Source organism: Scyliorhinus torazame, chromosome 24 (assembly GCF_047496885.1).
Source record: "Scyliorhinus torazame isolate Kashiwa2021f chromosome 24, sScyTor2.1, whole genome shotgun sequence".
NCBI classification, from domain to species: Eukaryota; Metazoa; Chordata; class Chondrichthyes; order Carcharhiniformes; family Scyliorhinidae; genus Scyliorhinus; species Scyliorhinus torazame.
The window spans coordinates 30,575,321-30,644,387 of record NC_092730.1 but is presented as its reverse complement, the minus strand read 5'-3'; the positions used below and the strand labels follow the sequence as shown (position 1 = coordinate 30,644,387).

Here is a 69,067-nt window from a genome sequence, read left to right as displayed (position 1 = left end):
GTTAGTGAGACAGTGTGTTTGGGAGCGTGTTTGTGAGTGAGACAGTGTGTTTGGGAGCGTGTGTGTGAGTGAGACAGTGTGCTTGGGAGTGTGTGAGTGAGACAGTATGTTTGGGAGTGTGTGTGTGAGTGAGACAGTGTGTTTGGGAGTGTGTTTGTTAGTGAGACAGTGTGATTGGGAGTGTGTGTGTGAGTGAGTCAGTTTGTTTGGGAGTGTGTTTGTGAGTGAGACAGTGTGGCTGGGAGTGTGTGTGTGAGTGAGAGTGTGTTTGGGATTGTGTTTGGGAGTGAGACAGTGTGTTTGGGAGTGTGTGTGTGAGTGAGACAGTGTGTTTGGCAGTGTGTGTGTGAGTGAGACAGTGTGTTTGTGAGTGAGACCGTGTGTTTGGGAGTGTGTGTGTGAGTGAGACAGTGTGTTTGGGAATGTGTTTGAGTGAGACAGTGTGTTTGGGAGAGTGTGTGTGAGTGAGACAGTGTGTTTGGGAGTGTGTTTGAGAGTGCGACAGTGTGTTTGGGAGTGTGATTGGGAGTGAGACAGTGTGTTTGTGAGTGTGTGTGTGAGTGAGACAGCGTGTTTGGGAGTGAGTGTGTGAGTGAGACAGTGTGTTTGGGAGTGTGTGTGTTAGTGAGACAGTGTGTTTGGGAGTGTGTTTGTGAGTGAGACAGTGTGTTTGTGAGCGTGTGTGTGAGTGAGACAGTGTGTTTGGGAGTGTGTGAGTGAGACAGTATGTTTGGGAGTGTGTGTGTGTGTGAGACAGTGTGTTTGGGAGTGTGTTTGTTAGTGAGACAGTGTGTTTGGGAGTGTGTGTGTGAGTGAGTCAGTTTGTTTGGGAGAGTGTTTGTGAGTGAGACAGTGCGTTTGGGAGTCTGTGTGTGAGTGAGACAGTGTGTTTGGGAGAGTGTGTGTGAGTGAGACAGTGTGTTTGGGAATGTGTGTGTGAGTGAGACAGTGTGTTTGGGAGTGTGTTTGGGAGTGAGACAGTGTGTTTGGGAGTGTGTGTTTGAGTGAGACAGTGTGTTTGGGAGTGTGTGTGTGAGTGAGACAGTGTGTTTGGGACTGTGTGTGTGAGTGAGACAGTGTGTTTTGGAGTGTGTGAATGAGATAGTGTGTTTGAGAGTGTGTGTGTGAGTGAGACAGTGTGTTTGGGGGTGTGTGAGTGAGACAGTGTTTGGGAGTGAGACAGTGTGTTTGGGAGTGTGTTTGGGAGTGTGTGTAAGTGAGACAGTGTGTTTGGGAGTGTGTTTGGGAGTGTTTTTGTGAGTGAGACAGTGTGTTTGGGAGTGTGTGTGTTAGTGAGACAGTGTGTTTGGGAGTGTGTGTGTTAGTGAGACAGTGTGTTTGGAGTGTGTGTGTGAGTGAGACAGTGTGTTTGGGAGTGTGTTTGTTAGTGAGACATTGTGTTTGGGAGTGTGTTTGTGAGTGAGACAGTGTGTTTCGGAGTGTATGTGTGAGTGAGACAGTGTCTTTGGGAGAGTGTGTGTGAGTGAGACAGTGTGTTTGGGAGTGTGTGTGTGAGTGAGACAGTGTGTTTGTGAGTGAGACAGTGTGTTTTGCAGTGTGTGTGTGAGTGAGACAGTGTGTTTGGGAGTTTGTGTGTGAGTGAGACAGTGTGTTTGGGAGTGTGTTTGTGAGTGAGACAGTGTGTTTGGGAATGTGTCTGTGAGTGAGACAGTGTGTTTGGGAGTGTGTGTGTGAGTGAGACAGTGTGTTTGGGAGCGTGTGTGTGAGTGAGACAGAGTGTTTGGGAGTGTGTGTGTGAGTGAGACAGTGTGTTTGTGAGTGAGACAGTGTGTTTGGGAGTGTGCTTGTGAGTGAGACAGTGTTTGGGAGTGTGTGTGTGAGTGAGTCAGTGTGTTTGTGAGTGTGTTTGTGAGTGAGACAGTGTGTTTGGGAGTGTGTGTGTGAGTGAGACAGTGTTTGGGAGTGAGACAGTGTGTTTGGGAGTGGGTTTGGGAGTGAGACAGTGTGTTTGGGAGTGTGTGTAAGTGAGACAGTGTGCTTGGGAGTGTGTGTGTGAGTGAGACAGAGTGTTTGGGATTGTGTGTGTGAGTGAGACAGTGTGTTTGGGAGTGGGTGTGTGAGTGAGACAGTGTGTTTGGGAGTGTGTGTGTGAGTGAGACAGTGTGTTTGGGAGTGTGTTTGTGAGTGAGACAGTGTGTTTGGCAGTGTGTGTGTGAGTGAGACAGTGTGTTTGGGAATGTGTGCGTGAGTGAGACAGTGTGTTTGGGAGTGTGTGTGTGAGTGAGACAGTGTGTTTGGGAGTGTGTGTGTGAGTGAGACAGTATGTTTGGGAGTGTGTGTGAGTGAGACAGTGTGTTTGGGAGTGTGTGTGTGAGTGAGACAGTGTGTTTGGGAGTGTGTTTGGGAGTGAGACAGTGTGTTTGGGAGTGTGTCTGTGAGTGAGACAGTGTGTTTGGGAGCGTGTGTGTGAGTGAGACGGTGTGTTTGGGAGTGTGTGAGTGAGACAGTGTGTTTGGGAGTGTGTGTGTCAGTGAGACAGTGTGTTTGTTAGTGAGACAGTGTGTTTGGGAGTGTGTGTGTAAGTGAGACAGTGTGTTTGTGAGTGAGACAGTGTGTTTGGGAGTGTGTTTGTGAGTGAGACAGTGTTTGGGAGTGTGTGTGTGAGTGAGTCAGTGTGTTTGGGAGTGTGTTTGTGAGTGAGACAGTGTGTTTGGGAGTGTGTGTGTGAGTGAGACAGTGTGTTTGGGAGTGTGTGTGTGAGTGAGACAGTGTGTTTGGGAGTGTGTGTGTGAGTGAGACAGTGTGTTTGTGAGTGAGACAGTGTGTTTGGGAGTGTGTTTGTGAGTGAGACAGTGTGTTTGGCAGTGTGTGTGTGAGTGAGACAGTGTGTTTGGGAATGTGTGCGTGAGTGAGACAGTGTGTTTGGGAGTGTGTGTGTGAGTGAGACAGTGTGTTTGGGAGTGTGTGTGTGAGTGAGACAGTATGTTTGGGAGTGTGTGTGAGTGAGACAGTGTGTTTGGGAGTGTGTGTGTGAGTGAGACAGTGTGTTTGGGAGTGTGTTTGGGAGTGAGACAGTGTGTTTGGGAGTGTGTCTGTGAGTGAGACAGTGTGTTTGGGAGCGTGTGTGTGAGTGAGACGGTGTGTTTGGGAGTGTGTGAGTGAGACAGTGTGTTTGGGAGTGTGTGTGTCAGTGAGACAGTGTGTTTGTTAGTGAGACAGTGTGTTTGGGAGTGTGTGTGTAAGTGAGACAGTGTGTTTGTGAGTGAGACAGTGTGTTTGGGAGTGTGTTTGTGAGTGAGACAGTGTTTGGGAGTGTGTGTGTGAGTGAGTCAGTGTGTTTGGGAGTGTGTTTGTGAGTGAGACAGTGTGTTTGGGAGTGTGTGTGTGAGTGAGACAGTGTGTTTGGGAGTGTGTGTGTGAGTGAGACAGTGTGTTTGGGAGTGTGTGTGTGAGTGAGACAGTGTGTTTGTGAGTGAGACAGTGTGTTTGGGAGTGTGTTTGTGAGTGAGACAGTGTTTGGGAGTGTGTGTGTGAGTGAGTCAGTGTGTTTGGGAGTGTGTTTGTGAGTGAGACAGTGTGTTTGGGAGTGTGTGTGTGTGAGTGAGACAGTGTGTTTGGGAGTGTGTGTGTGAGTGAGACAGTGTTTGGGAGTGAGACAGTGTGTTTGGGAGTGGGTTTGGGAGTGAGACAGTGTGTTTGGGAGTGTGTGTAAGTGAGACAGTGTGTTTGGGAGTGTGTGTGTGAGTGAGACAGTGTGATTGGGAGTGTGTGTGTGAGTGAGACATGTGTGTTTGGGAGTGTGTGTGTGAGTGAGACAGTGTCTTTGGGAGTGTGTTTGTGAGTGAGACAGTGTGTTTGTTAGTGAGACAGTGTGTTTGGGAGTGTGTGTGTAAGTGAGACAGTGTGTTTGTGAGTGAGACAGTGTTTGGGAGTGTGTGTGTGAGTGAGTCAGTGTGTTTGGGAGTGTGTTTGTGAGTGAGACAGTGTGTTTGGGAGTGTGTGTGTGAGTGAGACAGTGTGTTTGGGAGTGTGTGTGTGAGTGAGACAGTGTGTTTGGGAGTGTGTGTGTGTGAGTGAGACAGTGTGTTTGGGAGTGTGTGTGTGAGTGAGACAGTGTTTGGGTGTGAGACCGTGTGTTTGGGAGTGAGACAGTGTGTTTGGGAGTGTGTGTAAGTGAGACAGTATTTGGGAGTGAGACAGTGTGTTTGGGAGTGTGTTTGGGAGTCAGACAGTGTGTTTGGGAGTGTGTCTAAGTGAGACAGTGTGTTTGGGAGTGTGTTTGTGAGTGAGACAGTGTGTTTGGGAGTGTGTGTGTGAGTGAGACAGTGTGTTTGGGAGTGTGTTTGGGAGTGAGACAGTGTGTTTGGGAGTCTGTGTGTGAGTGAGACAGTGTGTTTGGCAGTGTGTGTGTGAGTGAGACAGTGTGTTTGTGAGTGAGACAGTGTGTTTGGGAGTGTGTGTGTGAGTGAGACAGTGTGTTTGGGAATGTGTTTGAGTGAGACAGTGTGTTTGGGAGAGTGTGTGTGAGTGAGACAGTGTATTTGGGAGTGTATTTGAGAGTGAGACAGTGTGTTTGGGAGTGTGTTTGGGAGTGAGACAGTGTGTTTGTGAGTGTGTGTGAGTGAGACAGTGTGTTTGTGAGTGTGTGTGTGTGTGAGACAGTGTGTTTGGGCGTGAGTGTGTGAGTGAGACAGTGTGTTTGGGAGTGTGTGTGTTAGTGAGACAGTGTGTTTGGGAGCGTGTTTGTGAGTGAGACAGTGTGTTTGGGAGCGTGTGTGTGAGTGAGACAGTGTGTTTGGGAGTGTGTGAGTGAGACAGTATGTTTGGGAGTGTGTGTGTGAGTGAGACAGTGTGTTTGGGAGTGTGTTTGTTAGTGAGAGAGTGTGATTGGGAGTGTGTGTGTGAGTGAGTCAGTTTGTTTGGGAGTGTGTTTGTGAGTGAGACAGTGTGTTTGGGAGTGTGTGTGTGTGAGTGAGACAGTGTGTTTGGGAGTGTGTGTGTGAGTGAGACAGTGTTTGGGAGTGAGACAGTGTGTTTGGGAGTGGGTTTGGGAGTGAGACAGTGTGTTTGGGAGTGTGTGTAAGTGAGACAGTGTGTTTGGGAGTGTGTGTGTGAGTGAGACAGTGTGTTTGGGAGTGTGTGTGTGAGTGAGACAAGTGTGTTTGGGAGTGTGTGTGTGAGTGAGACAGTGTCTTTGGGAGTGTGTTTGTGAGTGAGACAGTGTGTTTGTTAGTGAGACAGTGTGTTTGGGAGTGTGTGTGTAAGTGAGACAGTGTGTTTGTGAGTGAGACAGTGTTTGGGAGTGTGTGTGTGAGTGAGTCAGTGTGTTTGGGAGTGTGTTTGTGAGTGAGACAGTGTGTTTGGGAGTGTGTGTGTGAGTGAGACAGTGTGTTTGGGAGTGTGTGTGTGAGTGAGACAGTGTGTTTGGGAGTGTGTGTGTGTGAGTGAGACAGTGTGTTTGGGAGTGTGTGTGTGAGTGAGACAGTGTTTGGGTGTGAGACCGTGTGTTTGGGAGTGAGACAGTGTGTTTGGGAGTGTGTGTAAGTGAGACAGTATTTGGGAGTGAGACAGTGTGTTTGGGAGTGTGTTTGGGAGTCAGACAGTGTGTTTGGGAGTGTGTCTAAGTGAGACAGTGTGTTTGGGAGTGTGTTTGTGAGTGAGACAGTGTGTTTGGGAGTGTGTGTGTGAGTGAGACAGTGTGTTTGGGAGTGTGTTTGGGAATGAGACAGTGTGTTTGTGAGTCTGTGTGTGAGTGAGACAGTGTGTTTGGCAGTGTGTGTGTGAGTGAGACAGTGTGTTTGTGAGTGAGACAGTGTGTTTGGGAGTGTGTGTGTGAGTGAGACAGTGTGTTTGGGAATGTGTTTGAGTGAGACAGTGTGTTTGGGAGAGTGTGTGTGAGTGAGACAGTGTATTTGGGAGTGTATTTGAGAGTGAGACAGTGTGTTTGGGAGTGTGTTTGGGAGTGAGACAGTGTGTTTGTGAGTGTGTGTGAGTGAGACAGTGTGTTTGTGAGTGTGTGTGTGTGTGAGACAGTGTGTTTGGGCGTGAGTGTGTGAGTGAGACAGTGTGTTTGGGAGTGTGTGTGTTAGTGAGACAGTGTGTTTGGGAGCGTGTTTGTGAGTGAGACAGTGTGTTTGGGAGCGTGTGTGTGAGTGAGACAGTGTGTTTGGGAGTGTGTGAGTGAGACAGTATGTTTGGGAGTGTGTGTGTGAGTGAGACAGTGTGTTTGGGAGTGTGTTTTTTAGTGAGAGAGTGTGATTGGGAGTGTGTGTGTGAGTGAGTCAGTTTGTTTGGGAGTGTGTTTGTGAGTGAGACAGTGTGGCTGGGAGTCTGTGTGTGAGTGAGACAGTGTGTTTGGGAGTGTGTGTGTGAGTGAGACAGTGTGTTTGGGAGTGTGTTTGTGAGTGAGACAGTGTGTTTGGGAGTGTGTGTGTGAGTGAGAGTGTGTTTGGGAGTGTGTTTGGGAGTAAGACAGTGTGTTGGGAGTGTGTGTGTGAGTGAGACAGTGTGTTTGGCAGTGTGTGTGTGAGTGAGACAGTGTGTTTGTGAGTGAGACAGTGTGTTTGGGAGTGTGTGTGTGAGTGAGACAGTGTGTTTGGGAGTGTGTTTGAGAGTGAGACAGTGTGTTTGGGAGTGTGTTTGGGAGTGAGACAGTGTGTTTGTGAGTGTGTGTGTGAGTGAGACAGCGTGTTTGGGAGTGAGTGTGTGAGTGAGACAGTGTGTTTGGGAGTGTGTGTGTTAGTGAGACAGTGTGTTTGGGAGTGTGTTTGTGAGTGAGACAGTGTGTTTGGGAGCGTGTGTGTGAGTGAGACAGTGTGTTTGGGAGTGTGTGAGTGAGACAGTATGTTTGGGAGTGTGTGTGTGAGTGAGACAGTGTGTTTGGGAGTGTGTTTGTTAGTGAGACAGTGTGTTTGGGAGTGTGTGTGTGAGTGAGTCAGTTTGTTTGGGAGTGTGTTTGTGAGTGAGACAGTGCGTTTGGGAGTCTGTGTGTGAGTGAGACAGTGTGTTTGGGAGAGTGTGTGTGAGTGAGACATTGTGTTTGGGAGTGTGTGTGTGAGTGAGACAGTGTGTTTGGGAGAGTGTTTGGGAGTGAGACAGTGTGTTTGGGAGTGTGTGTGTGAGTGAGACAGTGTGTTTTGGAGTGTGTGTGTGAGTGAGACAGTGTGTTTGGGAGTGTGTGTGTGAGTGAGACAGTGTGTTTTGGAGTGTGTGAATGAGATAGTGTGTTTGAGAGTGTGTGTGTGAGTGAGACAGTGTGTTTGGGAGTGTGTGTGTGAGTGAGACAGTGTTTGGGAGTGAGACAGTGTGTTTGGGAGTGTGTTTGTTAGTGAGACAGTGTGTTTGGGAGTGTGTTTGTGAGTGAGACAATGTGTTTGGGAGTGTGTGTGTGTGAGTGAGACAGTGTTTGGGAGTGAGACAGTGTGTTTGGGAGTGTGTGTGTAAGTGAGACAGTGTGTTTGTGAGTGAGACAGTGTTTGGGAGTGTGTGTGTGAGTGAGTCAGTGTGTTTGGGAGTGTGTTTGTGAGTGAGACAGTGTGTTTGGGAGTGTGTGTGTGAGTGAGACAGTGTGTTTGGGAGTGTGTGTGTGAGTGAGACAGTGTGTTTGGGAGTGTGTGTGTGTGAGTGAGACAGTGTGTTTGGGAGTGTGTGTGTGAGTGAGACAGTGTTTGGGTGTGAGACCGTGTGTTTGGGAGTGAGACAGTGTGTTTGGGAGTGTGTGTAAGTGAGACAGTATTTGGGAGTGAGACAGTGTGTTTGGGAGTGTGTTTGGGAGTCAGACAGTGTGTTTGGGAGTGTGTCTAAGTGAGACAGTGTGTTTGGGAGTGTGTTTGTGAGTGAGACAGTGTGTTTGGGAGTGTGTGTGTGAGTGAGACAGTGTGTTTGGGAGTGTGTTTGGGAATGAGACAGTGTGTTTGGGAGTCTGTGTGTGAGTGAGACAGTGTGTTTGGCAGTGTGTGTGTGAGTGAGACAGTGTGTTTGTGAGTGAGACAGTGTGTTTGGGAGTGTGTGTGTGAGTGAGACAGTGTGTTTGGGAATGTGTTTGAGTGAGACAGTGTGTTTGGGAGAGTGTGTGTGAGTGAGACAGTGTATTTGGGAGTGTATTTGAGAGTGAGACAGTGTGTTTGGGAGTGTGTTTGGGAGTGAGACAGTGTGTTTGTGAGTGTGTGTGAGTGAGACAGTGTGTTTGTGAGTGTGTGTGTGTGTGAGACAGTGTGTTTGGGCGTGAGTGTGTGAGTGAGACAGTGTGTTTGGGAGTGTGTGTGTTAGTGAGACAGTGTGTTTGGGAGCGTGTTTGTGAGTGAGACAGTGTGTTTGGGAGCGTGTGTGTGAGTGAGACAGTGTGTTTGGGAGTGTGTGAGTGAGACAGTATGTTTGGGAGTGTGTGTGTGAGTGAGACAGTGTGTTTGGGAGTGTGTTTTTTAGTGAGAGAGTGTGATTGGGAGTGTGTGTGTGAGTGAGTCAGTTTGTTTGGGAGTGTGTTTGTGAGTGAGACAGTGTGGCTGGGAGTCTGTGTGTGAGTGAGACAGTGTGTTTGGGAGTGTGTGTGTGAGTGAGACAGTGTGTTTGGGAGTGTGTTTGTGAGTGAGACAGTGTGTTTGGGAGTGTGTGTGTGAGTGAGAGTGTGTTTGGGAGTGTGTTTGGGAGTAAGACAGTGTGTTGGGAGTGTGTGTGTGAGTGAGACAGTGTGTTTGGCAGTGTGTGTGTGAGTGAGACAGTGTGTTTGTGAGTGAGACAGTGTGTTTGGGAGTGTGTGTGTGAGTGAGACAGTGTGTTTGGGAGTGTGTTTGAGAGTGAGACAGTGTGTTTGGGAGTGTGTTTGGGAGTGAGACAGTGTGTTTGTGAGTGTGTGTGTGAGTGAGACAGCGTGTTTGGGAGTGAGTGTGTGAGTGAGACAGTGTGTTTGGGAGTGTGTGTGTTAGTGAGACAGTGTGTTTGGGAGTGTGTTTGTGAGTGAGACAGTGTGTTTGGGAGCGTGTGTGTGAGTGAGACAGTGTGTTTGGGAGTGTGTGCGTGAGACAGTATGTTTGGGAGTGTGTGTGTGAGTGAGACAGTGTGTTTGGGAGTGTGTTTGTTAGTGAGACAGTGTGTTTGGGAGTGTGTGTGTGAGTGAGTCAGTTTGTTTGGGAGTGTGTTTGTGAGTGAGACAGTGCGTTTGGGAGTCTGTGTGTGAGTGAGACAGTGTGTTTGGGAGAGTGTGTGTGAGTGAGACATTGTGTTTGGGAGTGTGTGTGTGAGTGAGACAGTGTGTTTGGGAGAGTGTTTGGGAGTGAGACAGTGTGTTTGGGAGTGTGTGTGTGAGTGAGACAGTGTGTTTTGGAGTGTGTGTGTGAGTGAGACAGTGTGTTTGGGAGTGTGTGTGTGAGTGAGACAGTGTGTTTTGGAGTGTGTGAATGAGATAGTGTGTTTGAGAGTGTGTGTGTGAGTGAGACAGTGTGTTTGGGAGTGTGTGTGTGAGTGAGACAGTGTTTGGGAGTGAGACTGTGTTTGGGAGTGTGTTTGTTAGTGAGACAGTGTGTTTGGGAGTGTGTTTGTGAGTGAGACAATGTGTTTGGGAGTGTGTGTGTGTGAGTGAGACAGTGTTTGGGAGTGAGACAGTGTGTTTGGGAGTGTGTTTGGGAGTGAGCGATGTGTTTGGGAGTGTGTGTAAGTGAGACAGTGTGTTTGGGAGTGAGACAGTGTGTTTGGGAGTGTGTTTGTGAGTGAGACAGTGTGTTTGGGAGTGCGTGTTAGTGAGACAGTGTGTTTGGGAGTGTGTGTGTTAGTGAGACTGTGTGTTTGGGAGTGTGTGTGTGAGTGAGACAGTAAACAACTGGCTCTCTTCTCACTCTTTGCGGAAATGTAGGAAACGAAATGAAAGGAGCACCTTACTCCCTCCTCACCTATCTCCCTCAGTCACCAAACTCTCACTCTCGCACTCAAATGCACCAAGTTCAGCACTCAGTGCAAACCATGATGTTAATCATGATGTGATCAAATGTGTGTCTGTTTCAGCCTTTCCGCGGGGAGTTTTCATGCTGAGGAGAAACATGTTGGACATGGTCTGGGAATGTTTCACTCCGGTCCATTCCCACCAATTCCTGTCCGGATGGGATGGGCTTTTCCTTCCAAACGTTGCAGGACACTTTATTAATATTGATTAATATTGGTTAAGTATCATTTATTAAGTATTGTTTCATATGTTTAGTGTAGTTTATTTAGAAATATTAATTATCAGACGCGATAATTTTTTACTGTCATTCCCCAAACAGTCAAATTGGATGAAAACCATCAATGAGAGGCAAAGGGAGCCCCGGTCATTTGTGTGGTCAGTGGTTTGTTTATGGAGCTGAGTAAATATTCCGGAGCAGAGCCGCTGCGAGCGGGGTTCTAACCTGCGCGGGGATACAATAATGTGGGTTTGCCGTTTCTGTCCACACATCTGGATAGGAATGGAGCTGCTGCTGCCCGGCGAGCTGGACAAGCAAGAGGCACAGATGTTGACCAACTGCACTCGCTGCAAATGGATTCCCCAAATTACCGAACAAAACAAAAACACGCGCAACTGATTTTGTAAGAAACTATGACAGTGTCTCTGAAATCAATATACCAACACCTCTTGAAGATTCGATTTGCTGTAACAATTCACTCTGAACTGTCTCAATATCAGCCCTAATTCCTTGCTAGTTCTCAGACAGGCGCTGACTGGTTCGAAGTTTGCTTCACTTTTCATAGAATTTCATAGAATTTACAGTGCAGAAGGAGGCCATTCGGCCCATCGAGTCTGCACCGGCTCTTGGAAAGAGCACCCTACCCAAGGTCAACACCTCCACCCTATCCCCATAACCCAGTAACCCCACCCAACACTAAGGGCAATTTTGGACACTAAGGGCAATTTATCACCGCCAATCCACCAAACCTGCACATCTTTGGACTGTGGGAGGAAAGCAGAGCACCCGGAGGAAACCCACGCACACACGGGGAGAATGTGCAGACTCCACACAGACAGTGACCCAAGCCGGAATAGAACCTGGGACCCTGGAGCTGTGAAGCAATTGTGTTATCCACAATGCTACCATGCTGCCTAGGTCCGCCTCAATAAAATCAATCACAGACCCATGATCTGCTTTCCTCCTGTTCTCAGACACATCCACTTTCTACAAGGGCGCACTAACTGGTTTTCAGAGTAAGAGTCAGACTGCAGTCACCTCGTTCTCTCTCGACCCCTTTATCTCAGAGCCACCTCCCAACCAGGAATGGAACTTCTCACTGAGCCAAGAATGGAATAGTTTGTCGATTCTTCCACTGATTCAGGACCGTCCATCACCAGGATGTATTCGTCCAAAAGAGTTGGGATGAGATGGGGCTGACTTTCACTGTGCATCCAATCAATCCCCGGAGAAGTACAAAAACAATGACTGAGGAGATAAAAAGAAACAAAGAAACAGATAGAGAGAAAAAGGAAAGGGAACAAGAAAATATTTTTCAAATATGTTCCATTCCTGCCACGATCTTTTTACCCAGAAATACATTCAGCTGAATGAAACCGAACCACGTTTCCATTCGCTGCCGTTACTGCTTCTCCTTCCGAACGTTGCCGGAAACGCTATTATTTATTGATTGTTGCTTTGAATGTGAACTCCTTATTTATCTTGATGTTTCATTTAGTTTCCAAAAAGAACGCTTTTCCAAAAAACCGAATTCATAGATTATCATAGAATTTACAGTGCAGAAGGAGGCCATTCGGTCCATCAAGTCAGCACCGGCGTGTGGAAAGAGCACCCGACCCAAGGTGAACACCTCCACCCTACCCCCATAACCCAGTAACCCCACCCAACACTAAGGGCAATTTTGGACACTAAGGGCAATTTATCATGGCCAATCCACCTAACCTGCACATCTGTGGACTGTGGGAGGAAACCGGACAACCCGCAGGAAACCCACGCACACACGGGGAGGACGTGCAGACTCCGCACAGACAGTGACCCAAACCGGAATCGAACCTGGGACCCTGGAGCTGTGAAGCAATTGTGCTATCCACAATGCTACCATTGCTTGATATATACATCGCAAACTGGAAGGAAAGGCATGTACCTCAGGAAAGTGCACCCAAATCAATGCCCCCTTTGAAATAGAGCATCTCTGGTTGTTCTAACCCCGTCTCCCCTCCCCCTCCACTCCCATACCCCTCCCCCAAAATAGTGCCCCTCCAATACCCGCTCCTCCCCTCCAATTGCCCCCTCCCCTGAAATAGTCCCCCTCAAATATCCCCAATACCCTATCCAATAGTCCCTCCATCCCTCCAATAGCCCCTTGCCGCTCAATACCCCCTCCTCCCCTCCAAAAGCCCCGTCCATTAGCCCCTCCTCCCGTCCAATAGCCCCTCCTCCCCTCCAATAGCCCCTCCTTTCCCTCTCTCCTCCCCCCTATAACCGCACCTCCCATCCCATTCCAAATCCCCCGCCCTCCTCACCCGCCCTCCCCAATCTTTGTCGATACCATTTCCCTTGTGTCACAAGTCTGGAACATTACCATGTGTTGACATTTGTGAGGGTTGGGGCTGCCTGGTGCCAATTCTCTCGAGGCGATTTCCAGGCTTCTCTTGCCCCTCTAGGCCCTGGTTGCCCTGCGCTACCAGTGGGTGACCGGTAGGGTGTGGAGTGGGGTGGGGTGGGGTGGGGGCTGGAGAGCTTTCTCTGACGCCCGGAACTTTTTAAATTTTAATTCTCTCTATTGAGATCCCTTTTCGAAATGTTGGTAAGATTCACGGTATGTTTGCCAAGGCCCTCAATCTAATTGACACCCCATAGTTGTCGCTCCGATTCAAGGGCAGGCCCCGGTTGCCAAGGAGACTGTCACCCCTCCGCATGTTCACAAACCCGATATGCGCCTGTACGGGTTAAAAACGAAAAAAAGAGTCCTTTGTCGAAACGGGGGCAGAGGTTCGACCAGCCCCCGCATGCCCGTTCCTTCACAGGCCCCTCGCTGATCTGTTCTGAGTCATCTTCCGTGTCCTGCTTGGCCAATTTGACTTCTGCTTCGAGCTCCTTGGGATCCTCGTGGTGCAGGTCGATGAGGAGGATGTAGATTCGGCGACCGGCGACGCCTCCGATCATGGGGGCGACGATGGGAATACACCACCATCCGTGACCAGCCGTGAAAACCTCGGAGCCCCACCCAGCCACAAAGGTGAACATCCGCGGGCCACAATCTCTGGCTGGATCGATGGTGCAGCCAGTGTTGGAACCGATGGCAATTCCAATGATCAGCACTGCCACCGAGATAATGGGCGGCTGTAAGAATGCCGGCACAACGGCCTTTTTGGCGTTCGATAAATTCGATAAATGTTCATACCGTTAACTTACAACCAACCGAAATTCCGATTCATTCTCGAGTCAGCAGTTTCTCGGGGGAGTTGAACACACATTTCGAATCACAGTCGCTGCGAGCAGGATTCGAATCTGCGCGGGAAAACCCTATTTAATTTGAAGTCCAACCACTCGGCCATCACTGCTGCGTCATTCAACATCAATTTGGTCGATAGAAAGATTCTAAAACCAGCCTGGAATCACTCCAGGAAGTTATTCCATTCAAACGATCAACGGGGCCCCGGGGTTTATATGAGGAGGGGTTGAATCTTCGTGGAAAATGACCATTGGATTTGGAGAGAAGCCTTGAGAGACTCGAAAACTTCAGCTCCCTAAACGCACAATTCCACTGATTAAATAGTTTGTGGAACAACATCAGTTACATTGGAAATATATTAGAAATTCCAATGGAACAGGACCACACTTCCCAGTCTGGAAGAAAATTAAAATGATGGAATCGAGAAATAACAGCACAGAAGGAGACCTATGCAGGCCGAACGGTCAGCTGATGACCTGATGACGCAACTAACATGATCACGTGTCTGGATTCCGGCTGTTCTCCCCGGATCGCGGTCAGAGCACAAGCCAGGAGCAGCTGCTCAATTATTAAATCAGTTATTTTTTATTCCAACTCCTTGGTCGCCAGTCATTGAGAGAGCAGCATTTCTACATGGTGTCAAGAGTGGGCAGTATGGCAGAAGGACTCCACCGCATCAACATCCTTGGATCATAGAATCGTAGAATGTCCAGCGCAGAAGGCCATTCGGCCCAACGAGTCATCAGTGACCCTCCGAATGAGCACCGCAGCTACTCTCCTCAAGCAGAGGTTTAAGAGATAGTGCAGTACCAGCCTGGCTAGCTCAGTCGGTAGAGCATGGGACTCTTAATCCCAGCGTCGTGGGTTCGAGCCCCACGTTGGGCGTGTCTATATTATTATCTGAAAATATTGATGCTGAATGAACTGTTTTCACAACAGGAACACAAGGTTATGTCGCTGGACTGGGAATTTAGAGGTCTGAACTAATCCTTGGTGACAAGATTTAATAAATCTGGAATTGAAATTTCGTCTCGTGAATGGCGCAGAAAGGTTCTGCTTCAGACGGATCATGTTTCCACAACAGGGAATGATTTGACACAACCACAGTGAAGATCTGTCCCCGGTAGACTCGCGGTTCCACGACAGAGAGAGAACAGTTGCATATCAGAGAGCACGGGATATACATTTACAAACAGGGCCTTCTCCACCTCGGCACCTTTTCTGTGTCATTGTGTGTGGCCTGATAGTCTCTTACTGCTTTTCTGTGTGTCCGTTACAGCAGTGCTGACGTAACGTATTAATCTCACTTTTCCCAAACAGTAATTGTGATTGATAGATACAGACAGATTTCCACACTGACATTCAGTACCAATGTCTGATAGAAACTGAATCCCACCCTCACATACAGTACCAGACATTGACTCATAATGAAGGAATCCTGCTCTCACAACCTGTTCCAGAGACTGAGGTGCAGAGTGTTCCCTCCACTCGTGAACACTACCTGTGATTTACAGATACAGAACAAATCTCAGTCAGGTGAGTAGCAGAGTTTGATGGGTACGTCATGTATTCCGCAATCACCTTCTCTGCGCCAGATAATCAGATGCAGTCGACACGCGGTGTCTGTGTTATTTTAACAAGAGTTTTACACAAGAACCGGAACTCATTTACACAATATCAGGGGGAGCAGAAGTAGGCCATTCAGCCCATCGAATATGCTCCGTATTGCAATGAGATCATGCTTGATCTGATATATAACGTGTATTGACCACATTCGGTGGCACCTTGTCACAGTGGCTACCTCACAGCGCCTGCGATCCGGGTTCAATTCCAGCCTTTGGTCACTGACTGTGTGGATTTCCTCCGGGTGCTGCGATTTCCTCGCACAGTCCAAATGTGTGCGGGTTAGGTGGAGTGTCCATGCTAAATTGCCCCTTAGTGTTCAAAAAGTTGGATGGTGTTACAGGGATGTGGTGGGGACATAGGGGCTCTTTCAGAGGGTCGGTGCCGTGTCGATGGGCCGAATGGCCTCCTTTTACATTTTAATGATTACATGATAATCCTCATGTCCACTTTCCCGGCTTTTTATCTCTAGATTTCATGATGAACCTTTAAAACCAACATTCCAACCAAACCTCAGGTACCAGTAACTCCTCAATGGTCGTTAATTTCCCGGCTGTCAATCATTTGGTCAGTCTGAGGAAGTCACATCCTGGAAATGTCATACATTGATCCAGTTCTAAAGTAAATTAAGTCGCTCTAGTCCCTGATGACCATAGGCTGCGTTCCCCTTTGAGGGTGAGATCTGACTGATGGTGAATTAACCTGAGGATCACCACACCTTTGGCGAGGGGCAAGGCTGTGAAGGCGGGGTTTTCCTGATTCAGAGCTATTGTAACCGTGTGATCAGAATCTAATTAACCTGGTTCTCACTCTGTTAATATTGTCTCACGCTGAGGCAAACGTCACCGATTGGATAGTCGAGTGATCGTTCTTCAGTCTTGTCATGGACGGACCCGCTGAATATTGAGGCACTTTCTGAAAAGTTTACCTTTCTACCAGGAATAGTCTCATCCCAACACAATAATTTATCATTAATCTGCTCCAAGTATACTTTCACGACTCGCTGAAAGAATATAATCTCTATTTCCTGGGGCATGAAACCAGGCAGGAGTAGATACCTGTAACTCAATGATCAGAAAATGTCCATCGTGAAGTGTGTGTTCCGATGATCGACGGATTCCTCTGTGAAGCCGGGAGCGTTTGTTTTTGCTGTCAAATGCTGGTTGATTCCAGTCTTTCAGCGGGGGCCTTTCACATTGTGTGGAAACATCTTGGAAATAATATTGAAGTGTTTCCCATCAGTACATTCACAAAAGTCCCTGAATGTGATGGGAATTCATTTTACTGACAAAATCTGCATTTCCAACATTGAACATCGGGCTGAAGGCAAAGAGGCGGATATTTTCCATCAATTCATGGATGCAAAACGAATTAAGACTTTTTGACGTATGCACTTGTGGGTTGAGGTGGCCGAGTGGTTAAGGCGATGGACTGCTAATCCATTGTGCTTTCTACGCATGCGTTCGAATTCCAGCTTCGTCGGTTTTTCATCCGCTATTTGCTCGCAAGTGGGACTAATTTTTCCAAGATTTATCTGCAGTAACTGATGTGACAATCCAGTCCAAGTTGTCAGGCCAGATTGCAGCGAGTTGTGTTGGAAAAGCGAGAATTCGAAATTCAGTCTTGTTCTGATTGAGATGAATTGATCGGGTAGTGAGAGAGGAACCACTTTGATTTGATTTATTGTCCCATGAAAAGTATTTTTCTGCTACCAAGGGAACATACACATTACATAGGTAGTAGACAGAAAAAGTATAATCGACAGAGTACATTGACAAATCGTACATGGACAAACAGTGATTGGTTGCAGTGCAGAACAAGGGGCCAAACAAAGCAAACCCATGAGCAAGAGCAGCATAGGGCGTCGTGAATAGTGTTCTTACAGGGAACAGATCAGTATGAGGGAGAGTTGTTGTTGAGTCTAGTAGCTGTGGGAAAGAAGCTGTTCCTATGTCTGGATGTGCGGGTCTTCAGACTTCTGTACCTTCTGCCTGATGGAATAATCAGTAAAAAGGTAAAACCTGGGTGGGAGGGTCACTGATAATGTTGTCTGCTGTCCTGCGGCAGCGGGAGTTGTAGACAGAATCACTGTGCGGGTGGCAAGCTTGTGTGATACGTTGGGCTGATGTCACCACACTGCAGTTTCTTGCGACCTTGGGCCGAGCAGTTGCGATCCCAAGCTTTGATGCAGCCCGATAGGATGCTCTCTGTGGTACATCTGTAGACGTTTGTGAGAGTTGATGCAGACATGACGAATTTCCTCTCCTTCCGTAGGAGGTAGAGACGATGCTGGGCTTTCTAGACTGTTGCATCAACATGAGTGGACCAGGACAGACTGTTGGTGATGGTGACCCCCAGAAATGTAATGCTATCCACCATCTCCACTTCGCAGCCATTGATGCAGATGGGTGTGTGTGTTGTGCAACGCTTCCTGGCGTCGATGATCAGTTCCTTGATCTTTCCGACATTTTGAGACAGGCTGTTTTAGGTACACTATGCAACCAAGTGATTTATCTACCTTCTGTATCTGATTTGTCATTGCTTGCGATCTGACCCACCACAGTCGTATCATCCACAAACTTATAGATTGAGTTGGAGCTAAATCCTGCCACACAGGATATGCCTCCATATTCAGCGGGTCCGGCCATGACAAGACTGAAGAATGATCACTTGTCTATCCAATCAGTGAGGTTTGCCTCACTGTGAGACACGATTAGCAGCGAGAACACCAGATAAATTAAATTCAGATCAGACGGTTATACGAGAACTGAATCATGAAAAGCCCGCCTTCTCACAATTCCCGTTCCAGCCTCCCGGCGCCAGAATGTGGTGACTCGGGCTTTTCACAGTAACTTCATTGAAGCCAACTGGTGACAATAACAGATTATTATTATTATTATTGCTCCTCGCCTGAGGTATGGTGATCCTAAGGCCAATCATCACCACCAGTCAGATCTCACCCTCAAAGGGGAAAGCAGCCTATGGTCATCAGGGACTAGAGCGAATAAATTTACTTTAGAACTGGATCAATGTGTGATATTTCCAGGCTGTGACGTCACTCAGACTGACCAAATGATTGACAGCCGGAAAATGAACGACCATTGAGGAGTTACTGGTACCTGAGGCTTGGTTGGAATGTTGGTTTTAAAGGTTCATCATGAAATCCAAAGATAAAAACCAGGGAAAGTGGACATGAGGGTTCTCATGAAATCATTAAAATCTGAAAGGAGGCCATTGTGCCCATCGACTCGGCACCGACCCTCTGACAGAGACCCTATGTCCCCATCACATCCATGTAACACCACCCAACCTTCTGAACACCAAGGTGCAATTTAGCATGTACACTCCACCTAACCAGCACACATTTGGACTGTGCGAGGAAATCGCAGCACCCGGAGGAATCCCACACAGGCACGGAGAGAAAGTGCAAACTCCACACAGTCAGTGATCAAAGGCTGGAATTGAACCCGGATCGCTGGAGCTGTGAGGTAGCCACTGTGACAACGTGCCACCGTATGATATTATAACACGCCATATCATATCAGATCAATCATGATCTCATTGCAATACGGAGCATATTCGATGGGCTGAATGGCCTACTTCTGCTCCTACGTCTTGTACCATGACATTGTGCAATATTCTGCTATTTGTCTCTAAAACCCTTGTTAAAACAACGTTTAGCGAGTTGGTCACACCACAGGTGAAAGGTACTGAAGGAGATAGAAAATGGGTGACCAAAAGACCAAGCAAGAGTAGGAAGGCAGTGCAGGTGTCCCCTGCGGTCATCTCCCTGCAAAACAGATATACCGCTTTGGATACTGTTGAGGGAGATGGCTCACCAGGGGAAGGCAGCGGCAGCCAGGTTCATGGCACCGTGGCTGTCTCAGCTGCGCAGCCGGGCAGGAAGAAGAATGGCAGGGCTATAGTGATCGGGGACTCAATCGTAAGGGGAATAGACAGGCGGTTCTGCGGACACAATCGAAACTCCAGGATGGTATGTTGCCTCCCTGGTGCAAGGGCAAAGGATGTCTCGGAGTGCCTGCAGGACATCCTGGAGGGGGAGGGGGGGCGGGTGAACAGCCAGCAGTCGTGGTGCACATAGGCACCAATGATATAGGTAAAAAACGGAACGAGGTCCTACAAGCTGAATTCAGGGAGTTAGAAAGTAAACTAAAAAGTACGACCTCAAAGGTAGTAATCTCAGGATTGCTACCAGTGCCACGAGCTAGTCAGAGTAGCAATGTGAGGATAGATAGGATGAATGCGTGGCTCGAGAGATGGTGCAAGAGAGAATGTACGGCCACACTTGGAATACTGTGTGCAGTTCTGGTCACCCTATTATAGAAAGGATATTATTAAACTAGAAAGAGTGCAGAAAAGATTTACTCGGATGTTAACGGGACTTGATGGTTCGAGTTATAAGGAAAGGCTGGATAGACTGGGACTTTTTTCCCTGGAGCGTAGGAGGCTTAGGGGTGATCTTATAGAGGTCTATAAAATAATGAGGGGCATAGATAAGGTAGATAGTCAACATCTTTTCTCAAAGGTAGGGGAGTCTAAAACTAGAGGGCATAGGTTTAAGGTGAGAGGGGAGAGATTCAGAAGGGCCAAGGGGGGCAATTTCTTCACTCAGAGGGTAGTGAGTGTCTGGAATGTGCTGCCAGAGGTAGTAGTAGAGGCGGGTACAATTGTGTCCTTTAAAAAGCATTTAGATAGTTTCATGGGTAAGATGGGTATAGAGGGTTATGGGCCAAGTGCGGGCAACTGGGACTAGCTTAATGGTAAAAACTGGGCGGTTGAGCCGAAGGGCCTGTTTCCATGCTGTAAACTTCTATGATTCTATTCTATGATTCAAATTCCTGAGGTATGGTGGGGCAGGCAATAAACAAAGAAATAACTGATGCATGTAGAAAAGGTACAGCAGTTATCATGGGGGATTTTAATCTACATGTCGATTGGTTTAACTAGGTCGGTCAAGGCAGCCTTGAGGAGGAGTTTATAGAATGTATCCGCGGCAGTTTCCTAGAACAGTATGTAATGGAACCTACTAGGGAACAAGCGGTCCTAGATCTGGTCCTGTGTAATGAGACAGGATTTATTCAGGATCTTAGTTCGGGATCATCGCGGAAGGAGCGATCACAATATGGTGGAATTTAAAATACAGATGGAGGGTGAGAAAGTAAAATCAAACATTAGTGTTCTGTGCTTATAGAAAGGAGGTTACAGTGGGATGAGAGAAGAACTAGCTAAGTTCTTCAAATACTTTATGGTAAAACAGTTGAGGAACAGTGGACAACCCTACAAGCGATTTTTCACAGTGCTCGGCAAAGGTATAGACCAACAAAAAGGAAGGACGGTAGAAAGAGGGAAAATCGACCGTGGATATCTCAGGAAATAAGGGAGAGTATCAAATTGAAGGTAAAAGCATACAGAGTAGCAAAGATTAGTGGGAGACTAGAGGACTGGGAAATCTTTAGGGGGCTACTAAAGCTACCAAAAAAGCTATAAGGAACAGTAAGATAGATTATGAGAGTAAACTTGCTCAGAATATAAAAACAGACATTAAAAGTTTCTACAAATATATAAAACAAAAAAGAGTGACTAAGGTAAATATTGGTCCTTTCGAGGATGAGAAGGGAGATTTAATAATGGGAGATGAGGAAATGTCTGAGGAACTGAACAGATTTTTTTTGGGTCGGTCTTCACAGTGGAAGACCCAAATAACATGCCAGTGACTGATGGAAATTAGGCTATGACAGGTAAGGACCTTGAGAGGATTGTTATCACCAAGAAGGTAGCGATGGGCAAGCTAATGGGGCTAAAGGTGACAAGTCTCCTGGCCCTGATGGAGTGCTAAAAGTAATGGCTAGGGAAATTGCAAATGCACTAGTGTTAATTTACTAAAATTCACTAGACTCTGGGGTGGTCCCGGCGTATTGGAGATTAGCAAACGTGACACCACTGTTTTAAAAAGGAGGTAGGCAGAAAACGGGTAATTATAGGATAGTGAGCTTAACTTTGGGAGTATGGAAGATGCTGGAATCTATCATCAAGGAAGAAATAGCGAGGCACCTGGATGGAATTGTCCCATTGGGCAGACGCAGCATGGCTTCATAAAGGGCAGGTCGTGCCTAACTAATTGAGTGGAATTTTCTCAGGACATTACCAGTGCGGTAGATAATGGGGAGCCAATGGATGTGGTATATCTGGATTTCTAGAAAGCCTTTGACAAGGTGCCACACAAAAGGTTGTTGTATAAGATAAAGATGCATGGCATTAAGGGGAAAGTAGTAGCATGGATAGAGGATTGGTTAATTAATAGAAAGCAAAGAGTGGGGATTAATGGGAGTTTCTCTGGTTGGCAATCAGTAGCTAGTGGTGTCCCTCAGGGATCAGTGTTGGGCCCACAATTGTTCACAATTTACATGGATGATTTAGAGTTGGGGACCAAGGGCAATGTGTCCAAGTTTGCAGACGACACTAAGACGAGTGGTAAAGCAAAAAGTGCAGAGGGCACTGGAAGTCTGCAGAGGGATTTGGATAGGCTAAGTGAATGGGCAAGGGTCTGGCAGATGGAATACAATGTTGACAAATGTGATATTATCAATTTTGTTAGGAATAACAGCAAAAGGGATTATTATTTAAATGATAAAATATTAAAACATGCTGCTGTGCAGAGAGACCTGGGTGTGCTAGTGCATGAGTCGCAAAAAGTTGATTTACAGGTGCAACAGGTGATTAAGAAGGCAAATGGAATTTTGTCCTTCATTGCTAGAGGGATGGAATTTAAGACTCGGAGGTTATGCTGCAATTGTATAAGGTGTCAGTGAGGCCACACCTGGAGTATTGTGTTCAGTTTTTGTCTCCTTACTTGAGAAAGGACGTACTGGCACTGGAGGGTGTGCAGAGGAGATTCACTAGGTTAGTTCCAGAGCTGAAGGGGTTGGATTACAATGAGAGGTTGAGTAGACTGGGACTGTACTCGTTGGAATTTAGAAGGATGAGGGGGTATCTTATAGTAACATATAAAATTATGAAGGGAATAGATAGGATAGATGCGTGCAGGTTGTTTCCACTGGTGGGTGAAAGCAGAATTAGGGGGCATAGCCTCAAAATAAGGGGAAGTAGATTTAGGACTGAGTTTAGGAGGAACCTCTTCACCCAAAGGATTGTGAACCTATGCAATTCCTTTCCCAGTGAAGCAGTAGAGGCTCCTTCATTAGATGTTTTTAAAATAAAGGTAGTATTTTGAAGAATAAAGGGATTAAGGGTTATGGTGTTCGGGTCGGAAAGTGGAGCTGAGTCCACAAAAGATCAGCCATGATCTCATTGAATGGTGGAGCAGGCTCGAGGGGCCAGATGGCCTACTCCTGCTCCGAGTTCTTATGATCTTATCTGGACCATAGACACCGAGTGCCGACTGCGTCTGGTTATGTGGCGGAGAGAAGGTGATTGTGGAATACATGTACCCATCAAACTCTGCTACTCACCTGACTGAGATTTGTTCTGTATCTGTAAATCACAGGTAGTGTTCGCGAGTGGAGGGAACACTCTGCACCTCAGTCTCTGGAACAGGTTCTGAGAGCAGGATTCCTTCAATATGAGTCAATGTCTGGGACTGTATGTGAGGGTGGGATTCAGTTTCTATCAGACATTGGTATTGAATGTCAGTGTGGAAATCTTTCTGTATTGATCAATCACAATTATTGTTTGGGAAAAGTGAGATTAATACGTAACATCAGCACGGCTGTAACAGACAGAGAAAGACACAAAGAAAAGCAGAAAGAGACCATCAGGACACACACACAGTGACACACAGAAAAGGTGCAGTGCAAACCAGCAAGATACTGAGATGGAAAAACTGGTTATTGAGGAAAATGTGTTTTCTGCTGCACACAGAGAGGCCCTGTTTGTAAATGCATATCCTGCTGGGTAATCGTGCTGTCTGCTGTGTAACGGTGTTCTCTGCTGTGTAACCGAGCTCTCTGCTGTGTAACTGAGCTCGCTGCTGTGTAACTGTGCTCTCTGCTGTGTAACTCAGCTCTCTGCTGTGTAACTGTGCTCTCTGCTGTGTAACTGTGCTCTCTGTTGTGTAACTGTGCTCTCTGCTGTGTAACCGTGCTCTCTGCTGTGTAACTGAGCTCGCTGCTGTGTAACTGTGCTCTCTGCTGTGTAACTGTGCTCTCTGCTGTGTAACCGTGCTCGCTGCGGTGTAACCGTGCTCTCTGCTGTGTAACTGAGCTCTCTGCTGTGTAACTGAACTATCTGATGTGTAACCGTGCTCTCTGCTGTGTAACTGAGCTCTCGGCTGTGTAACTGAGCTCTCTGCTGTGTGACTGTGCTCTCTGCTGTGTAACTGTTCTCTCTGTTGGAACCGTGACTCTGCCGGTGACAGATCTTCACTGTGGTTGTGTCAAATCATTACCTATGGTGCAAATGTGCTTCCGGTTGTGGAAATATGGTCCCTCTGAAGCAGAACCTTTCTGCGCCGTTCCTGAGACGAAATTTCAATTCCAGATTTATTAAGTCTTGCCACCAAGGGGTAGTTCAGACCTCTATATTCCCAGTCCAGCGACATAACCTTGTGTTCCTGTTGTCAAAACAGTTCGTTCAACATCAATATTTTCAGTTAATAATATAGACGCGCCCAACGTGGGGATTGAACCCACGACGCTGGGATTAAGAATGCAATGCTGTACCGGCTGAGCTAGCCGGGCTGGTGCTGCACTATCCATTAAACCTCTTCCTGTAGAGAGTAGCTGCGGTGCTCATTCGGAGGGTCAGTGCTGACACGTTGGGCCGAATGGCCTCCTTCTGAGCTGGTGATTGTACGATTCTATGACACAAGGATGTTGATGCGGTGGAGTCCTTCTGCCATACTGCCCACTCCTGACACCATGTAGAAATGCTGGTCTCTCAGTGACTGGCGACCAAGGAGTTGTAATAAAAAATAACTGACTTAATAATTGAGCAGCTCCCGCTGGCTTGTGCTCTGACCGCGATCCGGGGAGAACCTCCGGAATCCCGACACGTGATCATGTTAGTTGCGTCATCAGGTCATCATGTGACCGTTCGGCCTGCACAGGTCTCCCTCTGTAATTTCTAGCTGTCATTATTTACATTTTCTTCCAGACTGTAAAGTGTGGTCCTGTTCCATTTGAATTTCTAATATATTTCCAATGTAACTGATGTTGTTCCACAATCTATTTAATCAGTAGAATTGTGCGTTTGGGGAGCTGAGGTTTTCGAGTCTCTCAAGGCTTCTCTCCAAATCCAATGGTCATTTTCCACGAAGATTCAACCCCTCCTCACATAAACCCCGGGGCCCCGTTGATCGTTTGAATGCAATAACTTCCTGGAGTGATTCCAGGCTGGTTTTAGAATGTATTCTATCGACCAAATTACTAATGAATGGTACCTTGGCCGCAGCTGCGATGGCCGAGTGGTAACGGTGTTGGGCTTGAAGTCCAGTGGGTGTTACACCGCGCAGGTTCGAGCCCTGCTCGCAGCGACTGTGGTTCGAAATGTTTGCTCAACTCCTCGCACAAGCGGCTGACTCGGGAATGAATCGGAATTCCGATTGGTTGTAAATAAACGGTTTGAACATTAATCGAGTTCAGTCAGAGATTTAACATTTTTTGGGGAAACTGAACGAAATATAAAGATGGAAACGTGGTTTGGTTTCATTCAGCTGAATGTATTTCTGGGTAAAAAGATCGTGGTAGAAATGGAACATATTTTATCTCTCTATCTGTTTCTTTGTTTCTTTCTCTCTCCCTCACTCACTGTTTTTGTGCTTCTCCGGGGACTGATTGGATTCACAGTGAAACTCAGCCCCATCTCACCGCAACTCTTTTGGACGAATACATCCTGGTGATGGACGGTCCTGAATCAGTGGATCGAGAGAGAACGAGGTGACTGCAGTCTGACTCTTACTCTGAAAACCAGTTAGTGCGCCCTTGTACAAAGTGGATGTGTCTGAGAACAGGAGGAAAGCAGATCATGGGCCTGTGATTGATTTTATTGAGCCGGACCGAGAAAAGTGAGGCAGACTTTTAACCAGTCAGCGCCTGTCTGTGAGCTGAGAAGGAATTACGGCTGATATTGAGACAGTTCAGAGTGAATTGTTACAGCAAATCGAATCTTCAAGAGGTGTTGGTATATTGATTTCAGAGAGAACGTCATAGTTTCTTAAATGATCAGTTGCGCTTGCTTTTGTTTTGTTCAGTAATTTGGGGAATCTGTTTGGAGCGGGTGCAGTTGGTCAATATCTGTGCCTCTTGATTGTGCGATTGGGCCGAAGTCGGGTGGTCTTTCCGTGGGTCGGTATCGACTCGATGGGCCGAATGGCCTCCTTCCGCACTGGACCCATTCTACAATTACTGAAATAGGGTGAAAACGGCAGCATCAGGACACAAGAACAAGTTACGGTCTCAGGCCAGAGTAAGTGTCCAAAGTAATGACACACACAACATTAGAAATTAATGAGATAAATACATTTATTATGGACTGGTGCCATCTCCTGGCAGAACGGGAGCCGTGCGACACGGACACTCTCATTCAGGAGCATTTTACATTGGAGTGAAATAGCTTACGCTCAGTATGAATGTGTTCCAAAACAGTTTATCAAGCTAATCTAAAGTACCAATTGGATTCTGGTTCTGTCATTGAGCGATGGTGGTATAGTGATGAGAATAGTTGCCTTCCAAACAGTTGACCCGGTTTCGATTCCCGGCCATCGCAATAAAAATCTGGTTGCATATTTTTGCGCCACTTCGTGAGTTTCAAACCGAGAAAGGGAAACAGTTCCGAACTCAGAATTTGGGCCCTTGGATAATGAGGAGGGAGGAGGTAAAAAGGCAGGAGTTGCATCTCCTGCACTTGCAAAGAAAGGTGCACATAGAAAGTGAGCGGATATTGGCGGTGGAGCAGCGGTCGCGGAGGGGATTGTCCCTTCGTCTGGTGAATGGGGAGAGCAGGGGAGGGTGTTTTTGAAGATGTCATAAATGGTCCCTGGAATACGGAGACTGACGGGATGCAAGGTGAGAACAAGCGGCACCAAATCAGTTCAGCTCGACTTACACAGGACACAACAATGTCAGTAACGGAAAGATCTTTTGGGATAAGAGCAAGAGTTTTGCAACATCGTTCACTTTTATTTCCATTTCCCACCTTAGCCGATTTTCCTACAAATGTTGGCAGCGGTTGGATTTCCACCCGCATCCTCAAAGAGACTGAAACCTAAACCCATCTCCTCAGACCGCTCGGCCTCGCTATCCTAAAGGTTCATTGTTTCTGATACTGATGACCGGTGATTGGCATCTTGCTGTTTATCAGCTGAGTCCAGGATTTCACACTGAGGGAGAAGGAAATGATCCAATCACAGAGCTGGAACGCTGCTTCTAGTTTTCTCCCCACAAATGCTATTTAATTCTGAGCATTTCCAGCATTTCCTGTGTTTATTATTTATTATTTCCAGCATTTGAAGTAATTTGCTTTGTGATTAGTGAACTTTCTGAGCTGAGTTCAGGGGACTCGCTTTCCAAAATTATCTAAAAGTTATTTGACGGGATGTGGGTGTCGCTGAATCCGTCAACAATTGTTGTCCAAAATGTATTACCCTTGAGAATTTGGCGGTGACGTGATTCTTGAGCCGCTGCAAGTCCATGTGGTGTATGTACACACACAGTGCTGTAAGGGAGGGAGTTCCGGGATTGTGAGCCAGCCACAGAAAGGGTGATATATTTCGCAGGATGGTGTGTGTCTTGGAGTGGAACTTGCAGGTGGTCGCTGTTTCTCTGTATCTGCTCCCCTTGTGTTTCCAGGTGAGAGATCCCGCGGGTATGGATGGAGCCTCACGGAGGAAAAGTCAATGTCTGGGGTGGGATTCGAACCCACGCCTTCAGAAAAGTCTGCGACCTTAACACTCGGCCACACTGGGAAAAACATTGGGTAACAGCAAATTCCTGCCGATGCTGGAATCTGAAACGAAAGAGAAAATGCTGCAAAATCTCAGCAAGTCGAGCAGCATCTGTAGGGAGAGAAAAGAGCTAACGTTTCGAGACCAATGACTCGTCTTTGACAAAGTGTCATTAGACTCGAAACGTTCGGTCTTTTCTCTCCCTACAGATGCTTCCGGACCTACTGAGATTTTCCAGCTTTTTCTCTTCCGGCCATCCTGACACACTGATGTGATCAACCGGTTAAGTGGGGATTGGGCCAAGGGCCGCAGCGGACTCGATGAGCCTCCTCTTGCACTGGAGGGGCTCTGTGATAACTTAAACATGGTGAAAGCGGCAGCATCCGGACACAAGGACAAGGTAAGGTCTCAGGCCAGAGTAAGTGTCCTATGTGATGACACACAGAACATCAGAATTAAATTGGTGAAATACATTTATGGTGGACTGGTGCCATCTGGTGGCTGAACGGGAGCAGTGCGACACGGATACATTCATTCAGGAGCATTTTAAATTGGAGGGAAATAAGCTACGCAGAGCAGGATTTTTTCACGGAACACTTTATAAACTAATGTGAAGTACCAAAATGACTCAGATTTCTTCCGTGAGCGATGGTGGTATAGTGGTGAGCATAGCTGCCTTCCAAGCAGTTGACCCAGGTTCGATTTCCGGCCATCGCAGTCGTAATTTGGAAGTGAACTTTTGCGCGACTTCGTCAGTTTCAAACCGAGAAAGAGAATCAGTTTCTAACTCAGAATTTAGGCGCAATTAGGGAGTGGAGTGAAATAAGTAACTTTCTCATCATTTTTAATATGGTTTCAATATGGACAGTGTTCCACTATTCACCCACAAGCCGTCAAACAACAGCTAAAAGCCGCAGCTTTTTCACTTCACCCTCATGAAGTGGACCAAACAGAGACACAACAGACACGTTACAGACGAGGATGGGATTTGAAGCCACGTGTCTAGAGCACAATGGATTATTGTGCATCACCTTAACCACGTGGTACAGCTGCTTTACTTCATGGCCCTTTAGTATCCCTCAATCTGACTTCTTTGCGTTTCTTTCGCACAGTTGCTGATGTACAGGACACTGTCAAAGTGTAAATAAATAAAAATAATCTCTGAGTTAATTTGCGCTTGCGGCGCAACGGGAGCGCGCTTGACTCCAGATCAGAAGGTTGCGTTGAAATCACGTCAGGCGCACGGAACTTTTCTGCAGCTGGTTCCAGGAATTTCTCTCTGTGTGGGAATGTTCTCGAAATGACTCCATTCAAAAGCACGATGCAAATAATATATTTTATATTTACCCGCTTGAGCAAATTTGTCAAATATCAGGAGATTCAAAGTCGTCCTGTTAATGCAGAATGACAGTGAGTTCAGTAAGAAATGTTTACAAACAACAGCAATTCCTTTCTGCTCACTGCACAGTTATAGTGATCTGTATTAAACAGCAGGAGCGGGAACCGCAGTCCGCAGTCTTCACCTTAACGGTGACTCTGAATTTCAGTTTGGGGGTTTCAGAGAGAGCGGATGTTATTGTGGAAACTGAAGTCACTTTTCCTGTGAATGGAGCCGGATAAAGAGCCTTGGCCAGCCTGAGAGTCCCCGAGCCTCCATGAATCTTCACAGCTCACACAGTGAAGGGCTTTTACACTTTGAAAATGACCATGTCCGGCAGCTGGAGCTTTCCCTTATATTTTCTGGGATCTGGGAAAGAGCGGATCATCAAAAAACAGAAATGAAACACAAATAATCGCAGTATTTTTTCACGTGGGCTAAACATCAGCTCAGGTTTTACAGCCGGTGGCCGCGTGGCCTACTGGATAAGGCGTCTGACTTCGGTGATTCTATTAATGATATCAGGCGATTGCAGGTTCGAGTCCTGCCGCGGTCGTTTTATACAGAAATCCGGTGGAACGTTTGCTGACAATCCAGTTTTCCCTCCTCTCTCATCTTAGTCTTTCGTTTACCGCCGAATGAATCCACAATATCTGATTGATTTGGACAAAGAATTAAATAAAATATTATGTTTCAATCGGTTCAATACAATTCTGTGGAGGGAATTCTAATGTCCTCAGGCAGATGGTTACAGTCATAGATGTTTCAGCATGGAAACAGGCCCTTCGGCCCAGCTTGACCATGCCGCCCAGTTTCTATCACTAAGCGAGTCACATTTGCCCGCATTTGGCCCACATCCCTCTATATTCACCCTGGGGGGGGGGGGGGGGGCAGGGGGCTTGACAGGATAAATGCTGCGAAACTGGTTCACCATGTGGGAGAGTCTAGGACCAGAAGGAACAATCTCAGAGTAAGTGGCCGCCCATTTCAACCAGAAATGAGGAGTAGGTTCTTCTCTCGGAGTATAGAGCATCTGTAGAAATGTTTGTATGAATCGAATAGGGCTGTAGAGGGTGGGTCAGTTAATTTGTTGAAGGCTGCCACAGACAGATTTTTTTAAAATTTAGAGTACGCAAACATTTTTTCCAACTAAGGCCAATTTTGCAACCAATCCACCGACCCTGCACATCTTTTGGTTGTGGGAGCGAAACGCACCCAAACACAGGAAGAATATGCAAACTCAACGCAGATAGTGACCCAGAGCCGGGATCGAACATGGGCCTTCGGTGCCGTGAGGGAGCTGTATAAACTACTGAACCACCGTGCTGCCCTTGAGACAGATTTTTAATCAGTAAAGGAAAGCAAGGATTATTGGGATAAGGCGGGAAACTGGGTTTGAGGATTATATCAGATCAGACATAACCTATCTGAATGGTGGAGCAGACACGATGGGCCGAATGGCCTACTTCTGCTCCTCCGTCTTACAGTGTAATGAGATCCTCTGATGGACTTGTTTTCACGGCTGGGCGGCCGGTTCCGGAAAGACAAAATCTGCCAGCAGTGCCCCAGATGAAGCTGGCGTCTGTTTTGGAGCTTCTGAAGCCGCATGTTTTCATGGTGCCAAACTCCTGCCCAAAGCTGGTGTCGTGATTTAAATCGATTATCAGACAGAGGATTAGGAATGTCGGTATAGAGAATGATGCAAGAAGATTCACTCCTCAGTACATTCCAGACCCGAAGCACTCGTTGTGCAAAAGTGCTTCTTTTTCAAACATCACAGCTGCTTCCTTTGCAAATCAACGGAAATCTGTGCCCTCTCATTCTTGCTCTTTTTACTCGGGGGAACTGTTTCTCTCTGTTTACTCCGCCTAGCCCCCTCATGATTTTGAACATCTCCATCATATCTCCTCTCTGCCTTATCCTCTCCAAGGAGAACGTTCCCAACATCTCCAATCTAGCCTCCTAAATGGAATCAATGAAACCTAAATGAAACCTCTTCTGCACGCTGCCCAATACGTCCACAGCCTTCCAATATTGTGGCTCCCAGAGCTGTGCAAAATATTCCATCTGATGTCTAACTGGTGCCTTGTACAGATTCAGCATAACCTCCTTGCTCTTGTTCTCTTTTCCATTCGTAATAAAGCCCAGAATAAGATTTGCATTATTACCTGCTCTCTCCACCTGTCCACCTTCAATGATCTATCCACATACACACCCAGCTCTGTCTGCTCCTTCATCCCATAAATAGTTGAGGGGCAGCACGGTAGCATAGTGGTTAGCACTATGGCCTCACAGCGCCGCGTCTCAGGTTCGATACCCGCTTGGATCATTGTCTGTGTTCTCCGTGGGTTTCGGCCGGGAGCTCCGGTTTCCTCCCACACTCCAAAGATGTGCAGATTAGGTCGATCGGCCATGCTAAATTGCCCTTAGTTTAGATGGGGTTGCTGGGGTGCGGGGATTGGGCGGAGGTGTTGGCTTCATGGGGGTGCTCTTTGAAGAGCCGGTGCAGATTCTATGGTCCGAATGGCCACCTTCTGCACTGTAAATTCTGTGATTCTATACTTCCCTACCAAAATGCATAATCTCACACGTCTCCAGACTGAAAATCATCTTTTGTCGTTTGAAGTTCTAGACTGTCCGCGTCTCAGTTTTCAAAATTTCCAAGTTTTTACCATCCCCAAATTTGAAACTGTTCCCTGTACACCATGATCTACAAATTGTTATGTATCAGGGAAGCAAATGTTCCATGTGGAACACTCAAACCTTCGTCCAGTCCGAAAAGTCTCTATTGACCATTATATTCTGTTTCTGATTATTCAACCACATTTATATCCATATTGCTACTGTCCCTTTTATTCCAGGAGCCACACATTTCGCTAATTCTGCGCAGTTTTGGTTTCCTTATTTAGGGAAAGATGTAAATACGTTGGAAACGGTTCAGAGAAGGTTTCCTCGATTGGTGCCAGGAATGAGCCTTTCGTCAGTGGTAGGGAAATTACTGGAGAGAATCGTTCGAGACAGAATCTACTCCCATTTGGAAGCAAATGGACGTATTAGTGAGAGGCAGCATGGTTTTGTGTCTCACTAACTTGATAGAGTTTTTCGAAGAGGTCACAGAGATGATTGATGCAGTTAGGGCAGTGGATGTTGTCTACATGGACTTCAGTAAGGCCTTTGACAAGGTCCCTTATGGTAGAGTAGTATAAAAGGTGATGTCACACGGGATCAGAGGTGAGCTGGCAAGGTGGATACATAACTGGCTAGGTCATAGAAGGCAGAGAGTAGCAATGGAAGGGTGCTTTTCTAATTGGAGGTCTGGGACTAGTGTTGTTCCGCAGGGATCAGGGCTGGGACCTTTGCTGTTTGTAGTGTGTATAAATGATTTGGCGGGAAATGTAACTGGTCTGATTAGCAAGTTTGCAGATGACACAAAGGTTGGGGGAATTGCGGATAGCGACGTGGTCTGTCAGAGGATACCGTAGGATTTAGTTTGTTTGGCGACTTGGGCGGAGAGATGGCAGATGGAGTTTAATCTGGACAAATGTGAGGTAATGCATTTTGGAAGGGCTAATGCAGGTAGGGAATATACAGTATTGAAAGTCAGAGAGATCTATGTCTACAGGTCCAGAGGTCACTGAAAGGGGCAACACAGGTGGAGAAGGTAGTCAAGACCGCATACGGCATGCTTGCCTTCATTGACCGGGGCATTGAGTACAAGAATTGGCAAGTCATGTTGCAGCTGTATGGAACGTTAGTTAGGCCACACTTGGTGTATCGTGTTCAATTCTGGTCGCCGCACTGCCAGAAGGATGTGGAGGCTTTAGAGAGGGTGCAGAAGAGATTTACCAGGGTTTTGCCTGTTATGGAGGGCATTAGCTATGAGGAGCGTTTGAATAAACTCGGTTTGTTCTCACTGGAACGACGGATGTTGAGGGGCGACCTGATAGAGGTCTACAAAACTATGAGGGGCATAGACAGAGTGGATAGTCAGAGGCTTTTCCCCAGGGTAGAGGGGTCAATTACTAGGGAGCATAGGTTTAAGGTGCGAGGGGCAAGGTTTGGAGAAGATGTACGAGGCAAATTTTTAACACAGAGCGTAGTGGGTGCCTGGAACTCGCTAGCGGAGGAGGTGGTGGAAGCAGGGACGATAGTGATATTTAAGGGGCATCTTGACAAATACATGAATAGGATGGGAATCGAGGGATACGGACTCAGGAAGTGTAGAAGATTTTAATTTAGTCGGGCAGCATGGTCGGCACACGCTTGGAGGGCCGAAGGGCCTCTTCCTGTGCTGTACTTTTCTTTGTTCTTTGTTGGTCTTTGAGCGGGTTTGCTATTGAGGAAAGGTGAGACAGACTGCACTTGTTTCCAGTGGAGATGTGAAGTGTGACAGTTGATCTGATTGAAGTACATCAGATTTTGAATGGTCTTGACAAAGTGGACGTGGAAAGGATGTCACTGCTTGTGGGTGAGAGCAGAACTACTGGGCAGCGAATAACAAGCAATTAACACGGTTTCGATTCCCGGCCATCGCAATAATGGTTTGATCAGAAGCGTTTGCGTGATTTCGTGGGTTTCACACTGAGGAAAGAGAGCTTGAAGAAGAGGCTGGAAGGAGGACTCCGGGTAAAATTCCTCTTCTCTTGTAGTAAATAGTCTGGATGGATTGTTCACATCCGTCCGAGAGTGGAAACTGGGATCTCCGCTCTTATTCTGGTTTATTATTGGATATTGTTTAATATCCTTATTGCCCCTCTGTGGGATATTCCATAAGACCATAAGACATAGGAGTGGAAGTAAGGCCATTCGGCCCATCGAGCCCACTCCACCATTCAATCATGGCTGATTTCAACTCCATTTACCCGCTCTCTCTCCATAGCACTTAATTCCTCGAGAAATCAAGAATTTATCAACTTCTGTCTTAAAGACACTCAACATCCCGGCCTCCACCGCCGTCTGTGGCAATGAATTCCACATACCCACCACTCTCTGGCTGAAGAAATTTCTCCTCATCTCTGTTCTATAGTGACTCCCTTTTATTCTAAGGCTGTGCCCCCGGGTCCTAAACTCCCCTGCTAATGGCAACAACTTCCCTTCATCCACCCTATCTAAGCCATTCATTATCTTGTAAGTTTCTATTAGATCTCCCCTCAACCTCCTAAACTCCAATGAATATAATCCCAGGATCCTCAGACGTTCATCGTATGTTAGGCCTACCATTCCTGGGATCATCCGTGTGAATCTCCGCTGGAACCGCTCCAGTGCCAGTATGTCCTTCCTGGGGTGTGGGGCCCAAAATTGCTCACAGTATTCTAAATGGGGCCTAACTCATGCTTTATAAAGCTCCAGAAGTACATCCCTGCTTTTATATTCCAAGCCTCTTGAGATGAATGACAACATTGCATTTGCTTTCTTAATTACGGACTCAACCTGCAAGTTTACCTTTAGAGAATCCTGGACTAGGACTCCCAAGTCCCTTTGCACTTCAGAATTATGAATTTTGTCACCGTTTAGAAAATAGTCCACGCCTCTATTCTTTTTTCCAAAGTGCAAGACCTCGCACTTGCCCACGTTGAATTTCATCAGCCATTTCTTGGACCACTCTGCTAAACTGTCTAGATCTTTCTGCAGCCTCCCCACCTCCTCCATACTACCTGCCCCTCCACCTATCTTCGTATCATCGGCAAACTTAGCCAGAATGCCCTCAGTCCCGTTATCTAGATCGTTAATATATAAAGAGAACAGCTGTGGTCCCAACACGGAAGTTATATTCCTGGAAGTTATTATATAAACTTTTCCTCTTCTCGCTGTTAAAGGATTTTCAAACATTGAAACACTCCTGGTTCTATCTTTACCAAATGCCATGACTGTGTTAATAAAACATAACCCATTCCAATCAGTGGAGATGTGATGTTGGCACCAATAATACTCAAGCACCACAGCAACAGGACTCTGTTTCCCGCCGAGAGAGTCGATTGAAGAGCTTCCAATTTCGTTACTTTGAACTTCACAGTGATGTAATGCTGTCTGCTTCATTCCCGGGACAAATTTCCGGATCACACTGGAAGCAACACTTTGATTCTAATTTACTGAAAAGAAAATGCAGATGTGCTGGGGAATAGCGACTTGTTTACTTTTGGTGTGAGTGAGAATAAAAATAGCAGAGGATGGTTTTGATCCATCGACCTCTGAGTTATGGGCCCAGCACGCTTCCGCTGCGCCACTCGGCTCTTTAGGTCCACTGTGTCCACAATTGCTGTTCTGTGCCAGCCAGATAACTATTCACTTCCTCCATTTTTCCCTTCAATCAAGAACCCACGTGTTGTGAAGCTCACTCTGGCAGGACAATAACACGGAACATCAGCACGTCTGTAACAGACTGAGGACAGAGAAAGACACACCGAAAAGCAGGAAGAGACTATCAGGACAAACACACAATGACACACAGAATAGGTGCCGAGCAAACCAGCAAGATATTGAGATAGAACAACGAATTATTTAGTAAAATGTGTTTTCTGTTTTACAATGATAGGCCCCGTTTGTAAATATATATCCTGCTGTGCAATTGTGCTCTCCGTTGTGTAACCGTGCTCTCTGATGTGTAACTGCACACTCTGATGTGTAACAGTGCTCCCGGCTGTGTAACTGTGGTCTCTGCTGTTTAACTGTGCTCTCTGCTGTGTAACTGCACTCTCTGCTGTGTAACTGAGCTCTCTGCTGTGTAACTGTGCTTTCTGCTGTGTAACTGTGGTCTCTGCTGTGTAACTGAGCTCTCTGCTGTGTAACTGTGCTTTCTGCTGTGTAACTGAGCTTTCTGCTGTGTAACTGAGCCCGCTGCCGTGTAACTGAGCTCTCTGCTGTGTAACTGTGCTTTCTGCTTTGTAACTGTGGTCTCGGCTGTGTAACTGTGCTCTCTGCTGTGTAACTGTGCTCTCTGCTGTGTAACTGAGCTCTCTGCTGTGAAACTGAGCTCTCTGCTGTGTAACTGTGCTTTATGCTGTGTAACTGTGCTCTCTGCTGTGTAACTGAGCTCTCTGCTGTGTAACTGTGCTCTCTGCTGTGTAACTTTGCTCTCTGCTGTGTAACCGTGCTTTCTGATGTGTAACTGTGCTTTCTGCTGTGTAACTGTGCTCTCTGCTGTGTAACTGTGCTCTCTGCTGTGCAATTGAGCTACCTGATGTGTAACTGTACTCTCTGCTGTGTAACTGTGCACCCTGATGTGTAACTGCACACTCTGCTGTGTAACTGTGCTCTCTGCTGTGTAACTGTGCTCCCTGCTGTGTAACTGTGTCCTCTGATGTGTAACCGTGCTCTCTCCTGTGTTACTGTGCTCCCTGCTGTGTAAGTGCACACTCTGCAAGTGCACACTCTGCTGTGTAACTATGCTCGCTGCTGTGTAACTGTGCTCCCGGCTGTGTAACTGTGCTCTCTGCTGTGTAACCGTGCTCTCTGCTGTGTAACTGCACACTCTGCTGTGTAACTGTGCTCTCTGCTGTGGAACTGTGTTCCCTGCTGTGTAACTGTGCTCTCTGCTGTGTAACTGCACACTCTGCTGTGTAACTGTGCTCCCTGCTGTGTAACTGTGCTCCCTGCTGTGTAACTGTGCTCTCTGCTGTGAAACTGCACACTCTGCTGTGGAACTGCACACCCTGATGTGTAACTGTGCTCTCTGCTGTGCAATTGAGCTATCTGATCTGTAACTGCACTCGCTGCTGTGTAACTGTGCTCTCTGCTGTGTAACTGTGCTCTCTGCTGTGCAATTGAGCTATCTGATGTGTAACTGCACTCTCTGCTGTGTAACTGTGCACCCTGATGTGTAACTGCACACTCTGCTGTGTAACTGTGCTCCCTGCTGTGTAACTGTGCTCTCTGCTGTGTAACTGCACACTCTGCTGTGTAACTGTGCTGTCTGCTGTGTAACTGTGCTCTCTGCTGTGTAAGTGTGCTTTCTGCTGTGTAACTGTGCTCTCTGCTGTGTAACTGTGCTCTCTGCTGTGTAACCGTGCTCTCTGCTGTGTATCTGCACACTCTGCTGTGGAACTGCACACTCTGCTGTGGAACTGCACACCCTGCTGTGTAATTGTGCTCTCTGCTGTGCAATTGAGCTATCTGATGTGTAACTGCACTCTCTGCTGTGTAACTGTGCTCTCTGCTGTGTAACTGTGGTCTCTGCTGTGTAACTGAGCTCTCTGCTGTGTATCTGTGCTTTCTGCTGTGTAACTGAGCTCTCTGCTGTGTAACTGTGCTTTCTGCTGTGTAACTGAGCTTTCTGCTGTGTAACTGAGCTTTATGCTGTGTAACTGAGCTCTCTGCTGTGTAACTGTGCTTTCTGCTTTGTAACTGTGGTCTCGGCTGTGTAACTGTGCTCTCTGCTGTGTAACTGTGCTCTGTGCTGTGTAACTGAGCTCTCTGCTGTGCAACTGAGCTCTCTGCTGTGTAACTGTGCTTTATGCTGTGTAACTGTGCTCTCTGCTGTGTAACTGAGCTCTCTGCTGTGTAACTGTGCTCTCTGCTGTGTAACTTTGCTCTCTGCTGAGTAACCGTGCTTTCTGATGTGTAACTATGCTTTATGCTGTGTAACTGTGCTCTCTGCTGTGTAACTGTGCTCTCTGCTGTGCAATTGAGCTACCTGATGTGTAACTGAACTCTCTGCTGTGTAACTGTGCACCCTGATGTGTAACTGCACACTCTGCTTTGTAACTGTGCTCTCTGCTGTGTAACTGTGTTCTCTGCTGTGCAACTGCTCCCTGCTGTGTAACTGTGCCCTCTGATGTGTAACCGTGCTCTCTCCTGTGTTACTGTGCTCCCTGCTGTGTAAGTGCCAACTCTGCAAGTGCACACTCTGCTGTGTAACTATGCTCGCTGCTGTGTAACTGTGCTCCCGGCTGTGTAACTGTGCTCTCTGCTGTGCAACCGTGCTCTCTGCTGTGTATCTGCACACTCTGCTGTGTAACTGTGCTCTCTGCTGTGTAACTGTGCTCCCTGCTGTGTAACTGTGCTCTCTGCTGTGTAACTGCACACTCTGCTGTGTAACTGCACACTCTGCTGTGTAACTGTGCTCCCTGCTGTGTAACTGTGCTCCCTGCTGTGTAACTGTGCTCTCTGCTGTGTAACTGTGCACCCTGCTGTGGAACTGCACACTCTGCTGTGGAACTGCACACTCTGCTGTGGAACTGCACACCCTGATGTGTAACTGTGCTCTCTGCTGTGCAATTGAGCTATATGATGTGTAACTGCACTCGCTGCTGTGTAACTGTGCTCTCTGTTGTGTAACTGTGCTCTCTGCTGTGCAATTGAGCTATCTGATGTGTAACTGCACTCTCTGCTGTGTAACTGTGCACCCTGATGTGTAACTGCACACTCTGCTTTGTAACTGTGCTCTCTGCTGTGTAACGGTGCTCTCTGCTGTGTAACTGCACACTCTGCTGTGTAACTGTGCTCTCTGCTGTGTAACTGTGCTCTCTGCTGTGTAAGTGTGCTTTCTGATGTGTAACTGAGCTCTCTGCTGTGTAACTGTGCTCTCTGCTGTGTAACTGTGCTCTCTGCTGTGTAACTGTGCTCCCTGCTGTGTAACTGTGCCCTCTGAAGTGTAACCGTGCTCTCTCCTGTGTTACTGTGCTCCCTGCTGTGTAAGTGCACACTCTGCAAGTGCACACTCTGCTGTGTAACCGTGCTCTCTGCTGTGTAACTGCACACTCTGCTGTATAACTGTGCTCTCTGCTGTGTAACTGTACTGCCTGCTGTGTAACTGTGCTCTCTGCTGTGTAACTGCACACTCTGCTGTGTAACTGCACACTCTGCTGTGTAACTGTGCTCCCTGCTGTGTAACTGTGCTCTCTGCTGTGTAACTGTGCACCCTGCTGTGTAACTGCACACTCTGCTGTGTAACTGTGCTCTCAGCTGTGTAACTGTGCTCTCTGCTGTGAATCTGTGCACCCTGCTGTGTAACTGCACACTCTGCTGTGGAAGTGCACACCCTGCTGTGTAATTGTGCTCTCTGCTGTGCAATTGAGCTATCTGATGTGTAACTGCACTCTCTGCTGTGTAACTGTGCTCTCTGCTGTGTAACTGTGGTCTCTGCTGTGTAACTGAGCTCTCTGCTGTGTATCTGTGCTTTCTGCTGTGTAACTGAGCTCTCTGCTGTGTAACTGTGCTTTCTGCTGTGTAACTGAGCTTTCTGCTGTGTAACTGAGCTTTCTGCTGTGTAACTGAGCTCTCTGCTGTGTAACTGTGCTTTCTGCTTTGTAACTGTGGTCTCGGCTGTGTAACTGTGCTCTCTGCTGTGTAACTGTGCTCTGTGCTGTGTAACTGAGCTCTCTGCTGTGCAACTGAGCTCTCTGCTGTGTAACTGTGCTTTATGCTGTGTAACTGTGCTCTCTGCTGTGTAACTGAGCTCTCTGCTGTGTAACTGTGCTCTCTGCTGTGTAACTTTGCTCTCTGCTGAGTAACCGTGCTTTCTGATGTGTAACTATGCTTTATGCTGTGTAACTGTGCTCTCTGCTGTGTAACTGTGCTCTCTGCTGTGCAATTGAGCTACCTGATGTGTAACTGAACTCTCTGCTGTGTAACTGTGCACCCTGATGTGTAACTGCACACTCTGCTTTGTAACTGTGCTCTCTGCTGTGTAACTGTGTTCTCTGCTGTGCAACTGCTCCCTGCTGTGTAACTGTGCCCTCTGATGTGTAACCGTGCTCTCTCCTGTGTTACTGTGCTCCCTGCTGTGTAAGTGCCAACTCTGCAAGTGCACACTCTGCTGTGTAACTATGCTCGCTGCTGTGTAACTGTGCTCCCGGCTGTGTAACTGTGCTCTCTGCTGTGCAACCGTGCTCTCTGCTGTGTATCTGCACACTCTGCTGTGTAACTGTGCTCTCTGCTGTGTAACTGTGCTCCCTGCTGTGTAACTGTGCTCTCTGCTGTGTAACTGCACACTCTGCTGTGTAACTGCACACTCTGCTGTGTAACTGTGCTCCCTGCTGTGTAACTGTGCTCCCTGCTGTGTAACTGTGCTCTCTGCTGTGTAACTGTGCACCCTGCTGTGGAACTGCACACTCTGCTGTGGAACTGCACACTCTGCTGTGGAACTGCACACCCTGATGTGTAACTGTGCTCTCTGCTGTGCAATTGAGCTATATGATGTGTAACTGCACTCGCTGCTGTGTAACTGTGCTCTCTGTTGTGTAACTGTGCTCTCTGCTGTGCAATTGAGCTATCTGATGTGTAACTGCACTCTCTGCTGTGTAACTGTGCACCCTGATGTGTAACTGCACACTCTGCTTTGTAACTGTGCTCTCTGCTGTGTAACGGTGCTCTCTGCTGTGTAACTGCACACTCTGCTGTGTAACTGTGCTCTCTGCTGTGTAACTGTGCTCTCTGCTGTGTAAGTGTGCTTTCTGATGTGTAACTGAGCTCTCTGCTGTGTAACTGAGCTCTCTGCTGTGTAACTGTGCTCTATGCTGTGTAACTGTGGTCTCGGCTGTGTAACTGTGCTCTCTGCTGTGTACCTGTGCTCTATGCTGTGTAACTGAGCTCTCTGCTGTGTAACTGAACTCTCTGCTGTTTAACTGTGCTTTATGCTGTGTAACTGTGCTCTCTGCTGTGTAACTGTGCTCTCTGCTGTGTAACTGTGCTCTCTGCTGTGTAACTGTGCTCCCTGCTGTGTAACTGTGCCCTCTGAAGTGTAACCGTGCTCTCTCCTGTGTTACTGTGCTCCCTGCTGTGTAAGTGCACACTCTGCAAGTGCACACTCTGCTGTGTAACCGTGCTCTCTGCTGTGTAACTGCACACTCTGCTGTATAACTGTGCTCTCTGCTGTGTAACTGTACTGCCTGCTGTGTAACTGTGCTCTCTGCTGTGTAACTGCACACTCTGCTGTGTAACTGCACACTCTGCTGTGTAACTGTGCTCCCTGCTGTGTAACTGTGCTCTCTGCTGTGTAACTGTGCACCCTGCTGTGTAACTGCACACTCTGCTGTGTAACTGTGCTCTCAGCTGTGTAACTGTGCTCTCTGCTGTGAATCTGTGCACCCTGCTGTGTAACTGCACACTCTGCTGTGGAACTGCACACCCTGCTGTGTAACTGTGCTCTCTGCTGTGCAATTGAGCTATCTGATGTGTAACTGCACTCTCTGCTGTGTAACTGTGCTCTCTGCTGTGTTACTGTGCTCTCTGCTCTGCAATTGAGCTATCTGATGTGTAACTGCACTCTCTGCTGTGTAACTGTGCACCCTGATGTGTAACTGCACACTGCTGTGTAACGGTGCTCTCTGCTGTGTAACTGTGCTCTCTGCTGTGTAACTGTGGTCTCGGCTGTGTAACTGTGCTCTCTGCTGTGTACCTGTGCTCTATGCTGTGTAACTGAGCTCTCTGCTGTGTAACTGAACTCTCTGCTGTTTAACTGTGCTTTATGCTGTGTAACTGTGCTCTCTGCTGTGTAACTGTGCTCTCTGCTGTGTAACTGTGCTCTCTGCTGTGTAACTGTGCTCCCTGCTGTGTAACTGTGCCCTCTGAAGTGTAACCGTGCTCTCTCCTGTGTTACTGTGCTCCCTGCTGTGTAAGTGCACACTCTGCAAGTGCACACTCTGCTGTGTAACCGTGCTCTCTGCTGTGTAACTGCACACTCTGCTGTATAACTGTGCTCTCTGCTGTGTAACTGTACTGCCTGCTGTGTAACTGTGCTCTCTGCAGTGTAACTGCACACTCTGCTGTGTAACTGCACACTCTGCTGTGTAACTGTGCCCCCTGCTGTGTAACTGTGCTCTCTGCTGTGTAACTGTGCACCCTGCTGTGTAACTGCACACTCTGCTGTGTAACTGTGCTCTCAGCTGTGTAACTGTGCTCTCTGCTGTGAATCTGTGCACCCTGCTGTGTAACTGCACACTCTGCTGTGGAACTGCACACCCTGCTGTGTAACTGTGCTCTCTGCTGTGCAATTGAGCTATCTGATGTGTAACTGCACTCTCTGCTGTGTAACTGTGCTCTCTGCTGTGTTACTGTGCTCTCTGCTGTGCAATTGAGCTATCTGATGTGTAACTGCACTCTCTGCTGTGTAACTGTGCACCCTGATGTGTAACTGCACACTGCTGTGTAACTGTGCTCTCTGCTGTGTAACTGTGCTCTCTGCTGTGTAACTGCACACTCTGCTGTGTAACTGTACTCTCTGCTGTGTAACTGTGCACTCTGCTGTGTAACTGTGCTCTCTGCTGTGTAACTGCACACTCTGCTGTGGAACTGTGCACCCTGCTGTGTAACTGTGCACCCTGCTGTGTAACTGTGCTCTCTGCTGTGTAACTGTGCTCTCTGCTGTGTAACCGTGCTCTCTGCTGTGTATCTGCACACTCTGCTGTGGAACTGCACACTCTGCTGTGGAACTGCACACCCTGCTGTGTAATTGTGCTCTCTGCTGTGCAATTGAGCTATCTGATGTGTAACTGCACTCTCTGCTGTGTAACTGTGCTCTCTGCTGTGTAACTGTGGTCTCTGCTGTGTAACTGAGCTCTCTGCTGTGTATCTGTGCTTTCTGCTGTGTAACTGAGCTCTCTGCTGTGTAACTGTGCTTTCTGCTGTGTAACTGAGCTTTCTGCTGTGTAACTGAGCTCTCTGCTGTGTAACTGAGCTCTCTGCTGTGTAACTGTGCTTTCTGCTTTGTAACTGTGGTCTCGGCTGTGTAACTGTGCTCTCTGCTGTGTAACTGTGCTCTGTGCTGTGTAACTGAGCTCTCTGCTGTGCAACTGAGCTCTCTGCTGTGTAACTGTGCTTTATGCTGTGTAACTGTGCTCTCTGCTGTGTAACTGAGCTCTCTGCTGTGTAACTGTGCTCTCTGCTGTGTAACTTTGCTCTCTGCTGAGTAACCGTGCTTTCTGATGTGTAACTATGCTTTATGCTGTGTAACTGTGCTCTCTGCTGTGTAACTGTGCTCTCTGCTGTGCAATTGAGCTACCTGATGTGTAACTGAACTCTCTGCTGTGTAACTGTGCACCCTGATGTGTAACTGCACACTCTGCTTTGTAACTGTGCTCTCTGCTGTGTAACTGTGTTCTCTGCTGTGTAACTGCTCCCTGCTGTGTAACTGTGCCCTCTGATGTGTAACCGTGCTCTCTCCTGTGTTACTGTGCTCCCTGCTGTGTAAGTGCCAACTCTGCAAGTGCACACTCTGCTGTGTAACTATGCTCGCTGCTGTGTAACTGTGCTCCCGGCTGTGTAACTGTGCTCTCTGCTGTGCAACCGTGCTCTCTGCTGTGTATCTGCACACTCTGCTGTGTAACTGTGCTCTCTGCTGTGTAACTGTGCTCCCTGCTGTGTAACTGTGCTCTCTGCTGTGTAACTGCACACTCTGCTGTGTAACTGCACACTCTGCTGTGTAACTGTGCTCCCTGCTGTGTAACTGTGCTCCCTGTTGTGTAACTGTGCTCTCTGCTGTGTAACTGTGCACCCTGCTGTGGAACTGCACACTCTGCTGTGGAACTGCACACTCTGCTGTGGAACTGCACACCCTGATGTGTAACTGTGCTCTCTGCTGTGCAATTGAGCTATATGATGTGTAACTGCACTCGCTGCTGTGTAACTGTGCTCTCTGCTGTGCAATTGAGCTATCTGATGTGTAACTGCACTCTCTGCTGTGTAACCGTGCTCTCTGCTGTGTAACTGTGCTCTCTGCTGTGTAACTGCACACTCTGCTGTGGATCTGTGCACCCTGCTGTGTATCTGCACACTCTGCTGTGTAACTGTGCTCTCTGCTGTGTAACTGTGCTCTCTGCTGTATAAGTGTGCTTTCTGATGTGTAACTGAGCTCTCTGCTGTGTAACTGAGCTCTCTGCTGTGTAACTGTGCACCCTGCTGTGTAACTGTGCACCCTGCTGTGTAACTGTGCTCCCTGCTGTGTAACTGCACACTCTGCTGTGTAACTGAGCTCTCTGCTGTGTAACTATGCTCTTTGCTGTGTAACTGTACTCCCGGCTGTGTAACTGTGCTCTCTGCTGTGTAACTGTGCTGTCTGCTGTGTAACTGTGCTCCCGTCTGTGTAACTGAGCTCTCTGCTGTGTAACTGTGCTGTCTGCTGTGTAACTGTGCTCCCGGCTGTGTAACTGCACACTCTGCTGTGTAACTGTGCTTTCTGCTGTGTAACTGTGCTCTCTGCTGTGTAACTGTGCACCCTGCTGTGTAACTATACACTGCTGTGTAACTGTGCTCTCTGCTGTGTAACTGTACACTCTGCTGTGTAACTGTGCTCTCTGCTGTGTAACTGTGCTCTCTGCTGTGTAACTGTACACTGCTGTGCAACTGTGCTCTCTGCTGTGTAACTGTACACTCTGCTGTGTAACTGTGCTCTCTGCTGTGTAACTGTGCACCCTGCTGTGTAACTGTGCACCCTGCTGTGTAACTATGCTCTCTGCTGTGTAACTGTGCTCTCTGCTATGTAACTGCGCCCTCTGCTGTGTAACTGCACACTCTGCTGTGTAATTGTGCTCTCTGCTGTGTAACTCTGCTCTCTGCTGTTTAACTGTGCTCTCTGCTATGTAACTGCGCCCTCTGCTGTGTAACTGCACACTCTGCTGTGTAACTGTGTGCTCTCTGCTGTGTAACTGTGCTCCCTGCTGTGTAAGAAGTCTTCCAACACCACGTAAAATTCCAACAGGTTTGTTCCAAACATTAGCTTTCGGAGCATTGCTCCTTTCTCAGGTGAATGAAGAGGAATGACACCTGAAGAGGGAGCAGTGCTCCGAAAGCTAGTATTTGAAACAAGCCTGTTGGACTTTAACCTGGTGTTGTCAGACTTCATACTCAACAGAATAAAACACGAACTGAGGAAGGAGCAGTGCTCCGAAAGCTAATGTTTGAAACAAACCTGTTGGACTTTAACCTGGTGTTGTTAACTTCTTACTGTGCTCACCCCAGTCCAACTAACTGCGTTCTGCTGTGTAATTGTGCTCTCTGCTGTGTAACTGAGCTCTCTGCTGTGTAACCGTGCTCTCTGCTGTGAAACCGTGCTCTCTGCTGTCTAACTGTGCTCCCGGCTGTTTAACTGAGCTCTCTGCTGTTTAACTGAGCTCTCTGCTGTGTAACCGTTCTCTCTGCTGTGTAACTGTGCTCTCCGCCGTGTAATCGTGCTCTCTGCTGTGTAACTGAGCTCTCTGCTGTGTAACTGAGCTCTCTGCTGTGTAACTGTGCTCACTGCTGTGTAACTGTGCACCCTGCTGTGTAACAGAGCTCTCTGCTGTGTAACTGTGCACCCTGCTGTGTAACAGAGCTCTCTGCTGTGTAACTGTCCTCACTGCTGTGTAACTGTGCACCCTGCTGTGTAACTGTGCACCCTGCTGTGTAACTGAGCTCTCTGCTGTGCAACTGTGCACCCTGCTGTGTAACAGAGCTCTCTGCTGTGTAACTGTGCTCACTGCTGTGTAACTGTGCACCCTGCTGTGTACCTGAGCTCTCTGCTGTGTAACTGTGCACCCTGCTGTGTAACAGAGCTCTCTGCTGTGTAACTGTGCTCCCTGCTGTGTAACAGAGCTCTCTGCTGTGAAACTGTGCACCCTGCTGTGTAACTGTGCTCTCTGTCATGGAACCGTGACTCTGCCGGTGACAGAACTTCACTGTGGTTGTGCTAATCATTCCCTGTTGTGTAAATGTGTTCCCAGTTGTGGAAATATGATCCGTCTGAAGCAGAGCCTTTCTCCGCCATTACTGAGACTAAATTTCAATTCTAGATTTATTAAATCTTGTCACGAAAGGTGAGTTCAGGCCTCTGGATTCCCAGTCCAGCGACATGACCTTGTGTTCCTGTTATCAAATCAGTTCGTTCAGCTCAACATTCTCAATACTGAGAAGTCGTGGCGCCAAATCGAATGGTTTTTTTTTCCCATGCAGATTCAATCCCTACTCACAGAAAGACTGGGACACCGTTCATCGCATTCCTGCAATCCCGCGTGTCTGGTTTTACAATGCTTTCTATAGAACGAATTGGCAGTTCAGATAAAAGCTGCAATGGCCGAATGGTTAAGGCGTTGGACTCGAAATCCAATGGGGTTTCCTCGCGTAGCTTCGAACCCTACTCGCAGCGAAATAATGACCATGTTGGAGCAATTTGTTCGAAAAATGCGGTGTTGTTTTCATCATTCAATGTTTTCTGATGAAATGTCATTACATAAGAATCTTCTTGTGCCCTGAAGCTGTGTTTCTCATTCTGCTTTCGCTCTGAATTTTCTGATTTGTCAGGACAAGATCACCACCTCAGTAACGTTCATATTAACTTCATCAGGAACCAGAATTGTGAAAATGTCTGATCACAAAGCAATGTGAAATTTATTTTTGTCACATCTTTTGCCAGAATTTATCATACGTCAGAATTTTTAATGTCTCTTATTGTGAAACTGACCAGCCGAACTGAAAGTTCTAAATAAAGCAGCGCAACAAATTGAAGGCTTGTCAACAGCCGGGAAGGGAGCAATGCTCCCCATGTACCGTCCCTGCTGACTCACCATGGCCCAACTATTGTTTATCTTCACTTTGCATTTGCTTGAGAAACTGTTTTTAATCATTCTTACAATGTTTATGTTATTTCACTCCAATTTAAGAATGTTCCGAAAGTGTCCGTGTCGCACGGCTCCCGTTCAACCAGGAGATGGCACCAGTCCACAATACATTTATTGATGCTATTTATTTCTGATGTTCTGTGTGTAACAACAATCGCTTATTGTCACAAGTCGGCTTCAGTGAAGTTACTGTGAAAAGCCACGTTCCGGCGCCTGTTTCGGCAGGCCGTACGGTACCATTACTCTTACTGCAGCCTGAGACCTCAACTCGTCTTTGTGTCCCGATGCTGCCGTTTGTAACCTGCTTAAATCATCACTTTTATTAATTAGTCATCATTTTGTAAGTAACCTAGGTGCTAATTTCATCAGGTACCAGGAGTGTCCATAAGACAGTTTGTAAACTGAAATGTACTTGTCTCATTTTTCTGGCCCGGATAACCCAGCTGTTTACTATTGTTTCTAACTGAGAACTCATGTGTTCAAAAAACATTTGTACTGAAAAAGAATGAAGCTGGATTTTACGAAAGAAGCGCACGAATGAAGATTATTTTGTGTATTGTATTTGAGGAGTGTCCAAATTTAAAATGCTCATGAATGAAAGTGTCTTTGCCGAACGCCTCCCGTTCAGCCAGGAGATGGCACCAGTCCACAATAAATGTATTTATGCAGTTTATTTCCAATGTTATGAATCATTACATAGGGCTCTTACTCTGGCCTGAGAGCTTACCTTGTCTCTGTGTCCTGAGGCTGCCATCTTCACCCTGTTTAAGCAATCATAGAATACTTCTTGTGCAGAAAGAGGACATTCGGCCCATCGAGTCTGCACTGATCACCCCAAGGAGCACCCAACCTACTGCCCATACCCACGTAAACGTTTGGACACTAAGGGCCAATTTAACATGGCCAATCCATCTAAACTGGACATCTTCGGACAGTGGAGGAAACTCACGCAGACACGGGAAGAACGTGCAAGACTGTAACCCAAGGCTGGAATTGACCCCGAGCCCCTGAGTGTTAACCACGGTGACACCCAAAAGCCGACTCTGGTGGGATTTGAAACTACCGCCTCATGGCCACGAATTGCATGTTTTTGTATTAGTCGTCATAATGTAAGCCATGATGTGGGGATGCCGGTGTTGGACTTGGGTGGGCTCAGTAAGAAGTCTTACAGCACCAGGTTTAAGTCCAACAGGTTTCTTTCGATTCACCTGAGGAAGGAGCTGCGCTCCGAAAGCTAGTGATTCGAAAGAAACCTGTTGGACTTTAACCTAGTGTTGTAAGACTTCTTATCACAATGCAAATACATCAGTTGCTGATCTCATCAGGCTCCAGGAGTGTCCGTAAACTGAATATTGCTTGTGTCATTTTACTGACACGATTAACCCAACTTTTCACTCTTGTCTCTATTTACGATTTGTTATTGTTTACTAATATTACTTACATTTATTATTACTGTTATTATTATTTACATTGTGTATTTATGCATGTCTTATGTTTTACATGTATGAACCGATCTGTCTGGGCTGTATGTAGAACAATACTTTTCACTGTACCTTGGTCCACGTATTATGGGCCAGGGTTTAGAGAACCCCAAAGTATATCACGGAGTTCACCTGACCCACAACTTTAAATACATTTTGGTTATGGGGAGCACAAGGGCCCATTTTACAGGTGTGATGCAACAGAGATCTAAAGTATGTTTAAAAGAAAAGTATTTTAATTACATGAATCCAGTTAACATTTTATAAACACACAGTAAACAGTATATCAACTACAAATCCTGACCACTCCCCAAAAGACACAGGACTCTATAGACAACCGGGGCAGCACGGTAGCACAAGTGGATAGCACTGTGGCTTCACAGCGCCAGGGTCCCAGGTTCGATTCCCGGCTTGGGTCACTGTCTGTGCGGAGTCTGCACGTCCTCCCCGTGTCTGCGTGGGTTTCCTCCGGGTGCTCCGGTTTCCTCCCACAGTCCAAAGACGTGCAGGTTAGGTAGATTGGCAATGCTAAATTGCCCTTAGTGACCAAAAAGGTTAGGAGGGGTTGTTGGGTTACGGGGATAGGGTGGAAGTGAGGGCTTAAGTGGGTCGGTGCAGACTCGATGGGCTGAATGGCCTCCTTCTGCACTGTATGTTCTATTCTATTCTATTCTATTCTATAGACAACCCTTGATAACTTTCCAAACACCATCTGGCCTTTGCTTGCGAAATCCGACCAACTGTCCTGGCTTGAAACAATTCACACCTCTTTAACCTGGGGTTACCCCTCTCTCTGGCTCTGTAAAGACTTAATTACCTGCAAATGCTCGCATTTAAAGTCTTGCATCTTTGACTTTGTCTATATAAATGTTTCTGGAACCTACCTCTCCATTCAGCTGGGGAAGGAGCAGCGCTCCGAGAGCTAGTGATTTGAAACAAACCTGTTGGACTTTAATTTGGTGTTGTAAGACTTCTTGCTGTATGTGAGAAGGGATAGAATCTCTGTGAAAAAAGACCATTGGATTTGGAGTCCAACCCTTGAACTATTCGAAAATCTCAGCTCCCTAAACGCACTGTTCGACTGATTAAATTGTTGGTGTAACAATATCAGTTACAGATATTCCAGAAATTCATGTTGTTTTTTTAAACATTGCGGTCAGTTGGGCGCAGTTGGTGAAGAAGTGCAGTATTGACTGCGGTGCATTATCTAACCAATCAGAAAAGGTACCAGCTTACACCTGACTAAAGTTAACCAGCTCCGATGCCTTTCAATTCCAGATTTATTAAATCAGTGAATTTAACTGTCACCAGAGGGCGTGTTGGGATTTATTCTCTGTCCCAAAGATTAGTTCGGGCCGCTGGTTTCCCAATCCAGTGTCTTAACCTTTCACCCCAGTTAACAAAAACCGCACATTCAGCTCATTACTAAACATCTTCCTGAGGAGATTAGAATTCCCGCCACAGAATCTTATTGAACCGATTGACACAAAACATTTTGTTCTGGATGAAGCTTCGATTGTTTATCCAGATCAAACAGAAATTGTGGATTCCTTAGGATCTAAGCAGAGTACCAAGATGAGAGACAATTGAATGAACAAAATAGCAAGAAAATAGATTCTGAGACAAGTCGGGAAATGTTTAGACGGAAACGCGGAACTTTGAGCTGAGGAAGGAAAACCAGCAATGTGATTTCTGTTTGAAACGGCCGCGGCAGGACTCGAACCTGCAGTTTTCTGATATTGTCGCTAGATTCACCTTATCCGTTAGGCCACGCAGCCACCTGCTGCGCTGAGATAACTGATGTCAACATCATGTGAGAAAATACTGTGACGAGACGTGTTTCATTTCTGTGTTTTGATGATCCGCTGATTCCCAGATTCCATAAAATACAAGGGAAAGCTCCAGCTGCCGGACCAGGTCATTTTCGACGTCGAAAACTCCTTTCACCCTGTGAGCCGTGAAGATTCATGGAGCAACATCCACAAACTCGGCTGCTTCCGGACATGTGTCACATCCTCTGCCTGCTCCACAATCACATACAGTCAGTGATCCTCACCAAGTGAACGAACAGAAACTCCCCTCAATAAAAACTGCAGAGAAACAAAGGGTGCGTCATTGCACCAATTCACTTTTCCATTTTCCTCACTTCAATATTGTACCTGTCACCCAGCAACTTCCCCACAGGCCTGGAGAAAATCAAAGGAAGGACAGGAAATTGTTCACACTCCAACCATCTTCATTGGAAAGACAAACTCGATCTTCAGTCATTGAGCTCTAGGCTGTAGGTAATGTTTGTGTGGGTGCTGACTCAGAAACTTAGCCCAGGTCACTGCAGTTATGGATTTTATATCATTTGCGCTGGGAGTTTCTGATAGTGCATCGTGTGTCAGGATGGCCGAGCGGGTCTAAGGCCATTTCGTAGTTCAGGTCGCAGTCTCCTCTGGAGGCGAGGATTGAAATCCCACCCCTGACATTGACTGTTCCTCCGCGAGGGTCATCCAACCCCGCGGGATCTCTCACCTGGAAACACAAGGGGAGCAGATACAGAGAAACAGCGACCACCTGCAAGTTCCACTCCCAGACACACACCATCCTGGGAAATATATCACCCTTTCTATGGCTGGCTCACAATCCCGGAACTCCCTCCCTAACAGCACTGTGTGTGTACATACACCACATGGACTTGCAGTGGCTCAAGAATCACGTCACCGCCAAATTCTCAAGGGTAATACATTTTGGACAATAGTTGTTGACGGATTCAGCGACACCCACATCCCGTCAAATAACTTTTAAAATATATTGGTAACCGAGTCCCCTGAACTCAGCTCAGAAAGTTCACAAATCACAAAGCAAATTACCTCAAATGTTGATCATCATAAATAATAAACACAGGAAATGCTGGAAATGCTCAGAATTAAACAGCATCTGTGGGGAGAAAACTAGAAGCAGCGTTCCAGCTCTGTGATTGGATCATTTCCTTCTCTCTCAATGTGAAATCCTGGACTCAGCTGATAAACAGCAAGATGCCAATCACCAGTCATCAGTATCAGAAACAATGAACCTTTAGGATAGCGAGGCCGAGCGGTCTGAGGAGATGGGTTTAGGTTTCAGTCTCTCCGAGGATGCGGGTGGAAATCCAACCGCTGCCAACATTTGTAGGAAAAGCGGCTAAGGTGGGAAATGGAAATAAAAGTGAACAATGTTGCAAAACTCTTGCTCTTATCCCAAAAGATCTTTCCGTTACTGACATTGTTGTGTCCTGTGTAAGTCGAGCTGAACTGATTTGGTGCCGCTTGTTCTCACCTTGGAGCCCGTCAGTCTCCGTATCTCAGGGACCATTTATGACATCATCAAAAACGCCCTCCCCTGCTCTCCCCATTCACCAGACTGAAGGGACAATCCCCTCCGCGACCGCTGCTCCACCGCCAATATCCGCTCACTTTCTATCTGCACCTTTCTTTGCAAGTGCAGGAGATACAACTCCTGCCTTTTTACCCCCTCCCTCCTCATTATCCAAGGGCCCAAAACACTCATCCCAAGTGAACCAGTGAGACACTTGTGCTTTTCAGTTTAATCTCCTGTATCATAGATTATCATCGAATTTACAGTGCAGAAGGAGGCCATTCGCCCCCATCGGTATTTGCTGCCACAATTTGGTCTCATCTACATCAACAGGTCAGATAACAGACTGTGACCGCTTTGATAAATCTCTGTTCAATCCACAATCATGACTTTGAGTTTCCTGCCACTTGTCATTTCAATTCTCCACCTCTCCCACTCTGACCATTCTGTCGTTGGTCATCCGTGTTCCAATGGAGATTAACGGAAACTCGAGTAAAACCACCTTAACATTTAAGTAGCCACCCACAGAACTCCGTCCTCAACATCGAGCTCAGTAATTTTAGGTTATGTTTTGTTTGGTGTGTTTCTTGCCCGTCCCTTTTTTTTTGCTTCTAATTGCATTCATTCATTTTGCACTTGGACGGCGGATAGACAGCTGGAGATTTTTCGAGAATGAATTGTAGAGCTCAAGGCTCAGACAGCGGAAGACGCGGCTGCCATTGATGGAACAATGAAAAGTGCAAATGAGCAAGATGACAGGGATGGGTTCAGAAAGAGAAAGGGAAATGTCTGGGACTGGACCCGGAACTCCAGTCTGGTAAGTGAGAAATCTACCCCTGAACCGCGAATGTTCACACAGCCGCTCATTCCAAGTGTCCAGTCGGAAACCTGTCTGAAGGAACATGCAGTCTGACAGAGCGTCTGTGATAATCCTCCACTGTCTGATCTAAAGCTGCAACATGAGCTGTTCATCACAGCTGTGATAAACGTGTTGGTGTTAGCATTCAGTGGTGTCGATTCACATCATCCTTGTTTGGAGCTGCCTGTGAGGAACAAACTGCCCGCTGATATATCTGCCCGGTTTGCAATCTGTCTGAGGAGGGAACAGACTGACTCTGGTCAGCAGCTTGCAAAGATTTTATTTTTGTCTAGAATGGGATTTCTTCTGTGACGTTGTTCTGATGGTAAAGGGGAGAGTGACTGGAGTCGCCTTTCAGAAGGAAGTTCGGGGTGGCAGTTTCACTCACCTGGGGACATTGATAAACCTGTTGCTGATTTATTCAAACCTTGCCTAAAAACCGACTCTGGTGGGATTCGAACCCACAACCTTTGAATGTCTCACCACGACAGCGACTAGAAGTCCAACGCGCTATCCGTTGCGCCACAGAGCCACACCTGCAGCGCTTTCCCATCCCCATATGAGGATTTCTGTAGTTGTCCAACAGGCAGTTCAAAAGTTCAGTAATTCGCACAGTGACGACATTTCAAAACTACTTCATTGTCTGGGAATGTTTTGGGCCGTCCTGTGGTTGTGAAAAGCGCTACAGAAATTCTAGTAAAACTCCGAAAGGACACAGCCAGGTTGGTGCAAAGGGAGGACATGTAGCAGACAAGGAATGAGGCGATTTATTTTTGTAGGAAGAACAGAAGTAGACAATATAAAATAAAGTGTCTATTTACAAAAAAGAGTGCAGGAACAGCGGGACATGTGTCCAAATCATTGAAGGTGACAGGGCAGGCTGTAAGAGTCGTTTATAAATAAAACAGTGTCATGACTTTATTAACAGCGGCACGGAGTACAAGATGACAGAGGGGTCATCTCTCCCTTTTCAGCTCCTGACTGCAGAGGCTTTTCTTGTGAAACCGTTTATTGGAAAACCTCTTTCCCTGGAGGGAGGCGGGAGTTTGGAACTCGCTGCCTGAAAGGTTGGTGGAGCAGAGCCCTTCATAATATCTAAGAAGTGTTTAGATGGGCATTTGCGATCCCAGGGTACACGAGGCGATGATCCAAGTGCTGAGAAATGGGATGAGAATGGTTCGGTGGTTGTTTCTGACCGGCACAGATGCGATGGGCTGAAGGGCCATTTCTCTGCTGTCTGATTCGATGACTTTATGAATGAAATGCAACATGTGTTTGCAGCTGTCTCTGTTTCAAGCAGGGGGCGCGTGTCTCAAGCAGGAAGCGCGTGTCTCAAGCAGGGGGTGCGTGACTCAAGCAGGAGGCGCGTATCTCAAGCAGGGGCCGCGTGTCTCCAGCAGGCAGCGCGTATCTCAAGCAGTGGCCGCGTGTCTCAAGCAGGGGTCGCGTGTCTCAAGCAGGGGGCGCGTGTTTCAAGCAGGGGGCGCGTGTCTCAAGCAGGGGCCGCGTGTCTCAAGCAGGACGCGCGTATCTCAAGCAGGAGGCGCGTGACTCAAGCAGGGGGCGCGTGTCTCAAGCAGGAGGCGCGTATCTCAAGCAGGGGCCGCGTGTCTCAAGCAGGACGCGCGTATCTCAAGCAGGGGCCGCGTATCTCAAGCAGGAAGCGCGTATCTCAAGCAGTGGCCGCGTGTCTCAAGCAGGAGGCGCGTATCTCAAGCAGGGGGCTCGTGTCTCAAGCAGGGGTCGCGTGTCCCAAGCAGGGGGCGCGTGTCTCAAGCAGGGGGGGCGTGTCTCAAGCAGGGGCAGCGTGTCTCAAGCAGGACGCGCGTATCTCAAGCAGGGGCCGCGTGTCTCAAGCAGGACGCGCATATCTCAAGCAGGAGGCGCGTGTCTCAAGCAGGGGGCGCGTGTTTCAAGCAGGAAGCGCGTATCTCAAGCAGTGGCCGCGTGTCTCAAGCAGGAGGCGCGTATCTCAAGCAGGGGCCGCGTGTCTCAAGCAGGACGCGCGTATCTCAAGCAGGGGCCGCGTATCTCAAGCAGGAAGCGCGTATCTCAAGCAGTGGCCGCGAGTCTCAAGCAGGAGGCGCGTATCTCAAGCAGGGGGCGCGTGTCTCAAGCAGGGGGGGCGTGTCTCAAGCAGGAGGCGCGTTTCTCAAGCAGGGGCCGCGTGTCTCAAGCATGAGGCGCGTATCTCAAGCAGGGGCCGCGTGTCTCAAGCAGGAGGCGCGTATCTCAAGCACGGGGCGCGTATCTCAAGCAGGAGGCGCGTGTCTCAATCAGGGGGCGCGTGTCTGAAGCAGGGGGCGCGTGTCTCAAGCAGGTGGCGCGTGTCTCAAACAGCGGCCGCGTGTCTCAAGCAGGACGCGCGTATCTTAAGCAGGGGCCGCGTGTCTCAAGCAGGAAGCGCGTATCTCAAGCAGGGGCCGCGTGTCTCAAGCAGGAGGCGCGTGTCCCAAGCAGGGGGCGCGTGTCTCAAGCAGGGGGGGCGTGTCTCAAGCAGCAGGCGCGTGTCTCAAGCAGGGGCCGCGTGTCCCAAGCAGGGGGCGCGTGTGTCAATCAGGGAGCGCGTGTCTCAAGCAGGGGCGCGTGTCTCAAGCAGGGAGCGCGTGTCTCAAGCAGGGGCCGCGTGTCTCAAGCAGGAGGCGCGTATCTCAAGCAGGGGGCGCGTGTCTCAAGCAGGGGGCGCGTGTCTCAAGCAGGGGGGGCGTGTCTCAAGCAGCAGGCGCGTGTCTCAAGCAGGGGCCGCGTGTCCCAAGCAGGGGGCGCGTGTCTCAATCAGGGAGCGCGTGTCTCAAGCAGGGGCGCGTGTCTCAAGCAGGGAGCGCGTGTCTCAAGCAGGGGCCGCGTGTCTCAAGCAGGAGGCGCGTATCTCAAGCAGGGGGCGCGTGTCTCAAGCAGGGGGCGCGTGTCTCAAGCAGTGGCGCGTGTTTCAAGCAGGGGGCGCGTGTCTCAAGCAGGGGGTGCGTGACTCAAGCAGGAGGCGCGTATCTCAAGCAGGAGGCGCGTATCTCAAGCAGGGGCCGCGTGTCTCAAGCAGGAGGCGCGTATCTCAAGCAGGGGCCGCGTGTCTCAAGCAGGACGCGCGTATCTCAAGCAGGGGCCGCGTGTCTCAAGCAGGAAGCGCGTATCTCAAGCAGTGGCCGCGTGTCTCTAGCAGGGGGCGCGTGTCTCAAGCAGGGGGCGCGTGTCTCAAGTAGGGGCCGCGTGTCTCAAGCAGGGGGCGCGTATCTCAATCAGGGGCCGCGTGTCTCAAGCAGGGGGCGCGTGTCTCTAGCAGTGGCGCGTGTCTAAAGCAGGGGGCGCGTGTCTCAAGCAGGGGGCGCGTGTCTCAAGTAGGGGCCGCGTGTCTCAAGCAGGAGGCGCGTATCTCAAGCAGGTGCCGCGTGTCTCAAGCAGGGGCCGCGTATCGCAAGCAGGGGCCGCGTGTCTCAAGCAGGAGGCGCGTATGTCAAGCAGGGGGCGCGTATCTCAAGCAGGGGGCGCGTGTCTCAAGCAGGGGGCGCGGGTCTCAAGAAGGGGGCGCGTGTTTCAAGCAGGGGGCGCGTGTCTCAAGCAGGGGGTGCGTGACTCAAGCAGGAGGCGCGTATCTCAAGCAGGGGGCGCGTATCTCAAGCAGGGGGCGCGTGTCTCCAGCAGGGGGCGCGTGTCTCAAGCAGCGGGCGCGTGTTTCAAGCAGGGGGCGCGTGTCTCAAGCAGGGGGCGCGTGTCTCAAGCAGGGGCCGCGTGTCTCAAGCAGGGGCCGCGTGTCTCAAGCAGGATGGGCGTATCTCTAGCAGGGGCCGCGTGTCTCAAGCAGGAGGCGCGTATCTCAAGCAGGGCCCGCGTGTCTCAAGCAGGACGCGCGTATCTCAAGCAGGGGCCGCTTGTCTCAAGCAGGAAGCGCGTATCTCAAGCAGTGGCCGCGTGTCTCAAGCAGGGGACGCGTGTCTCAAGCAGGGGGCGCGTGTTTCAAGCAGGGGGCGAGTGTCTCAAGCAGGGGCCGCGTGTCTCAAGCAGGACGCGCGTATCTCAAGCAGGGGCCGCGTGTCTCAAGCAGGAGGCGCGTATCTCAAGCAGGGGGCGCGTGTCTCAATCAGGGGGGGGCCTGCCTCAAGCAGGAGGCGCGTTTCTCAAGCAGGCGCCGCTTGTCTCAAGCATGAGGCGCGTATCTCAAGCAGGGGCCGCGTGTCTCAAGCAGGAGGCGCGTATCTCAAGCAGGGGGCGCGTATCTCAAGCAGGAGGCGCGTGTCTCAATCAGGGGGCGCGTGTCTGAAGCAGGGGGCGCGTGTTTCAAGCAGGGGGGCGTATCTCAAGCAGGAGGCGCGTGACTCAAGCAGGGGGCGCGTGTCTCAAGCAGGAGGCGCGTATCTCAAGCAGGGGCCGCGTGTCTCAAGCAGGACGCGCGTATCTCAAGCAGGGGCCGCGTATCTCAAGCAGGAAGCGCGTATCTCAAGCAGTGGCCGCGTGTCTCAAGCAGGGGGCGCGTATCTAAAGCAGGGGGCTCGTGTCTCAAGCAGGGGTCGCGTGTCCCAAGCAGGGGGCGCGTGTCTCAAGCAGGGGGGGCGTGTCTCAAGCAGGGGCAGCGTGTCTCAAGCAGGACGCGCGTATCTCAAGCAGGGGCCGCGTGTCTCAAGCAGGACGCGCATATCTCAAGCAGGAGGCGCGTGTCTCAAGCAGGGGGCGCGTGTTTCAAGCAGGAAGCGCGTATCTCAAGCAGTGGCCGCGTGTCTCAAGCAGGAGGCGCGTATCTCAAGCAGGGGCCGCGTGTCTCAAGCAGGACGCGCGTATCTCAAGCAGGGGCCGCGTATCTCAAGCAGGAAGCGCGTATCTCAAGCAGTGGCCGCGTGTCTCAAGCAGGAGGCGCGTATCTCAAGCAGGGGGCGCGTGTCTCAAGCAGGGGGGGCGTGTCTCAAGCAGGAGGCGCGTTTCTCAAGCAGGGGCCGCGTGTCTCAAGCATGAGGCGCGTATCTCAAGCAGGGGCCGCGTGTCTCAAGCAGGAGGCGCGTATCTCAAGCACGGGGCGCGTATCTCAAGCAGGGGCCGCGTGTCCCAAGCAGGGGGCGCGTGTCTCAAGCAGGGGGCGCGTGTCTCAAGCAGGTGGCGCGTGTCTCAAACAGCGGCCGCGTGTCTCAAGCAGGACGCGCGTATCTTAAGCAGGGGCCGCGTGTCTCAAGCAGGAGGCGCGTATCTCAAGCAGGGGGCGCCTGTCTCAAGCAGGGGCCGCGTGTCCCAAGCAGGGGGCGCGTGTCTCAAGCAGGGGGGGGGGCGTGTCTCAAGCAGCAGGCGCGTGTCTCAAGCAGGGGCCGCGTGTCCCAAGCACGGGGCGCGTGTCTCAATCAGGGAGCGCGTGTCTCAAGCAGGGGCGCGTGTCTCAAGCAGGGAGCGCGTGTCTCAAGCAGGGGCCGCGTGTCTCAAGCAGGAGGCGCGTATCTCAAGCAGGGGGCGCGTGTCTCAAGCAGGGGGCGCGTGTCTCAAGCAGTGGCGCGTGTTTCAAGCAGGGGGCGCGTGTCTCAAGCAGGGGGTGCGTGACTCAAGCAGGAGGCGCGTATCTCAAGCAGGAGGCGCGTATCTCAAGCAGGGGCCGCGTGTCTCAAGCAGGAGGCGCGTATCTCAAGCAGGGGCCGCGTGTCTCAAGCAGGACGCGCGTATCTCAAGCAGGGGCCGCGTGTCTCAAGCAGGAAGCGCGTATCTCAAGCAGTGGCCGCGTGTCTCTAGCAGGGGGCGCGTGTCTCAAGCAGGGGGCGCGTGTCTCAAGCAGGGGCCGCGTGTCTCAAGCAGGGGGCGCGTATCTCAATCAGGGGCCGCGTGTCTCAAGCAGGGGGCGCGTGTCTCTAGCAGTGGCGCGTGTCTAAAGCAGGGGGCGCGTGTCTCAAGCAGGGGGCGCGTGTCTCAAGTAGGGGCCGCGTGTCTCAAGCAGGAGGCGCGTATCTCAAGCAGGTGCCGCGTGTCTCAAGCAGGGGCCGCGTATCGCAAGCAGGGGCCGCGTGTCTCAAGCAGGAGGCGCGTATGTCAAGCAGGGGGCGCGTATCTCAAGCAGGGGGCGCGTGTCTCAAGCAGGGGGCGCGGGTCTCAAGAAGGGGGCGCGTGTTTCAAGCAGGGGGCGCGTGTCTCAAGCAGGGGGTGCGTGACTCATGCAGGAGGCGCGTATCTCAAGCAGGGGGCGCGTATCTCAAGCAGGGGGCGCGTGTCTCCAGCAGGGGGCGCGTGTCTCAAGCAGCGGGCGCGTGTTTCAAGCAGGGGGCGCGTGTCTCAAGCAGGGGGCGCGTGTCTCAAGCAGGGGCCGCGTGTCTCAAGCAGGGGCCGCGTGTCTCAAGCAGGAGGCGCGTATCTCAAGCAGGGGCCGCGTGTCTCAAGCAGGAGGCGCGTATCTCAAGCAGGGCCCGCGTGTCTCAAGCAGGACGCGCGTATCTCAAGTAGGGGCCGCTTGTCTCAAGCAGGAAGCGCGTATCTCAAGCAGTGGCCGCGTGTCTCAAGCAGGGGACGCGTGTCTCAAGCAGGGGACGCGTGTCTCAAGCAGGAGGCGCGTATCTCAAGCAGGGGGCGCGTGTCTCAATCAGGGGGGGGCGTGTCTCAAGCAGGAGGCGCGTTTCTCAAGCAGGGGCCGCTTGTCTCAAGCATGAGGCGCGTATCTCAAGCAGGGGCCGCGTGTCTCAAGCAGGAGGCGCGTATCTCAAGCAGGGGGCGCGTATCTCAAGCAGGAGGCGCGTGTCTCAATCAGGGGGCGCGTGTCTGAAGCAGGGGGCGCGTGTTTCAAGCAGGGGGGCGTATCTCAAGCAGGGGGCACGTGTCTCAAGCAGGTGGCGCGTGTCTCAAACAGCGGCCGCGTGTCTCAAGCAGGACGCGCGTATCTTAATCAGGGGCCGCGTGTCTCAAGCAGGAAGCGCGTATCTCAAGCAGGGGCCGCGTGTCTCAAGCAGGAGGCGCGTATCTCAAGCAGGGGGCGCGTGTCCCAAGCAGGGGCCGCGTGTCCCAAGCAGGGGGCGCGTGTCTCAAGCAGGGGGGGCGTGTCTCAAGCAGGACGCGCGTATCTTAAGCAGGGGCCGCGTGTCTCAAGCAGGAAGCGCGTATCTCCAGCAGGGGCCGCGTGTCTCAAGCAGGAGGCGCGTATCTCAAGCAGGGAGCGCGTGTCTCAAGCAGGAGGCGCGTGTCTCAAGCAGGGAGCGCGTGTCTCAAGCAGGGGCCGCGTGTCTCAAGCAGGAGGCGCGTTTCTCAAGCAGGGGCCGCGTGTCTCAAGCAGGACGCGCGTATCTCAAGCAGGGGCCGCGTATCTCAAGCAGGAAGCGCGTATCTCAAGCAGTGGCCGCGTGTCTCAAGCAGGAGGCGCGTATCTCAAGCAGGGGGCGCGTGTCTCAAGCAGATGGGCGTGTCTCAAGCAGGAGGCGCGTTTCTCAAGCAGGGGCCGCGTGTCTCAAGCATGAGGCGCGTATCTCAAGCAGGGGCCGCGTGTCTCAAGCAGGAGGCGCGTATCTCAAGCAGGGGGCGCGTATCTCAAGCAGGAGGCGCGTGTCTCAATCAGGGGGCGCGTGTCTGAAGCAGGGGGCGCGTGTTTCAAGCAGGGGGGGCGTGTCTCAAGCAGGGGGCGCGTGTCTCAAGCAGGTGGCGCGTGTCTCAAACAGCGGCCGCGTGTCTCAAGCAGGACGCGCGTATCTTAAGCAGGGGCCGCGTGTCTCAAGCAGGAAGCGCGTATCTCAAGCAGGGGCCGCGTGTCTCAAGCAGGAGGCGCGTATCTCAAGCAGGGGGCGCCTGTCTCAAGCAGGGGCCGCGTGTCTCAAGCAGGGGCCGCGTGTCCCAAGCAGGGGGCGCGTGTCTCAATCAGGGAGCGCGTGTCTCAAGCAGGGGCGCGTGTCTCAAGCAGGGAGCGCGTGTCTCAAGCAGGGGCCGCGTGTCTCAAGCAGGAGGCGCGTATCTCAAGCAGGGGGCGCGTGTCTCAAGCAGGGGGCGCGTGTCTCAAGCAGGGGGCGCGTGTCTCAAGCAGTGGCGCGTGTTTCCAGCAGGGGGCGCGTGTCTCAAGCAGGGGGTGCGTGACTCAAGCAGGAGGCGCGTATCTCAAGCAGGAGGCGCGTATCTCAAGCAGGGGCCGCGTGTCTCAAGCAGGAGGCGCGTATCTCAAGCAGGGGCCGCGTGTCTCAAGCAGGACGCGCGTATCTCAAGCAGGGGCCGCGTGTCTCAAGCAGGAAGCGCGTATCTCAAGCAGTGGCAGCGTGTCTCTAGCAGGGGGCGCGTGTCTCAAGCAGGGGGCGCGTGTCTCAAGTAGGGGCCGCGTGTCTCAAGCAGGGGGCGCGTATCTCAATCAGGGCCCGCGTGTCTCAAGCAGGGGGCGCGTGTCTCTAGCAGTGGCGCGTGTCTAAAGCAGGGGGCGCGTGTCTCAAGCAGGGGGCGCGTGTCTCAAGTAGGGGCCGCGTGTCTCAAGCAGGAGGCGCGTATCTCAAGCAGGTGCCGCGTGTCTCAAGCAGGGGCCGCGTATCGCAAGCAGGGGCCGCGTGTCTCAAGCAGGAGGCGCGTATGTCAAGCAGGGGGCGCGTATCTCAAGCAGGGGGCGCGTGTCTCAAGCAGGGGGCGCGGGTCTCAAGAAGGGGGAGCGTGTTTCAAGCAGGGGGCGCGTGTCTCAAGCAGGGGGTGCGTGACTCAAGCAGGAGGCGCGTATCTCAAGCAGGGGGCGCGTATCTCAAGCAGGGGGCGCGTGTCTCCAGCAGGGGGCGCGTGTCTCAAGCAGGGGGCGCGTGTTTCAAGCAGGGGGCGCGTGTCTCAAGCAGGGGGCGCGTGTCTCAAGCAGGGGCCGCGTGTCTCAAGCAGGGGCCGCGTGTCTCAAGCAGGAGGCGCGTATCTCAAGCAGGGGCCGCGTGTCTCAAGCAGGAGGCGCGTATCTCAAGCAGGGCCCGCGTGTCTCAAGCAGGAGGCGCGTATCTCAAGCAGGGGCCGCGTGTCTCAAGCAGGAGGCGCGTTTCTCAAGCAGGGGCCGCTTGTCTCAAGCATGAGGCGCGTATCTCAAGCAGGGGCCGCGTGTCTCAAGCAGGAGGCGCGTATCTCAAGCAGGGGGCGCGTATCTCAAGCAGGAGGCGCGTGTCTCAATCAGGGGGCGCGTGTCTGAAGCAGGGCCCGCGTGTCTCAAGCAGGAAGCGTGTATCTCAAGCAGTGGCCGCGTGTCTCAAGCAGGGGACGCGTGTCTCAAGCAGGGGGCGCGTGTTTCAAGTAGGGGGCGAGTGTCTCAAGCAGGGGCCGCGTGTCTCAAGCAGGACGCGCGTATCTCAAGCAGGGGCCGCGTGTCTCAAGCAGGAGGCGCGTATCTCAAGCAGGGGGCGCGTGTCTCAAGCAGGGGGGGCGTGTCTCAAGCAGGAGGCGCGTTTCTCAAGCAGGGGCCGCTTGTCTCAAGCATGAGGCGCGTATCTCAAGCAGGGGCCGCGTGTCTCAAGCAGGAGGCGCGTATCTCAAGCAGGGGGCGCGTATCTCAAGCAGGAGGCGCGTGTCTCAATCAGGGGGCGCGTGTCTGAAGCAGGGGGCGCGTGTTTCAAGCAGGGGGGCGTATCTCAAGCAGGGGGCGCGTGTCTCAAGCAGGTGGCGCGTGTCTCAAACAGCTGCCGCGTGTCTCAAGCAGGACGCGCGTATCTTAAGCAGGGGCCGCGTGTCTCAAGCAGGAAGCGCGTATCTCAAGCAGGGGGCGCGTGTCCCAAGCAGGGGCCGCGTGTCCCAAGCAGGGGGCGCGTGTCTCAAGCAGGGGGGGCGTGTCTCAAGCAGGACGCGCGTATCTTAAGCAGGGGCCGCGTGTCTCAAGCAGGAAGCGCGTATCTCAAGCAGGGGCCGCGTGTCTCAAGCAGGAGGCGCGTATCTCAAGCAGGGAGCGCGTGTCTCAAGCAGGAGGCGCGTGTCTCAAGCAGGGAGCGCGTGTCTCAAGCAGGGGCCGCGTGTCTCAAGCAGGAGGCGCGTATCTCAAGCAGGGAGCGCGTGTCTCAAGCAGGAGGCGCGTGTCTCAAGCAGGGAGCGCGTGTCTCAAGCAGGGGCCGCGTGTCTCAAGCAGGAGGCGCGTGTCTCAAGCAGTGGCGCGTGTCTCAAGCAGGGGGTGCGTGACTCAAGCAGGAGGCGCGTATCTCAAGCAGGAGGCGCGTATCTCAAGCAGGGGCCGCGTGTCTCAAGCAGGAGGCGCGTATCTCAAGCAGGGGCCGCGTGTCTCAAGCAGGACGCGCGTATCTCAAGCAGGGGCCGCGTGTCTCAAGCAGGAAGCGCGTATCTCAAGCAGTGGCCGCGTGTCTCTAGCAGGGGGCGCGTGTCTCAAGCAGGGGGCGCGTATCTCAATCAGGGGCCGCGTGTCTCAAGCAGGGGGCGCCTGTCTCTAGCAGTGGCGCGTGTCTAAAGCAGGGGGCGCGTGTCTCATGCAGGGGGCGCGTGTCTCAAGTAGGGGCCGCGTGTCTCAAGCAGGAGGCGCGTATCTCAAGCAGGTGCCGCGTGTCTCAAGCAGGGGCCGCGTATCGCAAGCAGGGGCCGCGTGTCTCAAGCAGGAGGCGCGTATGTCAAGCAGGGGCCGCGTGTCCCAAGCAGGGGGCGCGTGTCTCAATCAGGGAGCGCGTGTCTCAAGCAGGGGCGCGTGTCTCAAGCAGGGAGCGCGTGTCTCAAGCAGGGGCCGCGTGTCTCAAGCAGGAGGCGCGTATCTCAAGCAGGGGGCGCGTGTCTCAAGCAGGGGGCGCGTGTCTCAAGCAGGGGGCGCGTGTCTCAAGCAGTGGCGCGTGTTTCCAGCAGGGGGCGCGTGTCTCAAGCAGGGGGTGCGTGACTCAAGCAGGAGGCGCGTATCTCAAGCAGGAGGCGCGTATCTCAAGCAGGGGCCGCGTGTCTCAAGCAGGAGGCGCGTATCTCAAGCAGGGGCCGCGTGTCTCAAGCAGGACGCGCGTATCTCAAGCAGGGGCCGCGTGTCTCAAGCAGGAAGCGCGTATCTCAAGCAGTGGCAGCGTGTCTCTAGCAGGGGGCGCGTGTCTCAAGCAGGGGGCGCGTGTCTCAAGTAGGGGCCGCGTGTCTCAAGCAGGGGGCGCGTATCTCAATCAGGGCCCGCGTGTCTCAAGCAGGGGGCGCGTGTCTCTAGCAGTGGCGCGTGTCTAAAGCAGGGGGCGCGTGTCTCAAGCAGGGGGCGCGTGTCTCAAGTAGGGGCCGCGTGTCTCAAGCAGGAGGCGCGTATCTCAAGCAGGTGCCGCGTGTCTCAAGCAGGGGCCGCGTATCGCAAGCAGGGGCCGCGTGTCTCAAGCAGGAGGCGCGTATGTCAAGCAGGGGGCGCGTATCTCAAGCAGGGGGCGCGTGTCTCAAGCAGGGGGCGCGGGTCTCAAGAAGGGGGAGCGTGTTTCAAGCAGGGGGCGCGTGTCTCAAGCAGGGGGTGCGTGACTCAAGCAGGAGGCGCGTATCTCAAGCAGGGGGCGCGTATCTCAAGCAGGGGGCGCGTGTCTCCAGCAGGGGGCGCGTGTCTCAAGCAGGGGGCGCGTGTTTCAAGCAGGGGGCGCGTGTATCAAGCAAGGGGCGCGTGTCTCAAGCAGGGGCCGCGTGTCTCAAGCAGGGGCCGCGTGTCTCAAGCAGGAGGCGCGTATCTCAAGCAGGGGCCGCGTGTCTCAAGCAGGAGGCGCGTATCTCAAGCAGGGCCCGCGTGTCTCAAGCAGGAGGCGCGTATCTCAAGCAGGGGCCGCGTGTCTCAAGCAGGAGGCGCGTTTCTCAAGCAGGGGCCGCTTGTCTCAAGCATGAGGCGCGTATCTCAAGCAGGGGCCGCGTGTCTCAAGCAGGAGGCGCGTATCTCAAGCAGGGGGCGCGTATCTCAAGCAGGAGGCGCGTGTCTCAATCAGGGGGCGCGTGTCTGAAGCAGGGCCCGCGTGTCTCAAGCAGGAAGCGTGTATCTCAAGCAGTGGCCGCGTGTCTCAAGCAGGGGACGCGTGTCTCAAGCAGGGGGCGCGTGTTTCAAGTAGGGGGCGAGTGTCTCAAGCAGGGGCCGCGTGTCTCAAGCAGGACGCGCGTATCTCAAGCAGGGGCCGCGTGTCTCAAGCAGGAGGCGCGTATCTCAAGCAGGGGGCGCGTGTCTCAAGCAGGGGGGGCGTGTCTCAAGCAGGAGGCGCGTTTCTCAAGCAGGGGCCGCTTGTCTCAAGCATGAGGCGCGTATCTCAAGCAGGGGCCGCGTGTCTCAAGCAGGAGGCGCGTATCTCAAGCAGGGGGCGCGTATCTCAAGCAGGAGGCGCGTGTCTCAATCAGGGGGCGCGTGTCTGAAGCAGGGGGCGCGTGTTTCAAGCAGGGGGGCGTATCTCAAGCAGGGGGCGCGTGTCTCAAGCAGGTGGCGCGTGTCTCAAACAGCTGCCGCGTGTCTCAAGCAGGACGCGCGTATCTTAAGCAGGGGCCGCGTGTCTCAAGCAGGAAGCGCGTATCTCAAGCAGGGGGCGCGTGTCCCAAGCAGGGGCCGCGTGTCCCAAGCAGGGGGCGCGTGTCTCAAGCAGGGGGGGCGTGTCTCAAGCAGGACGCGCGTATCTTAAGCAGGGGCCGCGTGTCTCAAGCAGGAAGCGCGTATCTCAAGCAGGGGCCGCGTGTCTCAAGCAGGAGGCGCGTATCTCAAGCAGGGAGCGCGTGTCTCAAGCAGGAGGCGCGTGTCTCAAGCAGGGAGCGCGTGTCTCAAGCAGGGGCCGCGTGTCTCAAGCAGGAGGCGCGTATCTCAAGCAGGGAGCGCGTGTCTCAAGCAGGAGGCGCGTGTCTCAAGCAGGGAGCGCGTGTCTCAAGCAGGGGCCGCGTGTCTCAAGCAGGAGGCGCGTGTCTCAAGCAGTGGCGCGTGTCTCAAGCAGGGGGTGCGTGACTCAAGCAGGAGGCGCGTATCTCAAGCAGGAGGCGCGTATCTCAAGCAGGGGCCGCGTGTCTCAAGCAGGAGGCGCGTATCTCAAGCAGGGGCCGCGTGTCTCAAGCAGGACGCGCGTATCTCAAGCAGTGGCCGCGTGTCTCAAGCAGGAAGCGCGTATCTCAAGCAGTGGCCGCGTGTCTCTAGCAGGGGGCGCGTGTCTCAAGCAGGGGGCGCGTATCTCAATCAGGGGCCGCGTGTCTCAAGCAGGGGGCGCCTGTCTCTAGCAGTGGCGCGTGTCTAAAGCAGGGGGCGCGTGTCTCATGCAGGGGGCGCGTGTCTCAAGTAGGGGCCGCGTGTCTCAAGCAGGAGGCGCGTATCTCAAGCAGGTGCCGCGTGTCTCAAGCAGGGGCCGCGTATCGCAAGCAGGGGCCGCGTGTCTCAAGCAGGAGGCGCGTATGTCAAGCAGGGGGCGCGTATCTCAAGCAGGGGGCGCGTGTCTCAAGCAGGGGGCGCGGGTCTCAAGAAGGGGGAGCGTGTTTCAAGCAGGGGGCGCGTGTCTCAAGCAGGGGGTGCGTGACTCAATCAGGAGGCGCGTATCTCAAGCAGGGGGCGCGTATCTCAAGCAGGGGGCGCGTGTCTCCAGCAGGGGACGCGTGTCTCAAGCAGGGGGCGCGTGCTTCAAGCAGGGGGCGCGTGTCTCAAGCAGGGGGCGCGTGTCTCAAGCAGGGGCCGCGTGTCTCAAGCAGGGGCCGCGTGTCTCAAGCAGGAGGCGCGTATCTCAAGCAGGGGCCGCGTGCCTCAAGCAGGAGGCGCGTATCTCAAGCAGGGGCCGCGTATCTCAAGCAGGACGCGCGTATCTCAAGCAGGGGCCGCGTGTCTCAAGCAGGAAGCGCGTATCTCAAGCAGTGGCCGCGTGTCTCAAGCAGGGGGCGCGTGTCTCAAGCAGGGGGCGCGTGTTTCAAGCAGGGGGCGCGTGTCTCAAGCAGGGGCCGCGTGTCTCAAGCAGGACGCGCGTATCTCAAGCAGGGGCCGCGTGTCTCAAGCAGGACGCGCGTATCTCAAGCAGGAGGCGCGTGACTCAAGCAGGGGGCGCGTGTCTCAAGCAGGAAGCGCGTATCTCAAGCAGGGGCCGCGTGTCTCAAGCAGGAGGCGCGTATCTCAAGCAGGGGCCGCGTGTCTCAAGCAGGACGCGCGTATCTCAAGCAGGGGGCGCGTGTCTCAAGCAGGGGCCGCGTGTCTCAAGCAGGACGCGCGTATCTCAAGCAGGGGCCGCGTGTCTCAAGCAGGACGCGCGTATCTCAAGCAGGAGGCGCGTGACTCAAGCAGGGGGCGCGTGTCTCAAGCAGGAAGCGCGTATCTCAAGCAGTGGCCGCGTGTCTCAAGCAGGAGGCGCGTATCTCAAGCAGGGGCCGCGTACCTCAAGCTGGGGCCGCGTATCTCAAGCAGGGGCCGCGCGTCTCAAGCAGGAGGAGCGTATCTCAAGCAGGGGTTGCGTATCTCAAGCAGGGGCCGCGCGTCTCAAGCAGGAGGCGCGTATCTCAAGCAGGGGCCGCGTGTCTCAAGCAGGAGGCGCGTATCTCAAGCAGGGGGCGCGTGCCTCAAGCAGGGGCCCGTGTTTCTAGCAGGGGGCGCGTGTCTCAAGCAGGGGAGCGTGTCTCAAGCATGGAGCGCGTGTCTCAAGCAGGTGGCGCGTATCTCAAGCAGGGGGCGCGTGTCTCAAGCAGGGGGCGCTTGTCTCAAGCAGGGGGCGCCTATCTCAAGCAGGGGGCGCGGGTCTCAAGAAGGGGGCGCGTGTCTCAAGCAGGGGGCGCATGTCTCAAGCAGGGGGCGCGTGTCTCAAGCAGGGGGCGCGTGCTTCAAGCAGGGGGCGCGTGTCTCTAGCAGGGGCCGCGTATCTCAAGCAGGGGGCGCGTGTCTCAAGCAGGGGGCGCGTGTCTCAAGCAGGGGGCGCGTGTTTCAAGCAGGGGGCGCGTGTCTCTAGCAGGGGCCGCGTATCTCAAGCAGGGGCCGCCTGTCTCAAGCAGGAGGCGCGTGTCCCAAGCTGGGGGCGCGTTTCTCTAGCAGGGGGTGCGTGTTTTGAGCAGGGGGGCGTGTCTCAAGCATGGGGCGCGTGTCTCAAGCAGGGGGCGCGTGTCTCAAGCAGGGGGCGCGTGTCTCAAGCAGGGGGCCCGTGTTTCTAGCAGGGGTCGCGTGTCTCAAGCAGGGGGGCGTGGCCCAAGCATGGAGCGCGTGTCTCAAGCAGGTGGCGCGTATCTCAAGCAGGGGGCGCGTGTCTCAAGCAGGGGGCGCGTGTCTCAAGCCGGGGGCGCGTATCTCAAGCAGGGGGCGCGGGTCTCAAGCACGGGGCGCGTGTCTCAAGCAGGGGGCGCGTGTCTCAAGCAGGGGGCGCGTGTCTCAAACAGGGGGCGCGTGTCTCAATCAGAGGGGGGGGTGTCTCAAGCAGGGGGCGCGTGCCTCAAGCAGGGGCCGCGTGTCTCAAGCAGGAGGCGCGAATCTCTAGCAGGGGCCGCGTGTCTCAAGCAGGAGGCGCGTATCTGAAGCAGGTGGCGCGTGTCTCAAGCAGGAGGCGCGTATCTGAAGCAGGTGGCGCGTGTCTCAAGCAGGGGGCGCGGGTTCCAATCAGGGGGCGCGTGTCTCAAGCAGGAGTCGCGTATCTCAAGCAGGGGCGCGTATCTCAAGCAGGGGCCCCGTGTCTCAAGCAGGAGGCGCGTATCTCAAGCAGGGGCCCCGTGTCTCAAGCAGGAGGCGCGTATCTCAAGCAGGGGGCGCGGAGCTCAAGCAGGGCCCGCGTGCCTCAAGCAGGAGGCGCGTATCTCAAGCAGGGGGCGCGTATTATTAGCAGGGGGCGCGTGTCTCAAGCAGGGGGCGCGTGTTTCAAGCAGGGGGCGCGTGTCTCAAGCAGGGGGTGCGTGACTCAAGCAGGGGCCGCGTGTCTCAAGCAGGGGCCGCGTGTCTCAAGCAGGGTGCGCGTGTTTCAACCAGGGGGTGCGTGACTCAAGCGGGGGCCGCGTGAAAAGAGAGATCAATGACAGGAAATATTGGTCTATTTTAACGCTGCACTTCCTCCTTACTCGTAAACCTGCTGGGTACATTATGCTGCTGCCATTCTCAGGTCAGTGCTCTCAATGTGAGGATTTGGGCGGCTCTTAAAAGAGCCTTTGGGTTTTGTTAAATTGTCAAATGGATTTTCTCAGCCGCCGAATCCACAGAGAGTGCGGCCCTGGCGTTGGAGAGCGTAAACCACATCCATGGCGGTGACGGTCTTGCGCTTGGCGTGTTCAGTGTAGGTGACCGCGTCCCTGATCACATTCTCCAGGAAAACCTTCAGCACCCCGCGAGTCTCCTCATAGATCAAATCCGAGATGCGCTTGACGCCGCCAAGGCGAGCCAGACGGCGGATTGCTGGTTTGGTGATGCCCTGGATGTTATCACGAAGCACTTTGCTCCGCCTTTGCCCAGTCCTTTGCCTCCTTTCCCTCTGCCAGACATGGTGCTTCTTCAGTCAAATCGCTGCTGAATGAGAGACGAGCTGCTGCACTTTCCATTTTTATACAGCCCGCCCCGACCTGACTGAGAAAGAGAGAGGCGGGGAGCAGACTGACTCACAGACAGAGCAGTGAAATGTCTTTGATCATCCAGCTCCTCCTCCTGCCTGCTCCAACCCACATTTTATAATCCAAACAGAAGTGAAAAGAGCGCGCTGAACAACACGTACAAACTGCAACATGATGGGCTGCACAGTGGTCAGCACTGCTGCCTCACAGCGCCAGGGACCCTGGTTCACTCTGACCCTGACATTCTGTGTCTGTGTGGGTTTCCTCCCACAGTCAAAGTTACGCAGGTTCGGTGGATTGGCCATGCTAAATTAGCCCTTTGTGTCTCGGTGTGTGTGTTAGGTGGAGTTGCGAGGGAGTGGGCCTGGGTAGGTTTGCTCTTTCAGAGAGTCGCAGTGGACTCGATGGACTGAATGGCCTCCTGCACTGTAGTAATTATATGGGAAGGATCTCGGTGTTGCTGGACGTGGCGCAGGTCTGGCCCATTCCCCAGTCCTGCGCGCAGCAGTCACCCGAGTCATCATCAGGTTCATCTGGAGATCACAGGGACCCATATACAAACAGAAGGGACAGCATGTACAAATCTCTGGAAAATGGAGGGAGAAACATACACAAGGCCGGCCTCCCCCTGATGTTCACCTTTGTGTGTGACTACATCAAGCTGTGCGTGTACCCCCAGTACACAAACACCAAGTGTCACTACGTACTGAGGTTCTACCTGTCCCCGGTGTTACGAACGATGGGTCTGGCCTCATTGCCGCAGGATGCTCTGGTATTTGGACCATGTCGTAACACCTGTCCCTCATGGAAACATTTGTTCAGGAAAACACCTTTGACCACAAGGCGATCAAGCAGTGGTCTGCACGTAATGTCCTCGAGGCCCTTAGGGAAAAAGAGACTTTGGATCATGTCAGATGGTTCCCCTGAGCGGACTCTCAGAGGCATCTGGCAGATCATCTCATCACCAGAACTTTCAAACAAGCACCAAGCCCCAGCTTGGCTGGTGGTGAGCAGGGCTCTCCCGGCAGATCCTTCCTGCACTCCCGAAGTCTCAACGCCGTCACACGCTGCCCTCGAAGTGGCTGGGGGCGGGGGGGGGGGGGGGGGGCGCGAAATGGTCACTCGCCTCCATGTGGAATGTGCCTTTCCAAATAAGGTCTGGAGAGTGAAAGTTCATGGATGACACCAAGGTTGGTGGGAGCGGCAGAGAGTGTTGAGGATTGTCAGAGGATACAGCAGGACATACATAGGATGGAGACTTGGGCAGAGAAATGGCAAATGGAG

The 69,067-nt window shown here is 51.1% G+C and overlaps 7 non-coding genes across 7 annotated transcripts; 5 read left to right on the top strand and 2 right to left on the bottom strand.

Annotated features, from left to right (window-relative positions):
• The first annotated feature begins 14,156 nt into the window (after positions 1-14,156).
• On the top strand, positions 14,157-14,229 carry trnak-cuu (transfer RNA lysine (anticodon CUU)). Its single transcript has one exon. It is a non-coding gene; the product is annotated as a tRNA-Lys (tRNA).
• Positions 14,230-23,611: 9,382 nt separating this feature from the next.
• Positions 23,612-23,684, bottom strand: trnak-cuu (transfer RNA lysine (anticodon CUU)). Its single transcript has one exon. It is a non-coding gene; the product is annotated as a tRNA-Lys (tRNA).
• A 711-nt stretch (positions 23,685-24,395) lies between these two features.
• Positions 24,396-24,478, top strand: trnas-uga (transfer RNA serine (anticodon UGA)). Its single transcript has one exon. It is a non-coding gene; the product is annotated as a tRNA-Ser (tRNA).
• A 3,054-nt stretch (positions 24,479-27,532) lies between these two features.
• On the top strand, positions 27,533-27,604 carry trnag-ucc (transfer RNA glycine (anticodon UCC)). The gene has a single exon. It is a non-coding gene; the product is annotated as a tRNA-Gly (tRNA).
• Positions 27,605-28,732: 1,128 nt separating this feature from the next.
• Positions 28,733-28,821, top strand: trnar-ucg (transfer RNA arginine (anticodon UCG)). The gene is given in 2 exon segments: positions 28,733-28,769; positions 28,786-28,821. It is a non-coding gene; the product is annotated as a tRNA-Arg (tRNA).
• A 16,415-nt stretch (positions 28,822-45,236) lies between these two features.
• trnas-cga (transfer RNA serine (anticodon CGA)) lies at positions 45,237-45,318 on the top strand. Its single transcript has one exon. It is a non-coding gene; the product is annotated as a tRNA-Ser (tRNA).
• Positions 45,319-51,912: 6,594 nt separating this feature from the next.
• trnar-ucu (transfer RNA arginine (anticodon UCU)) lies at positions 51,913-52,004 on the bottom strand. The gene is given in 2 exon segments: positions 51,913-51,948; positions 51,968-52,004. It is a non-coding gene; the product is annotated as a tRNA-Arg (tRNA).
• Between the last annotated feature and the right edge of the window lie 17,063 nt (positions 52,005-69,067).